The sequence below is a fragment of the Populus nigra genome, chromosome 14 (assembly GCF_951802175.1).
Source record: "Populus nigra chromosome 14, ddPopNigr1.1, whole genome shotgun sequence".
NCBI classification, from domain to species: Eukaryota; Viridiplantae; Streptophyta; class Magnoliopsida; order Malpighiales; family Salicaceae; genus Populus; species Populus nigra.
Window position 1 is genome coordinate 10,561,148 of NC_084865.1, and position 72,089 is coordinate 10,633,236.

At 30.7% G+C, this 72,089-nt stretch overlaps 3 protein-coding genes and 1 pseudogene across 8 annotated transcripts; 2 read left to right on the plus strand and 2 right to left on the minus strand.

The window, feature by feature from the left end:
• Positions 1-12,965: 12,965 nt before the first annotated feature.
• Positions 12,966-21,634, plus strand: LOC133673440 (protein MRG1). Of its 6 annotated transcripts, XR_009834979.1 has the most exons (12): positions 12,967-13,230; positions 13,940-13,993; positions 14,132-14,145; positions 15,424-15,569; positions 15,984-16,019; positions 16,677-16,717; positions 16,990-17,091; positions 18,553-18,632; positions 19,606-19,775; positions 20,552-20,636; positions 21,194-21,363; positions 21,512-21,634. XR_009834979.1 is itself a non-coding variant. In XM_062094243.1 (11 exons), exons 1-11 carry the CDS (start codon positions 13,093-13,095, stop codon positions 21,279-21,281), a joined length of 951 nt encoding a protein of 316 aa, XP_061950227.1. In that variant the 5' UTR covers positions 12,966-13,092; the 3' UTR covers positions 21,282-21,634. The 6 variants fall into 6 exon arrangements, 5 of the variants coding, with proteins under 5 accessions (XP_061950227.1, XP_061950226.1, XP_061950228.1 ...); XM_062094243.1 differs by having other exon boundaries at positions 12,966-13,230; positions 16,993-17,091; positions 21,194-21,634; XM_062094242.1 differs by having other exon boundaries at positions 21,194-21,634.
• Positions 21,635-22,237: 603 nt separating this feature from the next.
• On the minus strand, positions 22,238-24,756 carry LOC133672551 (cinnamyl alcohol dehydrogenase 1-like; annotated as a pseudogene).
• On the plus strand, positions 24,598-33,448 carry LOC133672959 (probable cadmium/zinc-transporting ATPase HMA1, chloroplastic). The gene is made up of 13 exons (XM_062093535.1): positions 24,598-25,324; positions 25,408-25,558; positions 25,660-25,844; positions 26,406-26,552; positions 26,739-26,934; positions 28,604-28,716; positions 29,295-29,536; positions 30,302-30,407; positions 30,557-30,721; positions 31,720-31,936; positions 32,134-32,321; positions 32,410-32,496; positions 33,043-33,448. The coding sequence occupies exons 1-13, from the start codon at positions 24,812-24,814 to the stop codon at positions 33,220-33,222; spliced, it is 2,490 nt and encodes an 829-aa protein (XP_061949519.1). The 5' UTR covers positions 24,598-24,811; the 3' UTR covers positions 33,223-33,448.
• A 498-nt stretch (positions 33,449-33,946) lies between these two features.
• LOC133672960 (transcription factor MYB44) lies at positions 33,947-35,341 on the minus strand. Its single transcript, XM_062093536.1, has one exon. It carries the CDS (start codon positions 35,180-35,182, stop codon positions 34,190-34,192), a length of 993 nt encoding a protein of 330 aa, XP_061949520.1. The 5' UTR covers positions 35,183-35,341; the 3' UTR covers positions 33,947-34,189.
• Positions 35,342-72,089: the final 36,748 nt, after the last annotated feature.

Genomic DNA, 72,089 nt, shown 5'->3' on the forward strand with positions numbered 1-72,089 from the left:
CCTGTAGATTACCAAAAATCTGGAACTATTAGTACTCTAACATAGCTCATTGAAAGAAAATCATAATATGTGTTAGGTGAATATATTTATGTTTCTAGTATTGTGATAATTTTACTAGGACTCCAATATTTCTTGTGGAGATGACCAATATTGACCTCATTTATCTGTTTCTTAATTTTAATTAAAACTTCAAAATGTCAAGTTCCATGGTAATCTTCTTTATTTAGGGAAAAAAAAAACTAAGTAAGAAATGGATGGAATATGCCTAGTTGTAACTTTATTTATCAACAATACATTTTTCTTCTCACAAACTTAAGATTAAGCTAGTACACGTTGCAAATTTTGATCATTCAACCAATTATAACATTGAACAATTATTTATGAATTTTTTTTCTATTTTTTTTTTGTAAATAATCTTGTTGCCACTTCTTTTGTATTCTATGTTGTATAGTTAACTTTGATCTCGTTTGATATTTTGATGGCGGTTGATTTTCAAAGTGTTTTTAGCTTAGAAATATATTGAAATATGTTTTTTGTAAAAAAAAATATTTTTGATATTAACACATCAAAACGATATGAAAACATCAAAAAAAAATTGAAGTAAACAAAAAAATTCAATTTTTTTCTAAAATATTTTTGAAACATAAAAACAAGCAAGCTTTTAATAACATTGTAAGTTTATTTTAGTTGTATGTACTAAACCAAGAAAATCTTCTCAACCAAACTAAAACCTAATTACCAAAATAATAATTACAAGTGGTCGAATTTAAATTAGAACAGAAGCAATTGAAAATAGTGTTATCCTTCTAGATTTAGTTTGTAAATCTTATATTAGCTTAAAACTAGATAAATGGCTCATGCATTGTTACGGACTGATTCTTAAACAATACAAATAGTTATGGTAATGTCAATTGGTTGTTAGATTTGTGAACATTTTAATATAAAAGATTGCAAAAACAGAAAAACAGTTGATAGGTTTAAAAGAGGCTTGTCATTTTTAGGAGAAGCAGTGCAACTGCAATGCATGACAGCAACAGTGGCTTTGATCCACATGCAAGATTGCATTGGATTAACATTAAAAATACAAAGTATTTTTCTTTATATTTTACAGAGTATTTTTCTTTCAAGAGCAAAAAATGCTTCATCCTCTTCAAAACCTGGTAAGCATAGAGTTTCTTTCTAATTGAAGAATAACAGCAGTAATCACTGTTGCAAATTGACACTAAACAAAAAAGATCATCAACAGCCACCTAAAAAACACAGTTTGAATAAGCATCAGCAACCCTTGACAATCAGAGAAGAGAACAGTCTTCCAAACTCTAAGAAACTCGTAACCACTGAGCAAGTAAACACATAGACCAAATCAAGACACTAAGAGCTTTGAAAGTGACCTAAGAAATAAAACATACATTTTGAATGCCACTATATATGACCTCTACACTTTTCGAAAAGATAGATGAAACCAATGATGTCAAGAAAAGAAAACAGTATAACAAAAGGATGAATGTCTCATACAATCTCAGTCTTAAATCACATAAAACAAATCCCTGGAATTAGGCAAACAGTAAAGAAATAAGAAACCTAACGAAACCAGAATAGAGGCAAAAATCTTATCTCGCATTAGCCAAACTAGAAAAGCCAATTCAAAAATCTGGTGCTCTAAAAAAATCAAAAGTTATTTTCTTTAACAAACACTCTAATCAATTGCAAACCTAAAAACCCAAGCAACCAACACACATATAGAAATAGAAGCATCCAAAAGCAAAACAACATAAAAAAAAAACTCCTCATTGCTTCACAACATGCATGCTCCCTAATCACCACAACAAAAACCTAGCTCTTAAAAATGACAAAAATCACGAATTGAATTTAATCAAAGGCAAAGACATTGTCAACACATAGACAATAAATTTGGTAAGCATAGAGTTTCTTGTTAATCGAAGAACAACAATAGCAATCACTGCTGTAAATTGACATCAAATAAAAAGCTCAAGATCCTCAACAACCACCTAAAAACACAATTTAAGTAAGCATCAGCAATCATTGACTATTGAAGAAAAGAGCAGTCTTCCAAACTCTTAGAAACTTGTAACCACAGAGCAAGTAAACACACAAACCTAATCAAGACACTAAGAGTATGTTTGGCAGTGTGGTTGCGATTGCTCTTCAAATAACTTTTCGTGTCGAAATGCATGCCAATGATGTTTTTTTATTTTTAAAAAATTATTTTTGACATCAGCACATCAAAACGATTCAAAACATACAAAAAATATTAAATTTTAGCAAAAAAAATTGAATTTTTTGGGAACGCGGCTTGCACCGCATTCCCAAACAGTTTTTAAGAGCTCTAAAAATGATCCAAGAAACAAAACAAACATTTTGAATGCCACTATATACGCCCTCTGCACTTACCTAAGAGATAGATGAAACCAATAACGCCAAGAAAAGAAAATAGTACAACAAAAGGATAAATGCCCATATAATCTCAGTCCCAAATCACATAAAAAAAATCTCTGGAATTAAGCAAATAGTAAAGAAATTAGAAACCTAACGAAATCAAAATAGAGAAAAAAATCGTATCTCACATCAGCCAAAATGGAAAAGCCAATTTAAAAATCTAGTGCTTTAAAAAAATCAATAGTTATTTTCTTTAACAAACACTCTAATCAATTGCAAACCTAAAAAACTAAGTAACCAACACACATATAGAAATAGAAGCATCCAAAAGCAAAACAACATAAAAAATTAACAACATAAAATATTATATCATTAATATTTCTATCAAAATTTTAATAAAGTCTCCCCATAAATAAAGACTATCCCAAATTTTATCAATGCAATAAACACAGAAATCTCAAACACAATGTCCAGCCATCCTAGACCACCATCATACACATCACAATCACAATTTAATAACAGACTAAATCTACCTTTCCAATCATCCATTTTCACATTTATTTTTCACAATTGACATTAAGTATACTACATTATATTAAAATTAACAATTATTAATACAATATAAATTACACTACATGCCAATAATTTATAAACAAAATAAGTTTAATGTCAAGTTACAAACATAACAAAGACTAATGGTTAATTTACATGTCTTTTTAGTTTTAAACTTCATTTACATAACAAAAGATAGACAACTAGTTTTACACCACAGAAGGAAGTTTACAATGCACACATACACATTATCATTACCTAAATTAAAAATACTAGCAATAAACTATTGCTCAAGTCATGTCTGTAAAGAACCTGTAATCAAGTTTATACAATATAAGATTACAATTCAGTAACCATATAAAATAGCACACAAATTAATCATGTATCATCTTTCATTATCCTTATCATAAACTCTAAAAATACATCTATTTTCAAACATAACAATATCTTGTTTTATCCAAAGGCAAAGGCATTGTCAGCATATATGCAGTAAATTTGGTAAGCATAGAGTTTCTTTTTAATCGAAGAACAACAATAACAATCATTATTGCAAACAAAGAGCTCAAGATCATCAATAGCCACCTAAAAAAACACAATTTACATAAACATCAGCAATCATTGACAATTGAAGAAGAGAACAATCTTCCAAACTCTAAGAAACCCGTAACCATAAAGTAAGTGAACACATAGACCCAATCAAGACACAAAGAGCTATAAAAATGACCAAAGAAATAAAATAGACATTTTGAATGCTACTATATACGCCCTCTGCACCTATCTAAGAGATAGATGAAACCAATGATATCAAGAAAAAAAAACAATACAACAAAAGGATGAATGTCTCATACAATTTCAGTCTTAAATCATATAAAAAAAATCCCTGAAATTAAGCACATAGTAAAGAAATCAGAAACCTAAGGAAACCATAACAAAGAAAAAAATATTATCTTACATCTGCCGAATTGGAAAAGCCAATTAAAAAATCTAGTACTCTAAAAAAATCAACAATTATTTTCTTTAGTAAACACTATAATCAATTACAAACCAAAAAAATCAAGCAGCTAACACAGATATATAGAAATAAGGACATGCAAAAGCAAAACAACATAAAAAAAACCTCTACATTGCATCACAATATGCATGCTCCCTAATCACCAAAATAGAAACCTAGCTCTTAAAAATAACAAAAAATTAGGAACTTGATTTAATCAAAGGCAAAGACATTGTCAGCACATAGGCAACAAACCTGGTCAAGATAGAGTCTTGATATTATGGTTTTTTAAAAAAGAAAATATATTAAAAAAATATTTGATATTTTTAAAATTTATTTTTAATATTAATATGTTAAAACGATATAAAAAAATTAATTTAAAAAAAACTTAAAAAAATTTGAAAGTACTTTTTGAACTAAAAAATACTTTAAGTAGGTGATTGTATTTGATATTATGGTTTTTTAAAAAAGAAAATATATTAAAAAAATATTTTTTAATTTTTAAAATTTATTTTTAATATTAATATGTTAAAACGATATAAAAAAATTAATTTAAAAAAAACTTAAAAAAATTTGAAAGTACTTTTTGAACTAAAAAACAAACACAATCTAAGTTAAAATTACAAAATTATTAAGATATTGTTTTTTTTAAGCTTAAAAATATATTATAATATTTTTTCTAGTTTTTTTTACATCAATGTATCAGAATTATAAAAAAATATTAAAAAATTTAATATTTTCTTAAATCAATCTCACTTTAAAACGTAATCAAATATTAATTTCAACAAAAATGACAAACAGCCTCTGAGCCCGTTGCACATGTCCTTTTTCCATTTGAATGTATATACGGGTCTTTGATGTTCTTGTAAGATAATCTTAATCTCACTCGATACGTAACGTGAGTGACTAATTAGTAATTACTGTCGCCCTTCAAGTATTTTTATAACAACCGTTGAAAACTTGTCACAGACCCATGACTAGTTAGGTAAGAAGATGATGCATGTGTAATTAGTCAGTCATCAATAATGTCTTTGGTATGGTTTCTACGTTTATTTCTAGGTATTTTTAAAAAATATTTTTAATTTATAAAAATATTAAATTGATATTTTTTATAGTTTTAATGTAATAATATCAAAAATAAAATAATTATTTTAATTTATTTTCAAAAAAATAATTATTTTAAAAAATACACTCTAGTATGATCATCTCAAACACCTCCACAAATCAAACATGTAATTATAAACGATTTTCAAAACCAAAATTTAATATCTTGAATTATTATCGAAATATTCTCGGTTGAATATTAGACTAGATTAACCTTTATTTGTGACTTATATATATATAGTTTAACATGGGTGTCCGGGTCAGTTTACGTGTACCTCAACTAATTTCACGGGCCCTGAAATTAACGACCATATAAGCCTACAATGACTATCATATGAGCAACCACAGAATTCGAACCTGAGACCATAAAAGGAACAAATCTCTTGGTCCAAACACTTACCACTAGTATGTGTGTGTGTAACAGCTTTATAAATAAGTCCTTATAGCTATAGCTAGGAAGTTAACAAATTAATCTATCCTCATGTATTTTAGGAGCTGCATGCCAAAATCCTTTTACATGCTTCTAGAATTTTTAAGGGAATATTAAAGGTGTGTTTAATAGTGTTGTAATAATTAATTTTTAAAATATTTTTATCTAGAAATACATCAAAATAATATATTTTTTTATATCAACATATTAAAACGATTCAAAAATACTAAAAAAATAACATGAAGCAAGAAAAAAATCAAATCTTAACAAAAAAAAAAGTTGAAATTCAATGTCAAACACACTAACAAGAAATTCTATATATTATCATGTTCAACATCAAGTTAATTTTTCCAATGAGAAATAATGTTCTTCAAACACGTGAAACGTCAAAACATGAATTATCTAGGCTTGAGCTAGCTCATACCAAAGTCCGTTTACATGCATCCAGAATTTTTGAGGGACGATTCAAGAGAGAAAGACAATTCTATATATTATTTTGTTCAACATCAGGTTAATTTTTCCAGCGAAAAAAAACAAAAGTTATTCAAACACATGAAACGTCAAAACGTGAATTAACTAGGTTTGACTCGGAGGCTTCACTATGGTCTAAGAGTATTATTGCACGTTGAACCGGCGCGCATGAATTTCATGAACTCAACGTGTGCGCGCACCGATTATTTGAGAAATGTCTCATCAAGTATGGAGGGTGTTATTCTCACTCTAGTCTCACTTTACAATATTTATTTATGTAATATTAATCTCAATAATCTTCGTAAATAAGATACTCTATATGTAATTATATTAAAAATTATGTTGTTTATTAATAAAGAATATAACAAATATAAAATGAAATTAATAAGCTATATAGTGGGAATAACATCACTCTTAACTACAAGAGTTAGATGGTATTTAATTCGAAACACAATTCCTGATAAGATGGTTATGTTTCCCAAACAAAAGTGAGAGCTAATGGGATGCTTATCACTTGAAGAAAATTCCTTCCAACTTTGCAGGCTGGATAGCTAAGTAAAAGATGGATTTCTATGCAAAGGAAGACCCGGAATTGAAACACAAATATTCGAAGAAAGTTTTGGTGGTAGAATTTGAAAATTTTGAGGGTTTTGAAAGGTTTAGGCAGGCTTTCATTGGACCAACGTGGCCGTCCACTCTCTCTTTGCTACAGGTTAAATGGACCGCATGAACCTCCCTCGACGTTTCCTCTCGTATGAACACGCAAATTTCCGCTGAATGTAACTTGTAGTAGGTTTGCTGAGCACTATAAATAAGGTGCCTCAAGTTTTCATCGTTCACCACTTCATGAAAACATCCACTGGCTTTACTGGGTAATAACAGTCTAGCTTCCAAGGGTGTGTTCGGCTTAGAAAAACACCTCTTTTGTTGACCAAAAAAGCTTCACTACTAGCATTCTAAGTAGATATGGCAAGAGAACGCAAGCTTCTCGGCTTCTTTTTTGTGCTTCTCCTTCTGTTGCAAGGCTCTTTAACTCGAGCCCGGCCATTCAATATCTTGAAGTCTGATCGAAACAGGATTGGTGGCACTGGTTTCTTTGATGGGTTATCCCTAGGAGCCATCAAGAAGTCAGGTCCAAGCCCAGGTGATGGTAACAAATTCAAGGATTCTGGAATTTATGGAGGGATTAATTCAGGTCCTAGCGATGGAGGAGGACACTAGTACTTGGTTGCTTAAAATAATATTATTACCTTGTTGAATAAAACAGCAACGTATGCATTCTTCGTTAATTTGTTCGCTTTATTTTATTTTATATAGATATCAAGTAGCTAGTATTGCTAAGTATAATAACGGTCCTCGAAATAGATTTTTAGCTGATGGATGTCTTACTTATTCTTTTGACGGTAAAGGATGTAAAAATAATAGCATGGATGTTGTTGAAAAATGAAATAATATATTATTGGTATGTTGTGTGCTGATGAGAGTTGCGTGCGCTTTTAAAGATGCGTTTGTTTTGTAATTGTTTTTGTGTTTGTGGTACAAAAAATACAATGGGATGTTTGGTAAATGTAAAAATTATGTTTTATACTGCGGGACCCACTAAAAATTAAGTTTGAAACGCAGTTTTCGTGAAACAATTTTTACATATTTTTTTAACTGAGTTTCATAAAATACTGTTTGTTTTTATGTTTCAAAAACGCTTTTGAAAAAATTTAAAAATTTTTTATTTTTTTATTTGCTTCAAATTAAAAAAAATTGATCTTTCTAGATCATTTTGATGCGCTAATATCAAAAATAAATTTTAAAAAATAATAATATATTATTTTAATGCATTTTCAAGTAAAAAAATTAAGATTTCAAACACTTATCCGAAGCTTGCAAATGCCTAGCTGCTTCTACCTACTGTCCAATTATTACAGCCTCCCAAACATTAATAGGGTGAAAACTATCATAAACTTAAAAAGTTATTATAAGAACCTTATTCCGGTTCTCATTCAATTCATGTTCTTAACTAGTATTAAAGAAATTCATAGGGTTTATACATCCTAAAAATCCTAAATTCATAGGAATGAACAACCCTCACTTCTTTATTTTCTTACCCGTACGATGAAACACTTCAATTCAATCCCTTGAGATTTCTTTTCAATTTTTCTACAATTTTCAATTTTAGTTTGTCTAATTACACATTTAAAACACATTAATATTATTATTATTATTATTATTATTATTATTAAACCACTTCCAAACTTATTTTACATTTCATGGCACAAACTTCCATGATCAATCTATGGGTGTTCCTTTATGTCTTTCCTTATATTTTTATCTAATCCCACATACTCAATCACAAATTTAATAATTCATGTTTAATAACTCAATCAAATCTTCTCTCCCATGAACAAACCTATTTTGGCTGAACTTAGGCATATCCACACTATGAGTTCCCTTTTTGTTTCCTTATTCAAAATTCATTTCACAACATCACAAAACTATATATAACATAACCAGATTTAACATTTTTATTGATAGAAATTTCCATCAGTATTTAAAGTCACATTTCATCGGTACGTATTTTACCGACGAGCTCACGGATGGAACCTATCTGTTGAAAAAACTCTCGTCAATAATTTCTTATCTATTGGTAATAAATTTATTGATCGATTTACAAAAGTACAAAGGACGCAAAAAAAATACCATATTCATTATGTTGATATTGCCCTCAGGAAGTTCGCCCTATAAACAACAGAAATATTGTATGCAATGTTGTCGGTATTTTTATTTGTCCGTCGATAAATATAACATATCATTTATACCATTTGTAATTCAATAGGAGAGTTAACAGTAGGAGTGACATTTGCAGTAATTCTTTTCCAACTCTCTGGAATATACCAACATACGTGGTCCGTTGGTAACCCCATCCATAATATTTTAAAATAATTTTGTAAAACATATATATTGAACATAAGTAGTAAAATAATTAAAAATAAATTAAAATCAAATATACAAAAAGAAATTAAAATAATATAAAAATTAAATATTTATTACAAATTTAAACATTTGTACGTTCAAATACAATAAATCTAAAACAGAGGTGGCGCTAGAGGAGGAAGAGGAGCCTGGTCATCGCCGAGACCGTGGGGCCAATAAGGAGGATTACATGGACCACCCATGTGTGATCTCATCTCCATTACCACTCGACAGAGTTCTTCATAATCTGCAGTGAATTGTTCATATTTTTCATTGAGATGTGTCGTTCGATCATGTACTCCTTAGTCTAACATTGCCTTAAAATTTAGAGTTTGAGTGCTAGGGATCGATTGCGAGCATCTAACAGAGAAAAAACTATGGGTCATCTGCAAGTTCTCGACTATAGTGTTAAAGAGTCCATACACCTGATTTCTATCAGGCCTACCGGACAATCCGGCCTCTAACCATAAATTCAGATTGAGATCCGGATGGATCGAAAGATCGTCCTTGTATCTCTCTTTCAAGCAGTTGTTATATGTATCCTAGAAAGAAAAAATAAATTCATCAAATTGAAGAAAATTATAACTTAATAAAATTAATGGTTGAAAACCAACATACCACAAAGTGCTGAACTCGGTTATCCATGAACTATTGCACCTTTTTTTAGCGGTCATCACTCTGCACATGTGTTTCAACAAAAAACTTCATCAGGCTTGGCTCGCGTCTAAGAACCATAGCCTGCAAGATAAAAATGTTGTCAGCTAAATATATTTATAAAAAATTAACAAATAAAAAATAGAAGTAATAAAAAAAAATTACCATCAGCTTCGCATGCGAAACGAATGAAACAGAGCCGCTAATGTGTATGGTAACGAAACCGTGAAAATGCCAGTTCCGGTTCTCCATACCGGACTGTGACCGTTGCATGAATTGCATGGACGTTACGTGCTGAATGTACTCCGCCCATACAGCCTTCGAGATATATGGTGGTCTGAAATCCTTTCAAACCACCACGTCATTCCAGGTTGGAAGCTCATTTTCTCTTGCATATTTTTTTTGCTTTTTTTGGGCCTCGTACTCACAAAATCTATATGTTATAAATAAATTATTTGTTAGTGAATGAAAAATAAAATTTTGATATTTGGAATAAAAAAAATTATCTTGATTTCGATCTTACCTAGTTACAGCGTAATTCTCTCAAACCCTCCTCACACCATTATAATCCGCTCTCTCCCATTCAAAATTTTCCTTACAGTAAAAAATTATAAAAGGCAAATTTTAGTAATTTCAATAAACTAACCGTATTAACATAATAAAAAAATATTAAAATTAATACTAACCTTAAACCTTAAAAACCATGCATCGACTTGCGTTTGCATTTTGGATGTCTAGAAACTTGGCTTCATTGAAACAATAGAATTTTCATTGATGATTTAAAAGTCGATGTTATTGTTTTGGCAGCCTCAATGTTTGTAAACTTGAATTTGCATTCATTAAATAAAATTATTTTTAAAAACATTATTAAGCATGTTGTTGTGAAAGCAATTCAAACTTAAATAGATCCCACTGTGATAAGACCCCTCCTCGACGTTGCGGCATCACACTTAATAACCCCACATCATACGTCGATGCATGTGCCTCATGTGTCTATTCATGGTTGGCACCTAATGAATTGTGGTTGTCAGAATCGCTGCTAGAAGAACTAGAAGTGATCTTGTCTTCATGATGTACAATAAATAGACTTTCCCCTAGGTATCTACATAAATTAATGAAAAAAAATTAAATGATTTCTATTTTAAAAAAAACTTCGGCAGCACCTCCCCTATACGGGAGGCTACCCAAAATTCTTAAACATGCAAACACACAATATATATGCCATAAACTAGTTAATTTTATTCAATTTCTTCCAACAAATTACAGGAATTCACATCTTCTAAGTGGTAATATATTTAATCCTAAATTAACAAGAATTTAATCTAAATTAAAAAAAATTAAAATTAATACTACACATTTAATTGAAATTGAACAACAAAATTGGAAAACAAATAACTAAAATTCAATAAAATAATGAAAAAATATTTCAATAACAACTAAAATTCAACATAATTATTTAAAAGTGGTAATATTTGTGATCCTAAATTTACAAAAATTTATTCTAAATGAAATAAATACAAAATAATAATTAAAATAATGCAAAATGTTTTTCAATAACAACTAATATTCAACACAACTATTAATTCATAAAATTATTAAAAACACAAAATTGAAAAAATAAATAATGACCTAAAAAAATAATGCAAAATAACACACACACACATAAATAAAGAAGAAAAAGGAATGAATTTTTTTTTTTACCTTTATGGCATGCTTAGTTTCAGCTGAAAATAAAAAAAAATGAAAAAACATTACACGTAATCTATAATATCATCATAAGAAATTCTCAATCTTCTTTAAAACAACATCATGATTTTTATATTAAAAGCATGTTTTTTTAATAAAGGCAATAACAATGAAAATAAATAGGTTTCTTATTTATTACAGCCATTTGAAATAGGTATAAAAAAACTATATTTTTCCGATCTAAATTTCATTTCCTTAATGATGATTGTTTCAACTAAAATATATTTTTTATTTGCAACCATCATTTTCTAAACAAAAATCCATCATTATATTAAAAGAAAATTAAAAAAACATTGAAATAATATCTAAGCATTTTTTATGTAATTGAAGACAAAAAAATATATAAATTTAATAAAATCATATAAAAAACCTATTAAAAGTTTTTTAAAAAATAAATTTGATTTTAATTGAATATTCATAAGCTTTTTTTCCATATTAGGTACATAATAATTGAAAAACAAATTGTTAATATTCTCTTAAGATTCCATAATATTATTTGAGAACCATTGGCAAAATTGAATAATATTTACAATATCATGTTAATTTTTATATATATAGTGCATTCAAATCTAAATCTAAAAAAATAAAAAGATATATAGAAAAGGGCCAAGATTATGATGCATATTAAAAAAGATCAGGCATGCTTGGGCATCGAAGTTTGTTTTTTTTTAGCATTAGCATAGGATGACGCATCATCCACTCCTATTCTTTTAAGCACGCAACAAGTGATCTATTATGAGGGATGACCTAAAAATATATTTTCAACATATTCTCACCCAAAAATACCATAAAAAACATCATAAACCACTTACCAAACCCAAAATTACCTCAAAACTGCTAAGAAAAAAATTAACCGAATTAAAAAATCTAAACAATACTCAATCTATTTTTTCAATCATGTTTATAGAAAAAAACAATCGCCGTCAAACTTCCCTTATTAAATGAAACTCGTTAACACCGAACATGGAGAATTTTGAAAAAGTGGCTATTCATCAACTTTTTCTCTTTTCTCTCAATCTTAAAGACTCAAATGTTAAGAATATGAACATTTAAAATTGCAAAAACCAAAGGGACTATAAGGTAAGGAAAAAAAAAAAGAGTAGACGAAATAAACAAAACTTTGTACATTGAATTTGAGATTGACCATGTAATTTTTTATTGTTTTATACTTTGGTCTTTTTTTATTGAAATTTTTCTTTTCTTCATAAATTTTAATAAATTGATAATTAATTTAGGCATAAAAAGTTGTAATTGAAAAAAAAAGAATGAAAATGGGAAAAAAAATTGAGCTATTGTGGTATTTTACCTAAATATTTTAATATATTTTGTAATTTGTAAATATAAATTGAAGGGATAAACCATGAAGCAATCAATGCAGTCAAATACTATATATATAGAAAACTCACTTTTTCCTAAAAATGTTTTTTGCAACAAAAATACTTTTATTGAACAAATTGAAAAGAAATATGAACTCAAACATTTTCAGGAAACATGTAGGTCACCCATTAAATTGTAAGAGAAAAAAAAGAAATAAAATAACAAAATAAATAAAAATAAGAAAGAAGGAAAGATAAAAGGAAAGGAAAGAAGTAAAAAATAATAATAATACTGAGAAGCTTAAAAAAACTGAAAAGGGTGAAAAACACGCTCCCCCTTATTTTCAAACTGGAAAAAAAAAAGGACACTCCCGGGACCAGTCGTGTCTAACACTCTCACCAGACAGAGAAGCAGTGAGTAAGATTAAGCCCCCCCCGCTCTCTATCGACTTCAGTGAAAGCGAGAAATGGGGAGCTCATCGAAGGACGATTCCGGCAGCGACGCCGAGGCTTCAAGCGGCGACAAAACACCTTCTAATTCCAGTCTCTTCTCCGAAGGCGAGCGCGTCCTCGCCTACCACGGACCCCGCATCTACGAGGCCAAGGCATCTCTCTCTATAAGATCTTTCCTTTTCTATTTTTTTTATTTGTGCCCTATGATTTTGTAACTGATGTTTATTTTCATTTTTTTTAAATCGACTTTTTGTTAATTTTAGGTTTTGTTTTTGGTGGTTTTGGTGTTTAATTGTGATTTTGTTTGTTTGAATGGAAATCTGTGGTAAAGAATGGAGGTGAAAGTGATAGTTGAGGAAATTTAAGGTTTTTTTAACGGCTTATTGTTGAAATTAGGGTTTATAGAAGCTGGAATTTTGATTTTTTTTAGCGTAACAAGTTTAATTTGTCTTGTTATTGCAGAATACTAACAATTACTGGTTTCAGGGATTTCAACTGAACTAAGTAAATTTCACTGTGATTTATAGTTGCTGCAGTCTCCATTTTTCTGTAATAAGGAGCATTTTAGTGCGGTGGAGAGTAGTGTTGTTTTCTATGGATGTGACCTTTCAGTTCACAAGTGTTATTTTTTCATTTTTTTTTAATGAAATTAAGATGCCAAGTATTTTTGAGTTGCCAGGGAACCACACACAAGAATCAAGGGATTTTAAAATTTTATCTTGATTTTGGATTTTTTGCTGAAGATGAGATTTGTTTTTCCTTGGAAGCAATGTTTGTGTTATCTAATTTCTTTTTACAGCATGTTATATGTTTTTCATTTCTAGCATTTTACCTTTTTTTTAATGTTCTTTTAAATCTTAGGTTCAAAAAGCTGAGCTTCGTAAGAAGGAATGGAGATACTTCGTCCACTACCTTGTAAGCTTCTCCTAGCTATTCCTTTCTGAATGACTTGTTCTGGTTATACAATTTTGAATGACTGAACCACTGAGTAGTTGACTGGTACAGTATTACCTTGTTATGATGTTAAGTGATGTGCCTTTTGCTGTTTTACAGGGTTGGAATAAAAAGTGAGTATGCATTTTGTTCGTTTCCTGTTGCTATATATTTTGGCTGAGATTTTGGAACTGAATAGGTCAGACTGCAACATTGTGAGGTCATTTTCTCTACCTCTTTTTTTTCTTAAATCTAATCAAGTATAAGTTCAAGTTCTTGGATGCTTTATTTATTCATGATGTGATTCCCCCCTGCTTTTCCCTTTAAAAGTTAGGATAATATTAAGACGTTTCAAGAAATGAAGCAACAACTATGGCGCATTGCAAAACTGACAATAGCAAAGTAAATAACTAGATATCTATTTTACTCTTTTCATTATTGTTACATTTAATGTCCGTTGCATTCATCACATGACAATAATTTTCCAAGATTAAAAGTCTAGGTTTTTTCAATAAAATTTCATAAGTGAAGGCCTCTTTCTTCTCTGTTTTTTATGTTTTTCTTTCATTGATGCTAGTTTTTTAGGAGTTTTATGATCTTAATTCTATACAACTATAAACTTTTTTTAGAGTACCTAGTCTGACATTTTCCTTCCGCTATGTGTTTTTAATTATTTTCTATAATTTTTTTATCAAATACTGTTTTATCTTTTCCATTTACTAGTTTATTATTGTAATTTATTACATTGACAAGGTTTATCATGACAGGAAAGGGTTGGAGAGAAAAGGGGGGTGGGGCAGTTGTTACCATTTGAAAGACAATGATCGATTGTGTATGAGATACATTAAAAAGAAACATTTAAATCAATTTCACATTAGGGAAGAAGGAAACTGTTGTCCTATTATAAAGTTTAGCTAGCTATAGAATAGTTACGGTTTGCCAGTAACTATAGGCATGCTAAGCAGGTGTTGGAAACACAGATTCTTGAGGATCTTTGCTGGTTTTGCTGTCTTTTAATTTAATTTGGAAATTATCTTTTTAGATCAACATAGCAGATATAACTTGAATGAATCGAAAACAAAGGATATTTTTAGTTTAGAATAATAATATAAAAAATTATCAATTGGACAGGTAAAAGAGAAGCTACAACTTATAAAAACAAAATCTTGTCTTTGATGTTTCTTCTATTTCTCAGCTGGTGAGCCCTCTTGTTGCATCTTTTTCATCTTAACATTTGGTCCTATTGTCATATTTTTTACTACTTAGCCTCTTTTGTGAATTGGTTTATGTTATCACTGAAAGGTTTCTCGGAATTTTTTTTTGTCCTAAGAGTTTTATTTCGTTAATAAATATACCCTGTTTCAAAAAGGGACACAGAAATCATTACTGTGGGTTGGACATATTGCCAACAGTTGGGACGAATGGGTAGGCATGGACCGACTAATGAAACACACTCCGGATAATGTCTTGAAGCAGCAGGCCCTAGAGAAAAAACAAGGTGTAGACAAGAGTTTGAAGCCTGGACGTTCTTCTCAGACGAAGCCAAAAAACTCTACTGGTAAGCTTCGGTTTTATTTAAACATATGTTTTTTCAAATTTATCTTGTATGTGTTAATGTCCAAATGGACATTTTCAACAAGTTCTGTTCATTTAGCTTGTGGTGCGTGAAAGTCTCAAAGCAACTGTTGGCCATCTAGAAAACTTTTTTTTTCTCTTCCTTCTTGCCTGAGAGAATCAGCTTATGGGTTCTTAGGTCAAAGGAAAAACTCAATTGATGTTCTCTCCCTTTTCAATAACTCTTACTGTTATTTATACAAGACATATAACTTGGGGACTTTACTTTCATTTTGTGCTAATATATGAGTACCTTGAATGTTTGTTCAGGTTTTTATAGTCATGACTATGAAACTGCTAAGTGATAGTTAAGCTCATAACTATTTCAATTTTGTAAAAATTAGTTTTTGTTTTGTAGATTCAAAGATGGACAAGGAAGATCCTAAAAGCAGTGGTTCGTTCCCTTACCTTCCTTTTCTTTCCCTCTTCATAAGCACAGTTTTCATTGTTTTAGTAAGTGACTATTGGTTGTCATTATTCTCCAGTAGAAGTCCCACCACAAGTTGGTATGATTTTTCTGCTATACATTGCTAGTCCTAGATTTGATTTTGCTGTTTATTTTCTTTATATAGAGGCCGTCCTATCAGGCTTGTACCTGCGAATTGGCCAGATGTTCTCCAAAAGAGGATGAAAAGAATTTTGTAGTTTAATTATTTTCTCCCGAAGAAAGTTGTGGTGCCATAGGACTTTGTATGGAGCTTGACATTGGCATTGCTATCTGTTGGTCTTAGGTTTTTTATTTTTTTTCCTCAGCATCATTTTGTTTCATCTTTGTGCCATATTGACTTGCATTAGGTAGTACACCATTATAAACATTTTGCTAGTAAAAACTGGGTCTTAATTTCATGATTGCCAAAGTTATGGGGCATATTTGCTCAGCTTTTATTCTATTGCAATCTTGCCATCTTGACAAATTCAAATAAGTTGCATTTATATTTAGTGCTTTTTTTTTTTCCTTTACCAGTGGTTTATCTTCAATTTGCCTCTTAAATGATATATGCTCGTGAAGACAAAGAAATTTGTTCTTATGAATTGTCACTGCTTCTTGCAGTGGCAAAAGGGAAGAAGCGTAAAAGTGATTCAGGAATGGAGGTTTGTTTCATATTATTTCATATGGTGCCTTGGCATACCTTTTAATTTCTGAAGTATTTGTTGGACAACAGTTTTGGCCTGCTACATCTTCTTGTTGCTCTGATCTCATCTTTTTTGCCCCCGTACTGCTTTTGTAAATAATTTTTCCTTCATTGAAGACCAAGCTGAAAACATGCATACCCTCACAATCAGATTCTCTATTTCAGAAACTTCATTGCTCTTCTTAGATTCTTATTGAGATTCCTCTTAATATTGTGGTTTCAAATTGTTAGAAGGATAATTTGCCTGTAGAAAAGCTTGTCAAGATCCAAATTCCATCAACACTAAAGAAGCAACTTGTTGATGATTGGGAATTTGTCACCCAGCAGGATAAGGTATTCACATATTTTCTCCTATTGCTATTATATTGTATTCATTATGCAAATTGATTTTATTTGAGTTAGTGTAGAAGCCATAAAGTTCAATTATTACCAAATAGCTTAATGGTTTTTGCTTCATTGAATATAACCCTGCATACATTTAAGTCTATCCAGCCATTTCGGATGTGTTACCATAATCTTTTCTTTGGCAATTTTTACATACAATCTTGTGAACAAGCCTTTGACAGAACACCTTTTTTACCTTGACCCTATTCTTTCTGGCAATCCTGTTACTCTTGAATTACATTCAATTTAAATCACCTCTCTTGCTGTCCTAATTATTAGGCTATCAACACTACAGTGCATACATTATACTTGTTAAAGAATTAGCTCTGAAATTCTATATCTTGATGATTACAATTCCTATTTTTTTCTAGTTTACAATCAAAACAGCTTCTATAATGCTGAACCAGCAATGCAGCTACTTTTCTGTTATCCACCTTCAGTTTTCTGGTTGTACTTTTTTGTGATAAAAGGGTTGGTTTTTTACAAATATCAATCAGGAAAAAAAGATTTGGTGATTTTCTTAGTTATTGGATCTTACAGAAAAAAGATTCAGGGTTTATACAAATATCAATCAATTGTAAGATTGTTCTTTGTTGAAAATCCTAATATCAACTTTTTTGTCCTTGTTGATTCTGAATGGCATACATCTTAAAACAGCCAATGCCAACCCATCCAACACAAGACCATCGTCCCATCCTAAGAGCTTGGAATTTTCCCACAAAATAGTTGGCCTTTTACACTTAAAAGGTTTTATATTTTTTAGCAAAAGATTTTCGATTTTTGGTATAAGGATCAGATTCTAGTGAAATTCTGCAAGTAAAAGAGGAAACTGTGAGACCTACACCCCTGTAGTGATTCCATTCACTCTAGATGTTCTAGATATTCTTCTGAACACTATTCCTTGTTTTGCTTTCTTCAGTATTGTGGTATGACTTTGTTCTGTCTTATTGCCATTTGTTAACCTTGATGTACTCGTGGTACTCACAAATTGCTACATGTAATGGGATTTGTGACAAAAGTATTTTTTCTATTTACAAATTGAAAGTAATATAGTTTCCCCATTTCAGGATAGAAGATAGTTCAACACTCTGCCACAGTATTTTTTTGATTGGTTGAATGTCTTTCTAGAATGTGAAATTTTCCATATGCAGATGTCAAATGAAAACACTCAAAATACCAAGAGAACCTATTATTCAAAAAGTCAATTTATTGATCAATGAAAATCTGTAGCCTCCTTTCTAATGTCTAGCTATGCTTTATAGAGGCACCAAAGTCCGTACAAAATAGAAAATCTAAACCCACTAGGAAAAGAAAACGTTTCTGCTTATCCATCATTGGAGTTTAAGTTCAATCTTCTTTTTAATGATATAGTGCTCTGATTTGTTAAAGAACCTCTCTTTTTAAATGCAGTTTGTTAAACTTCCCCGGTCACCAAATGTGGATGATATTTTGACAAAGTACCTAGAATATATGTCGAAGAAGGATGGCATGTAAGTTTTGTTCTAGCTTCTGCTGAAATTACATGTATCAATTATAATTTGCATGTGCTAGGAATTTTTTTCTTTCCTATCAGCTATTTTAGTATATATTCTCGATTGCATAGACCACCATAACAGTGATCTTATTCTCTGTTCCAATAATTGATTAGATCAATTTTCAGATGTTTTGAAAGAGAATTTATGGTGTATCTTCAACAGAAATTACATTGATTCTCTTGTGCCTGTTTGGTATTGCGTTTGGATGTGTTTCAAAAGTGCATTTGCCTTGAAAAAACATCAAATTGATACCTTTTTAAGTGTTTTCTGATGATTTTGATATGCTGTTGTCAAAAATGAAAAAACAAATCTGAAAAAAATTTGTTTTGATGCATTTACAAGTAAAAAACACTTTTGAAAAGCACCATGCACCACAATACCAAACACACATTAAAGGAAAGCAAAAAAATTAAATGAACATATCTAAGTGTATGATCCATGAATAATACCTTCCATCCATCGATATTGGGGAATATCACTGGTGAAGATGTTAATAACTTACCTGAATGGAAGGATGTAGAATGTTTTAATTTGAAGCAGAATGTTAAAAGTAAAAGGTGAAGCCAGAGCACTAGGAGGGAAAAATTGATTTAGAGTTGCAATAAATGGTCAAGACATGAAACATTTCAAAAGGCCTGAATTGCTTGGGATTCAGATTGAGATGAGCATATATGAGACCAATTAACGCTGACATATGCTCAAGCTTCAGAGTTGATTTTTGCTAATGCAACATGGATTATGTATGCCACAAGTCACAACTGTGCTCTCATAAGGGCCTCCGTAAAGGGCATTGATGTCAAAGTGGACATCAATCAATTATTTTGCTGATTCTGCATTTATTTCACATTTTCTGATGTTACTTAATATCCAGGTTCATGCATTGGTTACATCAATAATAGTTGCATGGATCATGTTTTCTTGGATACAGGATAACTGATTCCATTGGAGAAATTTTGAAAGGCATACGGTGTTATTTCGACAAAGCATTGCCTGTGATGCTACTATACAAAAAAGAGCGTCAACAATATCATGATACTGTCAAAATTGATGTATCTCCATCTACTATATATGGTGCTGAACATTTGCTGAGGCTCTTTGGTATGCTTATCATAAGCACTTGTGCTTTTTAGCCACTTATAATTATTGCATTCTTTAGTTGTTTGACCATCATATTTTTGTTTGATAAAGTGTTGAAACTATTGCTTTTGATCAGTAATCTTTAATGAAAGCTGATATGGTCACCAGTTGTGTTGTCTTAATGAAAATGTGTTTTGTTTTGTTCTGTCTGAAATTAAATTCAATCATTGTTTTCTGGAGGCAAACATTAGTATCTTTTATATAGCCTTCCCTTTTCTTTTCTTTTTTCCTTGAGAATTTTATATAGCCTTCTTAATCATTGTAACAGTTGCAAGTCCAATTTTCTACAACCTTTCCTCTGAAGCGAATTACCTTGACAGATGGGGTTTTCCTTAAATGTTTAAAGACACCCTTATGGTTAGGTTACAGTTTTTCACATTCTGAGCATTTGTTAGATGGTTTTTCGAAGGCCGAGCCTTTCCAATGTTATTTTCACATTTTAACCAAGTCATGTGTGCATGTGCTGGTGATTGACACCTTGATAGAAGCCACAGATGTAGTTGGTTTTGAAATCACCTGCATTCCTTTGAACATCTCACAGCAAAGAACACTGTCAAGAATTTGAAATGATATAGTTCAATGTGGAACTACTTTTTTGTACATGGTGTGCACTTGTGCAAGTGACTTTATTCTGTATTTTAGGAATTTAGCATAATGTTAATTTGTTCAGACTTATTCTGTTCACCTGTTGATGTAAATTTTACTACAAGTACATCTTTACTTTTTCCTCTTTGCAGTTAAATTACCAGAGCTCTTGGCCTATGTGAACATTGAAGAGGATACATCAACCCGCTTGCAACAGAAATTACTCGACTTTCTCAAGTACTAACTCCATCCTGCACATTAACTGTATTTTCCTGTTCTTTAGAAAAAATAAACACTAAAATTCAATTGAAATTAAAATGAAAGAGAAAGTTTGGTTCCCACCACTGGCCTCATCTTCATTGTGATTGGCTTCATATCAGACATATACTTCATTAGGAATATCTTTTATCAATGGATCAAATTAATTAATAAAAGATATTCTTCACATTCAAACAATTATCAGAAAGCAAAATCTTTTCTATCATCATCATTGTTGCCTTTGACTAAGGAGAGTAGTTAATTCATGCATGCATCAACAAATTTCTAGGCTCGTCAAGAGGCACTTCTAATGTCTCTGCTACACATTGATAATGATCCATAATCTACCTTCTCATCAGTAATGCACCACAAGTAGGTAAATATCAAAGGCTGCCTTTAAAGATTATGGAACATAAAGGAGTCTACTTCTACATTGATCTGGTCAAGCATTGTTTATTCCTTTCCTGCCCTCTCATATATTCAATCTCTTAATTGTCTTGCCTTGACCCGTAAAAAAATATATTCTTGTCTTGCAGATTTCTACATAAGAACCAAAGTACTTTCTTCCTTTCAGCTTATGATGGATCAAAAGTTTCTGAAGGCAAAGTCAAAGGGAAGGATTAGTGAGCTGCTGTTATATGTGCCCTCTCCATGCCTGTTATTGTTGCCGTCATCAATTTGGTGGCTGGCTGACATGACCAAATTGGTATGCCATTATCTGCTTTAACAAGACGCGGAATGGGCATCCATTTGTTGTTGTAACAGTAGTATTTGTTAATTCTTTATCCCCCCAGGGGGGAGGATGTTTATTATAAAACATTTGGTAGCTAACTCTGTACAATGGCTCGTCGCAGGCCGTTACATTTTTAAATGATTTGGCGGTGCATTAGCCAGAGGTGCAACAATGTGCGGTTGTAATTGAGACGTAACAACTGCTATTAAACTACGTTTGCAAATCACAACTTGAACTTTCTCAAGCTTGCATTTCAGCTTTGCGTGGCATCCCAGATTGACTATTGCTTCACGGATTTGGTTATTCATGAGATCATTTCTGTGCCTAGGTAGGTTCATCGAAACGCCACACTTTGAGACTTTCTGCTATAAGATTGGGTGATAAATGGGGCGGGATGCTCGTGGCCATGCTCTATCTTTTCCAGGACAAGTAGTGATTGTGCAAAAACAATTAATGGTTTCATTTAACCAAATGTATTTTCACTCGGAGATGTTATTCTCGTTGTCCAGACGGGAAATGAAAGGAAAAGTACAGTCCATCACTAGAAATTAAGAGTGGAAATGTGATTCCTAAGTATCAGAATCCGCAAGCTAAAAGAATCCTTTATTTAAACTTTGAAGCTGAAGATACGAATGATATACCAATCAACAGGCATCGCATGAAATCACCAAGAAAAGGATAATTTGACGAGGAAAAGAGGGGCTGAATCATTCGAAGGTTGCTGCCGGCCACATCCAGCACAAACCTATGTCTCACTCCATTCCTTTCCATTCTCTCAAATGCCTTGATCACGCTATCCATCTCCACTCTCTCTATAATCTATGAAAAGCCCTTCTAGGCCCAAAAATCCAGTAACTCCTGGGTCTCTTTACGATCCCAGCGAGGCTCCCGCTTATTGATTTCTTCCCAGGATGCCACCATAAATTAAAGGCTTAACCATCAAAGTACATTTAAATTCTGCTCTGGTTCCTGCACTTTGACTCTTTTTTGGGTTTAAAATCAAATGCAGGAAGAACAGACAGAAGACTAGATCAAATAGAGACAAAGAGCTGGGGCATAACTGTAATCAAATCACTTGCAATAAACTGCAATGGTTTAGGAACAGCTCCAACTACGATGAGCTTCCCTTCAAACTTGAGCAGTGATAGGTAGGATTCCAGAGGGTGTGCACCACTGGTACGGCGTCAAGAATGTAGTCAAGGGTGTTAGCAGCCTTCTCCATCTCTGTTGCATTGGAGCTCGCCAGAAAAACATCCGCACCTAAATGCTCCAAAGCTTCCTCCATCTTCTTATCAGAAGGGCTTAAGAAAATAACATGATGCCCCATTGCCTTTGCAATTAGCACACCTACATGGCCAACTCCACCTAAGCCCAAAATTCCTGCTTTGATAACCTTACTATAGCTACAGAATTGTTTCAAGGGGCTATAAGTCGTCACCCCAGCACACAATAGTGGTGCTGCCTGCTCTGGATAAAGCTTGTCTGGTATCCTCACCACAAACCTGTATTCATCATAAATCTTAAATGGCTATACAAACCCGAGATTGGAAATGAAGTTGTTTGCCTGATTTAGCTTACTTTTGATGAACAACCATAGCCGAAGAATAGACTCCTTGAGTGGTTCTTCCATCTCTGTCAGTGGCATTGTAAGTGAGGATCCTTTTCTCGCAATGCTGTTCCACGTTGGGGTTGCAAAACAAACATTCCCCACTATACCAAACTATGCCTCAACTCCAACCATGTTTCCAGCTATGAATTTCCTTACTTCAGGACCCCACTCTACTTCTTCTTCCCAGTGTTATTAAATAACCCGTTGATTTGAAACCTGGTAAAGCCATGTTTCATGTTGACCAAGTCAACTATACAGGTTAACCTATAATTTAATTTACCTAGTTAATATTCAAATAAGATTCAATTTGATAGAATCAACAAACATCACCACAACATCTACTGAATGTGCCAAATTGACCAATTATAAAAGTAAATCAAAAGGATCAAAGAGGTATACAAGCTTCAAGAATTTATGTGAAGATGACATTAAACATGAAGTTGAGTTCAAATGAGGATCAACCCTTATCAATGTAATCCAAGCAAGAAGTGAGATCATTTAACATGTACTAGAGCTTGATTATATATTTTTATGTTGATGGTCATAATTTTTCATCCGATTGTTAAATTAAGCTAAAAGTTTTTAAAAAATTTTAAAGAACTTATTTTTTATATTATTAAAATTTCATAGCAATCAAACATCGGTAATATCTTTCAATAAGGCATAGAAATTACCATGCAGATTGGGCTTTTATTTGTACAAGACTTAGGCTTTGTATTTTATTTTATTCTAGTTAGTTATTTGAGTTTAATTTTCAACTTAAGGTTTAATTTTATTTAAGTCAAATATATAAATATCTTTTATTTTTTTGGATGTCAAGACATTGATTTTTGAATAAAAATTATATGAGCACTCTTTCGTTGAGGTTAATCATTGAACTAAAAAGATCATCTTTGTTGGTTCTTGATTCAAATAATCAATGGGTCATGATTTTCTAATTTAATTTTAGTTTTTTTGGATAAGTATTCAAACTCTTAATGAATTCAATTAAACCCTGAAAAATCTCAATCAAATTATTAAACATTCAATTTTGATTTTTTTCTTTCCAAATTGAATTATTCTTGTTAATAAAGCATTTATCAATCAAAATTGAATTGTTAATTTTTTAACTTTGAGTTTTTTTATCCTCTGTAACTAGTCTTTGGAAATCTCCCACTTATATATATATATATATATATATATATATATATATATATATATATATATATATATATTTTATAATTTTTCCAACTTTTTATAATTTTTTTTATTTTGTGTTTTTTTTAATATTTATATAATTCCTAAAATAAATAACAACACAGTGCATTATGTTTTTTAATTAAAAATATCTTTTTAGTTATAATATTAACACATCAAAAATATTAAAAAAACACCTAAAAAACAAAAAGAATATTTTCATCATGCGTTCCATCTAACATAATTTACCATAACACAGACCACAAAAATTGAAACAAACTATTAATTGGAAAAAGATTTCTAAAAGTGACATGGCAAAATAATGGCAGTGGCACCGCAAGTGAACAAACTTGGCTGGGCCCACGCCCAAACTTTTCTTGAATCATGAGTGGCTAACGAATATGAGCACATAGTGATGGTGTTCTGTTCATGCTATAACAACACCATCACTCTCTCTCCTTCTCTGTTTGCTCAAATACACAAACCCAAAAGGCAAAATAAATAAATAAATACAGAGTACCAAGTCAGTTACTAACTACTCCCAGAGCGAGAGCCGGAGCCGGAGCCGGAGCCGGAGCCATCATACCATGAACTGATTGTAATCGTTTATTTATTTCTTCCTTCACAACCCAAGCCATGGAAACCACCACTCTCCGTCACGCGATTGGCGTCACCGACTTCCCTTCACCATCCCTCTCACTCTCTGCTGCTGCTAATAATTATTATTATTACCATTCCTCCAAATTACTTGTACGAAAACGAGTCATTTACCATCAATCTTCCCTTTCTTCCAAATTTCCCTTCAATTCCCTCTCTCATCCTCCCAGATCCACCAATTTCAACCACCGCTTCATCCTTCGCGCCACCGGCCACGACCACCATGACCACGATCATGACCACTGCTGTCATCATCATCACCATGAAGGAGGCCATGATTCGCAACTGACTGGACCCCAAAGAGCTCTGTTAAAATTTGCAAAAACACTAGGATGGATGAATTTAGCCAATTTGTTGAGAGAACACCTGCAACTTTGCTGCTGTTCAGCTGCTCTTTTTATCACTGCTGCTGCCTGCCCTTACATGATTCCCAAACCTGCTGTCAAACCCCTTCAAAATGCGCTCATGCTCGTCGCCTTCCCTCTCGTTGGGGTACCTTTTCCATCCCAAAAATCACTCCTTTTATCTTACTCATTTTTTTGTCACTTGCAATTCGTTTGTTTGATTGATTCCAGGTCTCAGCATCCCTTGATGCCCTTACTGATATTGCTGGTGGGAAAGTGAACATTCATGTGTTAATGGCCCTTGCGGGTTTTGCATCCATTTTTATGGGAAATGCTTTAGAAGGAGGGTTACTTCTTGCAATGTTCAATTTAGCTCATATTGGTAACCATTTTTAAGTTAGTTGTGAATATCAAAATTGTTTCTTTTCGAGTGATGAATGAATAAAGTTGATGGGGGCCGGTAATCTGTATTGTTATTTGCAGCTGAAGAGTTTTTTACGAGTCGGTCGGTGATTGATGTTAAGGAGCTGAAGGAAAATTATCCGGATTCTACGCTTGTGTTGGATGTACATGATGATAAGCCGCCTGATGTTTCGGATTTGTCGTATAAAAGTGTACCTGTGCATGATATAGAAGTGGGATCCTATATTTTGGTCGGAACTGGTGAGGTCTGTGATTTTTAATTTATTTATCTCTGTTATTGCTGAAGATTTGAATTTAGTTTTGGTATTGCTAATGTCATGAAATCTCAGTTGAAAGCTTAGCATATTATGATCTGTTCTTGGATGTGAATACATGATTTTAAGCTTTTAAGGTTTCATGACATGACATTTCAAGACTGTACATTCTTGCAGTCTAGGTTGTATTATAACTAGATTAGTTATAATCTGAATGTCAACAAACCTCAGAAAGTTTCTTCCTTGTCTGAATGTTCTGTTTTTAACTTCATTATCAAGGTAGGCCTGAACTTTATTGACTTATGCCTTTCCACCAACCTAAATAAAAAGTTCAATGTTCAGGGGCAGTGCAGCTATAGCCACATTTCAATGATTAGCTACCTAACTATCCGGTGGAAGTTGAAGCAAGCAAATACTCTGACTAATATGACATGCCATTTAAGTTATTAGATTGCTGTATTCACTTTGTTTATCTTGATTTGTACCTTTCTTTTTGACCGAATGATATATTGGGACTCAAAGTTTCATAACAGGGGTTGGTATTATGTTTAGGCTGTGCCTGTAGATTGTGAAGTTTTTCAAGGTAATGCAACAATTACCATTGAGCACTTGACTGGAGAAGTCAAACCATTAGAGGCAAAAGTTGGAGACAGAATTCCTGGTGGTGCAAGGAATGTGGATGGAAGAATGATTGTCAAGGTAAGCCGCATTTGCTGATGATGAAAATTGATATGCCTTTTATTATTTTTTCTATCAATCTCTTGCAGAATCCTTTAGATAAATGATTCAAAGTCCTGTCTGAAGCTTTATTCCTTGATCAAAATTGAGAATATAGATTTTCTGTTATGCTGCTTTTCTTTATATTTCTTTCTAAATTTGACGTAGGCCACTAAAACATGGAAAGAGTCAACATTGAGTAGGATTGTGCAATTGACTGAAGAAGCACAATCAAGTAAGCCAAAACTTCAAAGGTGGCTGGATGAATTTGGTGAGCAATACAGCAAAGTTGTTGTGGGTTTGTCAATTGCCATTGCTCTCCTTGGGCCATTTCTTTTCAAGTGGCCATTCATGAGTACATCAGGTAACTTGGAGGAAGAGTATTTTTCCACTTTTCTTCTAGCTTAGAAAACCATTTGTATCTTTGAATTGGACTTCCTTGTAGTAACAATGTTTTGCTTGAGGATTTATCATTTATTCCTAGAGATGGCCTCACGAACATATGCTTTGATTCTAATGATAATTACTGGACATCATGCATACTTTGGCACACTCGTTGTGGTTGGAATAGAGCTTTTTTTACTGGTTTAATAATTCACATTGGGGGATGATGCACTGGTTTAGAAATATGCAGGTGATGCTCACACATCTCTGTAAGGGGATCCTAGATACATTTATCACTCTTTTTCTAGAAAAGAAATAATTTTGAATCTTTTTTCGTAAATGTTGTAGAAAAGCAATTTTGTTTCCATCATATGTTGTAGAAAAGCAATTTTGTTTCCATCATTCTTTGTTGTTTTGAGAAATGAATATTTAAAATTTTAAGGCCTTTCATGGTAACTTTATTTGCCTAAAATGTTCTTGTTGGCTTTCTAAAAAATTACTATAAATTTGTATAAGGAAAGATAACTAGATGAATAAGCATAATTACTCATACACACACACTTTTTATGTGTTAGCATAGCCATATTTTCTAACTTAAATAACTATACTCATGCATATATCCAATTACACCTCTAATCATATAAAATGTTTATTTAATCAACAATTGTATTTGGAGGATTGAATAACCAAAATGAGGAGGGCAAAGAAAAGACAAAATCAACCAAAAAAACACAGATAAGAAAGTGGTGGGAGATTGGAATTGGAATAGGACCAGTGATTTGGCATGGTAATGGAATTTGATGTATATTAGAAGATTAAAAGGGTATGAAGCTAAGTTCTTGCAAAAGCTAAGTTCCAGCATATTTTATCTTCTGTTCTTCAATGGAAATTGTTGGCTTCTTAGGGTACAAAATTAAGTTCTTGCTGTATTTCTTAGGGTTTACTCTTGGAAAAAAAAAGAAGAAGAATTGTGAGGGCATCTTATATAGCAACAATGAACAAGGGGATGGGTGAATTTTTTGGAGCAGGGGTGGCCACGGTCCCCTCTTCTCCCCCTGATGCTTGGCCGATGTGATATATGAATCTGCAGTTTGGTAGTCCTGTTTTTCCTCAGGAAAGAAATTTTTTTGGGCTTTTACTTGCTCCACAATGAATTTGGAAAAATTGGAAAAACTGCTTTGGTTCTGCAACTTTCCATAGATAGCCTGTCTGAGAAAATTGATTTCTTTTTGAAGATTCAAGCCATGATATGGTTTCCATGTACTTCACCATATAAAACTAAAAAATATCGTTTCTCCTACCAAAAACATTTTGTTGGTTTTTCCCCTTGAAACCAATGAAAGTATTTTCCATTGTTCTGCATTAGCTAAAAGCTATATCAATTGGAGTGCTACGGATTTTAATAAAACATATTGGATCAACAGTATAATCCAGAAATGAAAGAACTTCAAATATCTGCAGACTTAAACACGGAGTCTAAGTTCAATGCCTTTCTGATATTGCTGGGTTTGTTTTCTTCCCATTTATTGTTTCGGTATTTTGATGCTTATGTGATAGCTCTATTTATTTCTCTCTCATAGAAATGAACTAGCATAGCTTTTTTAGACACATTCATTCTATTTTTTTTTATGCTTGGGTTGATCATGCAGTTTGCAGAGGATCAGTCTACAGAGCACTGGGTCTGATGGTGGCAGCATCACCATGTGCCTTGGCTGTAGCTCCTTTGGCATATGCCACTGCTATCAGTTCCTGTGCAAGAAAGGTACATGAGAATTACTAACCATAATCTCATAGGAAGTTCAGCCACAACCATATAGACAATTTTTATATTTTTGGATGCAGTAGTTTTAGGGATGATGTCTGAGTTTAGAAAAGCAAAGATGCTATGTTGAAGTTTGGGTGTTGATTGGCATTGTCCTCAACTTCCCATGACTCTCTACCTGGAGCCCTGTAACCATTGTCATTTTATATGTATGTGAACAGGCCAGAGTACCTCATTTGTATTAGCTAATCTTCTATTTATGTTTAATTATGCCCTGGAATACTACAGTATTACCACAGTGTGATCTGAAATTAGCACATTAGAATTTTTTTCCCCTGGCTTTTACTGTCTCATTTTCAATTATATCATCTATAGATGATGCTTGGTTGTCCATGTTTGATACATGATGTAATTAAAATATGAAACATGAATATTTTAAACCTAGTACGGCTGAAAAAAGAAAAACCATGGAGGAAACAAAAACTTCAAATTTCGCTAAACTGGAGCTCAATTTCTTATGATTTAAACTTCACGTGTGTAGCAATCCTGGTTTAACTATCTGCAATCTTTGTATGAAGGGGATATTGCTTAAAGGAGGCGAGGTTCTAGATGCTCTAGCTTCCTGCCACACCATAGCATTTGACAAAACTGGAACATTGACAACTGGGGGGCTAATGTTCAAAGCTATTGAACCAATTTATGGGCATCTGATCAGAAACAACAGGACAAATTTCACTTCTTGTTGCATTCCCAGTTGTGAAAAGGAAGCTCTTGCTGTAGCAGCTGCTATGGAAAAGGGCACTACTCACCCTATTGGAAGGTAATTCTTACAATACTCGTACTTAACACCCCCGCCTCCTCTACCCCACAACATGCACCCACACACACCAACAAAATATAAATGTAAGAAGACGTGCCTTCTTATTTATAACTTTTCGTTGCTTCCCCTGTTGATCTAGTATTAGCTTGATGGCTGGAAAGAGTTTTTTCAGCCTATTCAATTGTCCAATTTTCTTTTCATTGGTGCTTCATCGTAACTTGTTGTGTCATACAAACTTCTTGTTTCAAATTGTTTCTCATTCATTATCCCACCCTCTATGAAATATGCATATGCAAATTTGGTTGAAACTCTTATTGAACCATTAGATGTTATGGTGTTTGGTAGCAATAAGTGAAAGCTCCTTTTGTGTTCTACGGGTTTTTCTTATTAGTGATGCCATATGTATATCTTATGTATATACAGAGAAAATGTAATCGAAAGGAAGTAGGTTTCTAGGGATCCAGATCAGCTTGGTATGGAGATGCTTTTGTGGCATATTACAAATTTGGTCGAAATTAGCTGTTTGGTCCTTTAAATTTTTTTAGTGCTTGGAATCCCGTGTTCCTCATTTCGAAACTTAAAAATGGGATTCAGAATCTCATTCTCACGTGGCTTGATTCTAGTTGGCCATAGCTGGAATTAATCATGGTCTTGTCTCGTCACAGAAGTTCAATTTTTATTATCATCTTATCTATCTCATGAACATGAACATAAACATCAACTTTTTTTTCTTTTGGTAAATTATTGCTTTTTTGCTTGATACAGAGCTGTTGTGGATCATAGTATAGGCAAAGATCTACCTTCTGTTGCTGTGGAAAGTTTTGAATATTTTCCCGGTAAAGGTCTTGTTGCTACTCTGAATAACATTGAGGTACTCTGTCTTTTCTTCAATACACTGAAGTCTGCTTCCTTTTGAATTTAATAGATGAAGTTGAATTGTTATTTCCCTCTTGATTTCCTGTGTTTGAAGGTTCATTTTTTATATCCATGCTGCAAATTGAATTCCAGTTATTTTTATAGTCAGGAACTGGAGGGGGTAAATTGCTGAAAGCATCTCTTGGTTCTGTAGAGTTCATTGCTTCACTTTGTAAGTCTGAAGATGAATCAAGAAAGATAAAGGAAGCAGTTAATGCATCTTCTTATGGAAGAGATTTTGTTCATGCTGCTCTTTCTGTTGAAGAAAAGGTGAGGCTTCATTTGCTTGGCTGGGTTGGTATTTCATGAAAGATACCATCTAACCTGCTCTTACCTCAACTTCAAATCTCCAAGGATTTTGTGACTGTAGATGAAATTTATGTACCAAATGTGCTTAATATATGTCAACACTTAGTCATAAATTGGTACTGATAATATTACCATATTAGTCACAATTAACCTGAATGATTGCTACCTTCTGACTTCCTAGTGCTATTTGCATTTGTTCCTGTAACATGATAAACACTGAGGCCTAAAATTAAATGCAAATTCACTTGAACCGTATCCCAAGTGAGTGCTCTTTCTCTTTCTACCATATTGAAGTCTATTTAAGACGTGTACATTTTGCATGTCTCTCAAGTTTTTTAGTTTATTAACAACCCTGAGATTCTTTATAGTTTCCTTAAGTTGATCATAGTGGTTCAGTGAACAGTCTGAACCAAGAAAATGCTTTAGAGCCTTTTAGAAACTTGCTTGGTCACAGAAAGACATGTTGAGGAATAGGCTGAATATAGCGCAGCCCATTGTTAAAAGGATGATTCTAGGAAAAGTTGTGTTCCTTCTAGGCTCTCTTGTGGCGCACAGAGAACAAGAGGAGGAAGTAGCTAGGTAATGCTTCTCTGTGAAGCCTACAATAAAATCATATACAAAGGCCATTACCCCACCAAGATAAGCTCATGCTAGAGAGAATTTGTAAATATTCCTATAGCTCTTTTGCATGAAATGAGTGCTCGGATTTGAATCTTGCACCATGTGGCTGCAACCCAAGGCTCGCAACTGTATCAAGCAATGGACCTTGTTACAAATGATATGTCTTTTGACCAATTCTATATGCTCTGGGGTTTTTACTGCATATGACTTCTTTGTAACAGTGTGCATCCTATTCATCTGCATGACAGAAGGCACTAGATGAAGGGCTGGTCATGATGAAGGGTTGGTCATGCAGCTGTGATTTTCCTGGTTTTAAATGTCTCTGTATGACTTTGTAGGTAACATTGATCCACCTTGAGGATAGACCACGACCAGGGGTTTCAGATGTCATATCTGAATTGCAAGATCAAGCAAGGTTTCGAGTAATGATGTTAACTGGTGACCATGAATCAAGTGCATGGAGAGTTGCAAAAGCAGTGGGCATCTCTGAAGTTTACTGCAGCCTGAAGCCAGAGGACAAGCTTAATCAAGTTAAGGGTATCTCGAGGGAAATGGGTGAGCGTTTGCATTGAGTTTGAAATCGCTTTGTGGCCACGTGTTTTCCCTATTCGAGTTTCCATGATTTATAAGCTCAAGCAATCTCTTTTTTGAGGAATGATCTGAAGATGGGTTCTCAAGTTACTCTAATTGAATTTTGTATGTGCATGCAAACGACAGTGGTTTGCTGAACAGATATTGGAATTTTGTCACAGGGGGAGGTCTGGTCATGGTTGGTGAAGGTATTAATGATGCACCAGCACTTGCTGCTGCAACTGTAGGGATTGTGCTTGCTCAACGGGCCAGTGCAACTGCCATAGCTGTTGCCGATGTTCTACTGCTAAGGGATACCATTTCTGGTGTTCCATTCTGTATTGCCAAGTCTCACCAAACAACTTCCCTGGTACTTGCTAGCTTCAATCTCCTTGCCATTTGTTATTTCTTGACATAAAGTTCTTGAATCCTCTTTCTGTACTCACATGTACATGCAGATCAAGCAAAATGTGGCCCTTGCATTAACTTCAATATTTCTGGCCTCCATTCCATCTGTTTTGGGGTTTCTTCCCCTCTGGTTGACGGTATGAATCTGTTTGATAATCTGCTTTGATGAACCTTATTATTGATTTGTTTCCAGAATCTCTTTGCAGTACTTTAAATTCTAGGATTTGGGAAAATGTTTGAAACAGATCCTATAGAAAAATGATAAACATCAGTTTTTCATCATGTGTTGTTTCTTTCAATGTACTTTCAAAAAATCAGCTCATTAGTTGACGTGTCAAACTGAAAATGGTTAGCTTCATCCTTCCTTGCCCCAAGATGGCATGATGGAAAGTCCGGCATTCAGGGGAAAGAATGAAGCTAGTCATTTGTGGGTTTGAAATGGGGTGTGTGGTTTTATACTTGAGAATACTTGGCTAAGAGCTCAACTTGTAAGTGTCTTGGTTGTCAATCAACAGAACCATGCAGCCAAAGCCATCTCCATTAGCTGCTCAGGTTTCTGTTCATTTTTTCAGTTTTGAGATTGCTTTGCTTCACTTGCAAGCTCATAGTTTATTACTATCTATCAAAAGAAGACGAAAAGTTCATCATTTTTCTCACTGATTTTCATTGGTAAAAACGTTTAGGTTCTTTTACATGAAGGTGGCACTCTTCTCGTGTGCCTCAATTCCATACGTGCTCTGAATGATCCCAAATGGTCCTCGAGGTATGATTTGCAGCAAGTTGTAGAGAAACTGAAATCCAGAGTGATGTTAAAGGTGACAGGTGACACAAGCTCAAGCACCGTGGAGGCAGCACCTTTGTGATTCACATTCTTGGGTTTTCTCAAGTTTCCTTCTTTTCTTTTCTTTTTTGCTAGAAAAGAAAATATGGCAGAGGAATGTATGTCAGAATCATAGATACAGAGGAAGCCATGTATTTTTGCAGAAGTAAATATTTTGTCCAATCCAATTTTATCCCCCCTTCAAATTGTAAAGAGTTGACAATTTGCACAAAAATCAAATGAAGGAGACCTTTACATTTGAAACAGCATATTGCAGTGTTGCCTTGGTGTTTTTGTAGTTGAAACTTGAGATTTTGAGCACCTTCAGTTTCTTCAGGATTAATCCAACGACCAACTACTACCTGCCATTACTGCGAAACAATAAATATAGCGGGCGTGTTTCACAGCTTTGTCTTATCAACTTCCTAACCAGCTCCTTTCACGCTCTGCTAATTACCAATACTTGCTTCAATCTTTGAGATTTTGGGGAGATTGAAAAACCACCTTCCTTTTCCCTCTCTTCATAGAATTTGCTTGTTAGTTCAGCATGAAGAAATTGAACACACGGAGGAACTCCCCCCTCCATAGCTCCAAAGCAACTCCACCTCTGAAATGGTTGTTGTGCCATTTGTTTTATCCCTTTTTACATCCATTTCTTTTAATTTAATTTAATTTAAAGATCATTCACTTCTCTCAACATAAAAAGTTTTTAGATTTAGAAATTGAAAGAAAAAAGACAGCCATCCACAGAAACCATTAACACCCAGTTGAGATATATAAAAAACAAACTTGGATTAGAATTGAAAGATTTGTTGTTTTCCTCGTTCTTGTTGCAAGTGTTTTTCAGTTCCCTCGTCAGAACCAGATCCAAGGTTACAAAATGTCTCCGTTTTTACCATTTCCTCTCGCCCTTGCCCAAACGACATCTCTCTCTCTCTCTCTCTCTCTCTCTGTACAATCCCAAAATTATTCCCTAGCCAAAAGAGAAAACAGAAGCCCCAGTTTCCTTTCTACCCTGTCCATTTTTCACTACTTAATTTTACCAACCCAACCCTATTATTCACTGCAACATTCCTAAACCCCTCCCCACTCATGCCCTGATAACACATACCCCCACCTACACCACTATGTTCCATCATATAATTCCTCACTTCCTTCCTTATCATCTCTTGCATCACCGACATAAACTCTGTATTGAACCCCACAGACCCGGACAGTCCGCCCACTGCCGGGGACACCTCCTGAGCCGGTGCGCTCCTTCCCGTCAAAAGGGGTGTCACTGTATTGGATTTGGGCAGCTGAGTTGGCTCGGCGACTTGGTTGGACACCTCAGAGGACTCGGCCCCGGGTAGAGACAAGCTCAGCGAGGTAGGCGGGTCGTTGTTGTTATCAGAAGACGACGTCGTTTCAACTGGAGGCATAACCGCTCCGGTTCGGGCAACGGGCCGGTATATATTATAATTATAAGAGGAGGATAAACCGGGCAAGCTGGAGTCGCTGACGTCAGATCCAGAGGGGCTGCCCGGGCTCATATAGAGCCCCGTAGAAACAGGCACACCAGAACCTGCACTCACGGATCTCTTCAAGGGCTGCGTGTTATCACCATCCAAATTACCATCATACCCTTCGCGGTTGCAGAAATTGCCATCCTCTGCCATTGAAGAGCACTTGCGTTTCAGAGTGGAGTTCCAGTGGTTTTTAATAGCGTTATCGGTGCGCCCGTAGAGGAGACGAGCAATTGTAGCCCACTTGTTGCCGAAACGAGCGTGGGCTCGGATTATCGTGTCATCTTCATCGGGAGTGAAGGGTCGGTGCTCGACCTGAGGTGAGAGCTGGTTGCACCACCGGAGCCTGCATGATTTTCCTGATCGGCCAGGGATTGATTTGCTTATCAATGACCAGTTTCTTGCACCGTGTTTTTGAACCAGTTTCTGTAACGCCTCATCTTCTTCTGGACTCCATGGCCCCTTGATCCTATCCATTTCCTTTCTAGTAATAGCCATATCCTAACACACGAATCTAAATCTTTTCTTGTGTGTGTTTTTTTCTCGCATAAAACAAGGCTTGTTCTTTTCTTTCTTTTTTCTGTTCGAGGAGGCTGGGAGGTGGGAGGTGGGAGGTGGGAGCTGGGAGGAGGGTGTTAACAGAGCGTGGTGAAGGGATTTTATATTTATATGAGGAGAGGGTATAGTAGTTATAAGGGAGTGGGAGGGTGACTGGTAGAGGCGGTTGGGGGTTGGAGAAGAAGAGGAGTTATGGGCACCGTTGGTTCGAGGTAAGCGGTTGGGTTCTTGGGATACAGCTGGCGAATGGACACGCGTCATGATTAGTAGCAGTGATTTGCACAAGTTACTGTCTCTTTAATATATCTCCTTGGCTGGCTGGGGGCTTTGGGAAATGGAGAGCAGCGTCCATCGCACTCTCCTTTGAGTGTCGTTTGGACCGTTCTTTCTTTTTTTGAATCATTTCTGAATATCATATTTGCTTATTAATTGGACGACTTACAGAAATCCCACCCATATTCTTAACAACTATTATTAATTAATATTTTTATTTTTATGTTTTAAAAGTGTTTTTTAAAAGAATTTAAATTTTTTTATTTTTTTATTCTAAATTAATATTTTTTGGGTGTTTTTAGATTATTTTGATGCGCTGATATCAAAAATAATTTTTAAAAAATAAAAAATATATATTATTTTGATATATTTCTAAGTAAAAAATATTTTAAAAAACAACCACAACCACTCTCAAATACATTAATCAACTAATTTATTTCAATAACCCATCATCATTCTCATTTAAAGAAATTGTAACTAACATAACATGAAGAGCCTATTAAATTTAACATTGTTAGATATTTTTTTTTATAATTTGATTTAAACTAATTCTTATATTAACTTTAATTCTTATTTTTTATTTTTATTATTTTTTTATTTTTTTATTTTTTTAATTGAATTTTTTTATTATTATATTTGGTTCTCGTTCCGTTGATTACTATTTATTTTATTTGAAATAATTATGAAATTGTAACTATTTTTTTTTAATTTCATCATCTTTCAACTTTTTATATGTTAAATTTAGCCCTTATTATTTTGATTATATTTTTTATTTAAGATAATTTAAGCATATATTTCATGGTATAATCAAATACCATAAAATATTTTTTAATTTATTTTTTATATTCCTACCCAAGATTAAAAAAAAAAAAAGATAGAAGAAGAAGAATTACATAATAATAGAAGCAAAGAAGCCAAGAATCACCGCATCGTATTTCGTTGAGATAGGGTAAGAAAAACACATGATTGGGTCGGAGTCAATGCCAAATTCGACTTCCCTAGGTGTGGAAAGTGGAAATTCCAAAATTCAGTTGGAAAGTAACGGAGGATAAGGATGCAACCATTTCGATGAAGATAAAATTTCCATAATTGTACCCTTGGAAGTTAGAGAGACAAAGACCATAATTATACTCTCTCTCTTACTCGCTTAACCATCAAAAACACAAAAATCTCAAGAGAAACATGGCAACAATTGGTTGGGCAAGGCTTTATGATGATCATCATCATCATCTCTCTCCGTTTGACTGGGACAGCCAGGCTGTATAGCATTCATTATCTCTCATACTCCTCCTCCTTATTAATCTTTTTAATAATAATATATATATATAAAAAAAGGAACGGCTGCACGGGAAAATGCTGAGCTGGCCATAAACGACAAAAGTGGTCGCCGAGTCACTGTGCGAATCATTACTGTTGAACTTACATGCCAGCCTGTAAACCTGCCAACGGCCTCTTCCCCCACCGACACTTGCCGGTCACCGATCCGTTCATGCCTCTAATCTGAACCTGTACGGAACTGTTAAACTATACTTAATCCCAGATAGCCTTGAATGCGCACGCTCCCATGTCCGGAGACTTTCCCTCCGGCTTCCGGCTTGTTCTGGTTTTTAGCATATTTTTTAAAAACTATTGGTGAAATAACATGGTTGAAGAAAAAATAAATAAAATAGTGTAGCTTGTATGTGCCGATTATAGATCCGTATCCGTTTCTGTTACTCGTAGATGGTACCTGCTACCTAATGCTCTGTTGTTTGGTGTGAGTGCTTCTTTAATTATTTGTTCTCAATAAATACTATTTGTATATTTTTCTTACAGCTTTGACTTTTGACTGATATTCCGGTCGGTGGTGGCAAGGTTGCTAGATTTTCTGGCCGTTCGCTTCGGTTTGCCTGCCGCTGGGATTCCTTCGATCATTTAGATTTTTTAGTTGGAAATTAAGCTAATGAAGGGTAATATTGTAATTAACCATTAACAGAAAAACCTAAAACTGGTGGGAAATTTACTCTGCACATGCCTTGATTAACAGTATACTATAATAGGGAAATTATGATTTTGTCATTAAAAAAATCTCAAGGAACTGTCTTTGTAGTGTAAAATAATCTTTTCACTTGGTTGATTTATTATTTTAAAATTATTGAAGAGAATTTTGGTCTTTTCATTATTTTTTTATACACAAAAATCACTTTATTGCTCTTAAAAATAAAAATAAAAAAGAAAAGAAATATTTAACTATGATTTAAGAGTTTTTTTTATATATATTTCATATTTGTTGCTAGAGTATAATAAATCTCTTATCTTTAGAATCAAATTTTAAAAAATTTGATTGCAAGTACTTATTTTTCATTTCACAATGGTTTTACATAATGATTTTTTATTCATAGAAGCAATTTAGTATTTTTATAATAAAAAATTGTTAGCGTGTGCAACAAAAATCAATGGTCAAAATCATTCTTCAATCGCGTCATTTGATTCATCTCAGCCTCTTCCTCCTCCATATACTGTGCATGTAGTCAACAAATCTTTGGTGTGGCACCGATGGTCTTTTTTTTTTTCCTTCTTTTTTCTTTCCTCCTAAAAATTCATGTCTAGGCCACCAAATTTGCAAATCAACCCTTCAAGTTTGTTTTCTTTTGATTTCACCCCTTCTTTTTTTATTTATAATTGTTTTATTTTAATTAATTTCAAAAAAATAATTTTTGTTAATTTCATTCTCCATTAATATTTTTTTAGTCTGTTAGATTCTGGTCTTCATTTTATTTTTAATTTTTTTATTCAAGACAACTTTTTTTTTCAATTCCATCCTTCATTTTTTTTTCTTTTTTCATGTTTGATGTCTATTCTTTTTATTGTTTTTTTTTTTTGCTTTGTTAATTTTTTTAATATAATTTTTCTTTCAATATTAAATTGATTGAGAATTGAAATTCTTAATAGAATTTGAGTATTTTAATTTCACAGATTATGAATTTAGAATATTAATTTATGTTTAAAAATTCATTCAATATATATATATAAAGTTGTTCAAAGTTATACTAGGCCTAGGTATTCTTTTCCAAAATAACATCTCTATAATGTAATTTTTTGTCTTTGCATTTCACACATAGACATTTAATTTTATTGTCACTAATATTGTTGAGATTAAAAAGTACAAAATTAATAAAACTCTCAACACCTTCAAGAAAATCTTGCATGTACAATCTATCCATTAACTCTCAATACATCCAATTATTATCATTTATTATTTATGAAACCTATATAAAATATTTATAACAATATATTTCTAGATCAACAAAGATTATCATTTTAAAAATGAATAAATAACATTTATTAAAAATATAACAATCAATAACAAATTTAAATGCTTATTAAAAATAAGTTTGCAATTCAATAACTATTAAACACTTTATATATTGAAACATATTAAACCCTAATTGTTATCAATTCCACACAAATTTAATTTTTCTAAATTTTTAACTAAACCATAAAATTGATAAAAGAAATAATAATCATCGAAGTAACTACCCGATATTTATTCAACTCAAGAATAAAAACAACAATTAATACCCTAATTTTTATCAATTACATATTAATTTGTTTTTCTCTAATTTGTTTTAACAAAATCTATAATTAACTAAAATTAATTGGGATTCAACTAATTATCCAACATTTATTCAATTCAAACTTATTCAATTTGAATTAATAAGTTTTAATTATTATCAATTCTACACAAAATTAATTTTCCTCTAATTTTTAACTTAACAATAAAATTGGTAAAAAATAATAATTGGTACCCATTAAATTGCCCATCTTTTCTTCAATTCTAACACACTTAAGTTATCAAATCACATTTAATTTTATCAAGTGACAAAATAAATTCATTTCCCTCAAATCCCAAAAAAATCCAATAATACATTAATACTATAAAATTATCATTATAAAACAATTAAATAGAGAAGCAAATTATAAATACTAAAAATATATTTCAATAAATTAACTTAAAATATAAATGAATTGCAATAAAAATAAAAGAGTTTTTTTACTTGTCAGAGTGAAGAGTGAAGCTTGACAAAAAAATAAAACTAGTGGAGGGAAGCTAATACTATTGGACAGAGGTTGTGTCAACACCAGCAGGTTCGGTGGTTTGATTTGTAAGGGAGGTTGTAAAAAACTTGTAGGGAGAGAGAGGGCTGCTATAATTTTAATTGAAAGAATAAAAGGAAATGAAGAGAGGAGAGGACTATCATATTTCAATTCTTTTTTAAATTGCCAACAAAATTTTAATTGGCAATTTGACACTTCGACAATGTCGATAAAATTATCAACTAATTTTTAATTTTTTATTTCATTTTTATTTCTATTTGAAATTATTGACAAAGACTTTTCATCTTAATAAACAACAATGAAATATTTTTTATCAATGTTTTTGTTGTTTTGTTTTCAATTTTCTAGTAGTGATTTAAGAATTGAATTAGTTTCATTTTAATTTTATTATCCGAAAGCATGTGAGTTTATTATTGTAAAAAATATATTTTTTCTATCAATTATCCATTTGAGTTTGTTAATTTTCATTTTATTTCTATGTGAAAAATAAAACCTTATTGATAAATGAATAAAATATTAATAGGCTAATTGATAAAAAAAAAAAATGTGTCAAAATTGATAGTTGCATATACCTCAAGGGATAAAATAAAATTAACCTTTAAGAATTTCAAATGAAAATTCCAAAAAATTGAAAACTTGTAGTAGCATTTTTAAGTTGAGTCACTATACATTCATATTTGTACACACTCTACAACATTTTTCCTACTTATTTTTTAATGATACGTAGATATCACGAGGCCCATCGAAGATATTTTCGCAATCCAGTTTGTGAGAGTGCATGTGAAACTGCAATTAAGATGGTGCGAGCTAAAGCACTTGTCGTATCAATTGGCAACTTCTAACGAGCAATGGGCTCCTTGGTGATGATGAGTGAGGGTGGGACTAGGATCTGAAACTAGTTATTGTTGGAGGTCTTTTTTGGAACTCTAGCATGGTAAAAAAAAATAAAAAAAATAAAAAAATATTTAGAAAAATAATACAATTTAGAGAGCTGTAGATGATATCTGTTATTTGCGACTCTTTCAAATTATAATATTACCAAACATAAGATTCAAAACGGAGAAATAAGAGAGATGAGAGACAAATAAATAAATAAAAAGACTTAGAAGCACATCAAGATTTTGATGAGAACAATATTGGTATCGTTGAAAAGATATTGATGAAACAAATCTAATGACACCTAGGGAGGTTGTCAATGGTAACCGGAGTAGGCCACATAAGCAACCCAAAAACAAGTGAGCTCTGACACTTTTGGACAGCCCGTGTGGTCCATTTCGTTCACTGTTTGTGATCTTTTTTTTGTGTCGTTGTATTTGTCTTGTCAATATTTTTTTATATAATATTAGTGATGTCTTTATAAGAGCTTTGGTGTGTTTCCAAGATATTATATTTTTTTCTCTTTTATTTCTTCACAAATTACAAGGAAGAGAGGAAAGATGTGAAAAAACAAATAAAAAATAACTTCGAAGATACATCGAAAGTTCGATAACAACACCGCTAATACCATGTAAAAGATCTTGACTAGAAGAATCCAATGACATCAAATAAAGTCACTAACGGTAAACGAACTGGACCATATGAGTCGTCCAAAAGTGTGTGAGCTCACTTGTCTTTGGGCCGCTCGTGTTGCCTGCTCCGGTCACCGTTGGTGATCTTCCTTGTTGTTGGTGGATTTGTTTTATCGGTATCTTTCTAACGCTATTGGTGATATTATTATCAAAGTTTTAATGTGTTTTTTGAGATTTTTTTTATTGAATTTTATATCTACTAATTGTGTAATTTAAAAAATTCATATAAATATCTTTTATGACTTTCTAAATGGTGGTAGTTTTTAAAATATTTTTTGTATTGTATTATTGTTATTATTATTTTCTATGCTAAAAAAAAAATCGTTAATGTTGTTCGAAAACATATCAAATGAGATACAAAACCTTGAAAGCATTGGGAAATGTGGAGGTAAAGAAATAAATGCAGGTAAAGTCAATGAAGTGTTTGGTACGAATGTTAAACGGATAAGATGTAATTTAGGACAGTAGCAAATTGACTATATACACTCCTCCTTTATCCTTAATTGTCAAGGTTTCCAAAGGAAACCGATGGCTGTGGATATTATTGATTAATCCAAGCGTGCCGCGTCAGCAGGACAAAAGGGTTCTAATCTGGCCACCTGGTAGGTCTCTCTCACCGGAGAACTCTCCCAAGGTAAAAAAGTCGGTAGGATGAGCGGTTGAAATTCAATTGCATTTGATGCTTTTCTGTGGTGAATTACGGTGGTATCCGCTTACACAAACAACTTGTTGAGTAGAAAATAAAATAATCAATGGTTAGTTCTATAATTCATGTTTATTTTTGTATTTTAAAAATATTTTTAAAAAAATTTATTTTTTTAAAATTAATATTTTTTGATATTTTCATATCATTTTGATGTATTGATGTTAAAAATAATTTAAAAAAAAATAAAAAATATTATTTTAATATATTTTCAAATAAAAAATATTTTAAAAAACAATCATAATTACACTTCCAATCATACTCTAAATTTAATAACATGATACTTTTTCATAGATATTTAATTTTTACTTTTAATGTCATTGTACTTTACACATTCAGTCCAAATGAATTATGCAAGAATAACTTAGTTATTACTTAGTTTATATATCCGTACTATGTTGCGCCAAACTAAAATTTTTGTAAATCTAAATTAAAATGTTTAAATTTTAAGAAAATATTTAAATTATTAGTAAGCCAGCCAATATAATCACTTTGAATTTTGTTTTTTTAAATAATTTTTTTCTATTAAAGTATCTCTTATTTATTTTAACTAAAATAATTGGTTCTAAAAAAAATCTATGATTGTTAAAGAAAAAATTTTTAAAAAATCAAAACAATATGTCAATATGTGTGATTAAAAACTAAAAAAAAATTATAAATATGATAAAATCCTATTAAAAAATTTTAGGAATAAAAAAACAATTTAAATCAAATTCTCATGAACAATTTATTATTAATATTATTATTTTTATATTAGATACAAAATAATTAAAAATACTTATTAAAATTCAAATATAAAATTATAATAGTATTAAAAACCATGTCAAAACCAAATAGTAAATAAATATGTTAGTTTTTTTTATGAGGGGGGGGGGGGGAGGAAAACCAAAGAAAGATAAAAAGAGAAAAAGAAGAAATAAAATCAAATGACCACCCTAGTAACCGGCTCAATTTTGTTTTTCCATGTCAAAATCAAATATTATTATTAAAAATATTGTTTACTCTTTCACGTTTTACTATGGATTTATTATGCTAATTTATCCATTGATTTTTCTTTCTTCTTCTTTTTTCCCTTTAAATCTCATCTAGTTTTTTATTGAATTCTTTTATTGGCTTTTTATTTTCTAGTTTTTACATATTTTATGATTTTTATTTTATAAAATATGATTTAATTTTTATTTGATTTATAAATACGCCTTCAATTTTTTTTTTTTCAGATCTTAAGAGACATTATTTTTACACAACCTTACTTAAATCGTTTTTCTCTTTAATTTTATTAAATCACTTTTCTATATATTTTTTTATGATTATTTTTTAAATCAAACATTGGTTCTAATAAAGAATATTATTAAATACGTCTATGATCCATGTTTTAATATCATATATCTACATCCACATCTATTTTTAAAATTTTTAATTTATTATTTGTTAAATATTGTGTGGTTTTTACTTGGTTTTCTCATAAAATAATAACATTTTTTCTAATATATGTAGCTTTACATAATATTTTTTTCTTTTGATTTTATTCAATCGATTTTATGTGTGTCTATTTTTATTATCATTTGATTAAATAAAAAATTAATTTTAATAAAAAAATTCACTAAACACGATCAGATAAATAACTCGTGTTGCAAGACCAAATATCTTAATTTACTTCTGTCTCTCGATTCTTTTTAGTTCCGTCTTTAGTTATAGTTAATAACTGTTTTTTTCATTTATTGACATAAATATTTATTAATTTATTTAATTAAATGCATGAAATTTTTTTTATTTATATCTATAAATTTTTTAATGTAAAACAATATGTTAAAAAAAGCCTACATATTTAATTTTTTTAAAAAAATTAAAATTATCCAACTCGGTCAAATGGTCAAATAACTTCAGCTTCGTAACAGCTACATGGGGACAACTGTCAGTGACCCACACATGCCATTTTTATCTTATTTTTATTTTCTTGCACAGTTCAGTGATCCGGCATGTGCGCCAGAGACTTGGTCACGTGCTGGAGACTCTCTCTCAAAGGAAACACACGTGCGCCTTGCACCCTCTGGCGCAGCAGGGTATATCTCGATCAGCGCATTGACAATATAGTCCTCGCTTAATTGGCAATCAAAAACATGGGTACTTTGTAATTAAATGCGGAAGGGCATGATAGAAGAAGGTTTATCTAATCATCCAGATACCTCGTGCAAAATGTAAATCCAGCCTCCTAGATTAAGTTGTTTAGATTTAATTAACTATTGATTTGGGTTTTATTTTTATTTTTTAAATTACCACATTAGATTGATTAGATAAATGGGATGAAAGGTATTTTTATAAAAATATTTTTTAATTAAAATTATATATTTTTTATTTTTTACATTACCACATTAGAATCATCATTGAAAAGCTTTTTAAAAAAATATTAATTTAAAGTGGATTGAATTGCAAAACAAATATACTTTAAATAAAAATAAATAATTTAGAATATTTTTCAAAAAACTTATAAATTATACCGAGAATCAAAATTAATTTAAAGGGAAAATAAGGTTGTTCATAATGGTAGTATTTTTAATTTTATTAAAATCCTGATTTAAGAGTTTTCGTCATCATAAATTTTTTAGAGTTTTAAAATGCTTATAATAAGAAGAGGTTTAAATCTAAAAATATCTTCTTTTATGCATGAAATATTGTACCACCTAATATTACAAGCTAAGTGGAGGATTGTTATTAAAATATTGCTTACATTTTAGGTAGTAAAAAAGAATTTATCTAATATTAAAAAGATAAGAAGTTTTGTATATATACGATTGCACTTGACACTTAATATTATATAACATAAATTATTTTTATTATCATTTTAAAAATTAATTAATCCAATAATTATGCATGACATCTCTTGCCAAGTTGTTCAAATAATTTAAATGGAGAGTTGTTTTTTAAACTCTACAGATATATTGGTTTGAAGATATGTACCTCTAAACTTTATAAACATATTGGCATAAAAGGATGTTATTTTCTTATAAATACCAGTTTGATGTTAACATAAATTAATTAGAAACAATTTTATTCTTTTCCTAATTTTTCCCCTGCAAACTTTATGTTTATGTTTTTCAAAAACAAAATAAAATTTCTTAATAAATTTATAGAAGTTGATATCTATAAATTTACTTTAATCCTATAAATTTAAGACTATATCCTAAAGATATATTACTTTAATCCTATATCAAATATAATAATAACAATTAATACCTTAAAGCATAGTACAAGCATAATATATTTCTTACCATTAAAGGCTTTCGGGCGAAACAATAAAGCAGTCCGAGCTTGAACAAAGAGAAAACAAGGAAACTTGCAAGAGAAGTTTGGAAGTTGTGTGACAATACAAATGACAAAGTAACGGTTTTCCATGTGTTGAATGGGATAAGGTACTATAGTTATTAGTCTTTAGTGAGAGCCACTCTCAAAACTCATTTATATTTAATTTTATAGTTATTAAAATGAATATTCAAAATAATTTGGAATTTGGAATAAAAATTGCATTTTTTAAATTAAAATCTCTTTTTTTTTATTTGAAAAATTCATGATTTTTCATTAATAGCATGATTTTTTGAAAAAAAACAAAACTTAAAGCAATTAAGATAAAAATTTATTAGAATTAAAATGATTTAAATATAGGAGAAAAAAGAGATTTTTTAGGAAAAACTCCATTTTTATCAATCATTTATTTATTTTAATTTTTTTTTATCAGAAACATGGTTTATCGTATAAGAGCTTATAATGATTTGTAAAGTAATTTAAACCAAGAAACAAATTTGAATTATTTTTATACAACTATATAAAAAAATAAAAGAATATTTATTTCAAGGGAATAATATAAAAATTGATGATAAAAAATAAAAAAAAATATATTTTAATATAATATTCATGTGCAATATTTTTCTAAAAAATATACATATCAATTTACTATATAATATTAAAAATCAAAAAAATCAAATGAATCACAAAAACATTCTCGAGTTCAATCTATTTTTTTCAGCAGGATTAAAGTTCTAAACCACCATCATATTACTCTTATCTTTAAAATTAATTTATTTACATTAAAATCAATTTTTTTAAAAAGTTGGAATGTAACCAATCCAAAAATTTTTTCTTTTTTTTTTCCTGATTTTTCTTTTTTTCCCGATGATTTTCACTCTACTCTCTTATCATTCAAGGATTAAAGCATAAGAGAAATAAAGTTTTAGAAATGCAAGAACCTAAAATTACAGAAATCAAATATGAAAAAATTGAAAACTCAGCTACCTAAATATAATTTTTCTGTGCCCAACAATTGAACTGTAGATTAAATAATGCCATATACAGTGAGTGTGAGTCTCGGGCTACAATAGTTGAAAAATGAACATGTCGAATCTTTTAGTTTCTTTTTTAATTTATAGAGGGTTACATATATGTATTTGGAAACATAGTTGTTTTTATTATTTTTTTCTAAAATAATATTATTTTAATTTTAATTTTTAAATTCATGATTTTGACCTCATCATATTTAGCTAGGTCAATTAAATTATGGGTCCATTAAGTAGTCTTTATCCGAGTCAATATCAAAATTAATTTAAATTAAATCTAATTTATATTATATTTAAAGTTGTAGATTTTATAATTCAACTCAATAAGTGAATGAGATTTAATAAAAATACATGTGAATGCAGTTGCTTATCTATAGATATAAATATATATTGAATTCATTTATAAATCATATCATATTTTAATAAATTAATAATAGTTATCTTTTATCCATATTTATACAAGTCATTAGAATAACTTTTAGTCTTTAATTAGAACAAATTAATTCTAATTGTATGGTCAAAAATATTTTGCACAATTTCTAATGTTTGGTAATATTATAAAAAATATTTGGAAATTTTTTTTAAGTATTTAGTTATGTCATGAAAAATAAGATAAAAAATTATTTATTAATAATTTTTTTTAAGTTTATCAAAAAAATATGAACCAAATTTAACAAATGAAAAAGTTAAAGGACGGAAAAATTAAAAAAAGTTTAATTTTATAAATTATTTTAAATAAAACAAATAACAAACAAAAAAATATGAACCAAATATAACAAATAACAAATAAAAAAGTTGGAGAATGATAAAATTAAAAAGATTTTTTTACTTTAGAAATGACTTTAAATAAAATAAATAATAAAAAAAATAAATTAAAAAACAAAAAAAAAAACAAGTCATGAAGGCATGTCTGACGCAATGATACATCCAACGCAAGAGCCAACCCTAAGTGCTAAGATACTCAAAAATATATATTTTTTAAGAACAAAACAAAGGCTCCTTTTGTGTACAAAAATTAAAGGGGAATTTAACAAGATAAATAAGATATTTTTCCCTTGTAAGAGAACTTGTCACCTTGGCCTAAGAGCTGCGAACGTATGATTAAAAAAAATTGAAGTCTTATTCCTACTTTAATGTCGATTCAAAGATTTGTTTCATCTTATTAAAGAAGAAAGGCATGGGTTGTATTGCTTCCGCCACAACAAACACCACGTTTAGCATACGAACTTGAGCATATGTATACAAAAGGAAACCACAGGTCCATTTTTGTGCAAGGCTTTGAAGAAAGTGCAAGCAGTAAAAAAATGAAGAACCCTTTACATGCAGAGTTAAAGCCGCGACTGTACACTGTTAAGGCAAGGATATGGTGATGTGATTTTGATGAGATGTCGGTGGAAGGATATGGGTCCTGCTGGTAACGCCGGTGGAGAGGGTTATTTTGAGGAGGCTGTTGTTTTTCTTCCTCCGATGGTAACAGTGATGGGAATCCAAGAAATGGGAGAGTGTTGGCTCACGGGTTCTCTTTGTTTTGGGAAGCACATGGAAGAATGATGAAGATTAGTGCTGGTCTGCTGCTGATTTTGCTGAGCTGGATGGCGTGGACTGCAAAGGGCTAGTGGCTGGTAAGGCTGCTGCCGTCAATGAGCTGCTGGGCGTCGGTCCGGGGGCAGTGGTAATGGCTGCTGTTTTGGTGAGACAGTAGGGAGAGGAATGGAAGCTGATTTCGGTGGGGTTAACACTGGTGAGAGGTTATGCACAGTGTTGAGGAAATGAAAATATAGGTTTGTTTTTTTTTTTTTGGAAGAGTGGAGAAATTTTTCTTTGTGTTTTTTTTTAATCTGCCCCGTCCTTTTTGTCTACTGGAATGTGTGGGAGTCTTATAGTACTAAATAAACATAATTTTTTTAAAATTTAAATTTCATTTAAAATTTAAAAATTAAATTTGAAAATAGATTTATATAATTTAAACAAAAAATCTCACTATAGTCCCTAATTCTTTTATATATTGTCAAATTGCACTCTCAATCAAATATTAATTTTTGATATTTTAATTCTAAATTTTAACCTTCTTAAAAAAAAATTAAAAGCAAATGATTTAAAATTAGGTTATGACTGTTGTCTTTTTTTTACAATATTTACGGTGCAAAGATTATCTTCTTATTCAAGGAAAAATCAAAATTCAATGATTTTTTAAAAGTTATCTAATTGTTTTAGATGACCTGTCTGTTTTAGTGAAAAATTCAAAGATTTTTTTAAAATAGTCTAATTATTCCAGACGACTTTGTTGTTGTTGAAAAATTCAGAGATTTTAAAAAATGATTTAAGTGTTCCAGAAGACTTACCGGTTCAAAGATCTTCCAAATTTTTTTTAAAAAAATATTTTGAAATTTGACCGTTTCGAGGTGGTCCCTTTTAATGGATCCCATCAACGATTTTTCTTGTGAATTTCCAGCAAAACACATTGTTCAATACTTGGAGTTAGATGACATGCGTTTTAATTGGTTTGAAATATATGCCCACCTTTTTTCACAATCTCTTTTTTGCTTGATTGATAAAGTTTGCTATTTTTTATATGAGTCTTCTTGGTTGCTTGATTGATTTGGCTCATATGAGTTCTTTTCAAGAGTATTTGTAATTTTACACAGCTCAGCCTTGGTGATGTTTATCATAAATCACTTACTACAAATTCACTTTCTCACTAATTATTTTAAGAGGATCATTCATTACTCTTACTAGCAATATTTGATGTCATTGTTTATCTTGAAAGGATCGAAGTGCTTCTTGTAAACAAAAATACCCTTTCTGTCACTACCAGAATCATTCTCTTTTCAATGTTACCCTGAAGGGATTAAATCGCCTTTTAAATACAATATTACCCTCTTATTCTGACCATTACCCCTAAGTGTGATTTTTTAGTAACTTAGTCAAATAATGGCTTTGAGCAACCCTTCTCTCATTTAAGCTTGGTTTTAGTGAAGAAATCTTTATCCAGAATGATTTTTGAAATCTTGAACATCTTGCATTTTAAGAACAAAAATTGTTCTGATGTGAGTTTAAAATATTTTTTTTTAAATCTTGCAACTCTCGAGGATTTTTTTTTGGAAAATGGATGATTTATTTTCGCATTAGCAATATTGAAATTGATGAAGGTACATGATGAGGTGACCTTCTGTTTTTATGAGTTTCAAAGTAAGAGGCTCAAGTAAAAGCTCGAGGTTTTGTTTGAAAAAAAATTATATCTTTTTGAGCACTCATTTTATCAGCATGAATAATAATAAGTAGTTTGTTCACGATGTCACGACTCTTATTAAAAAGTCTTTTGCATTTTTAAAACGTCGTTTGCTGGTCCATATATGTGATATCCCACATCGGAAGCGAGCGTTTAGAGTCAGGGCCTTATTAGTGGTGCTGGTTGCTAACATGTTGTACGTGTTTTGGGGCCATGCGTGGCTGCCAAGAACAAAACCGTGAGGGGTACCTGGGTAGAAGCCTTGGAAATGGGTGGACTGGGAGGCCCAAAGCGGGCAACATACAACATGTTGGGCCAGGCCGTTACATTTGGTATCAGAGCCGAGGACGACTCATCTTAAGGTGGGGGGATTGTGATATCCCACATTGGAAGCGATCGTCCAGAGCCAGGGCCTTATTAGTGGTGCTGGTTGCTAACATGTTGTACACGTTTTGGGGCCATGCGTGGTTGCCAAGAACAAAACCGTGAGGGGTACCTGGGTAGAAGCTCTAGAAATGGGTGGACTTGAAGGCTCAAAGCAGACAATATACAGTATGTTGGGCCAAGCCGTTACAATATATCTTTCTTGCTTGACTAGAAATGACTTTTGGCTATGAAAGAAAGGGATTTATAAAATTCAAAAAGTGTTTCATGGTTTCTAAAACCCAAGATCACTATCATTTGCTTGACTCATCGTGTCCTTCAATATTTTTTTTCTTTTCTTTTTGTTGTTTTATTTGATTTGCCATTTTTATTGCTTTTGTGGGACATCCTCATTTTGTTATGACTTTCATTTTTTATTTTGATCTGGGCATGCCCCCCAGCATTGGAGTTTTTTGCGCTCTTTTACCGTTTAGCTTTCGTACAACTTTTTCATCAATTATCAGAATTTTACTTACCCCTAGTGTGAGGTGTAATCCTAGTCAATATTTTTGTGAAGGAAAAATATTTAGGCTAAAAAAAAAGGATCACAAGGGATATATTCATTTTATAACGTGAAAGGGATAACAAATATGATATTTCTTTATTTCAAGCGCAGATGATTAAAACCAATAAACTTTGACCTCGTTTAGGATTTGAACTTTGTAAAGAAATGCATTTCACAAGTACATGAATAATTAATCTACTACATATCATTATGCATACATCTAAAATATGGCTCAAGAAACTTAATGTGAGGATGGCTGTTCATTTTTCATAAAATAACAAATAAAAAAAATTATAGACTAAATCTGATAGATAAAAGGTTAAAGGAGAATTAAATTAAAAAAATTAATTTTATAATTATTTTAAATAAAATAAATAAAAATTATTTAATACTTTTTTTAAAAGTATTAAAAAGTGTTTCATGTAACACACTTTTGTTTAAACTAATTTTTTATTTTACTGAGAAATGTTTTTTTTTATCAATTTTTTTAAAAGTTATCGAATATTGAAAAGTACACAAAGTCATTCCCATAAAAGTATCTTCCTAAAACAACGGTGCATTTAAAGTAAATCCAAGTTCTAGTAATTCACCAGGGTGACCTTATGTGATAAGACGTGCATCACGTGAATATCACAAGGCCCGAGATTCACCGTCCAATTGTGGTTCTTCTCTGCTAAATTATTTGAACCAACGTTTGGAAGCACGTGGAAAACGAGCGGTATTAGGCACCGCGTACGTTCTCTCGTCCATTTAACAGACAAACATGACAGTTGTAACAGAACACATGTTAAATTATAAAGGTGCCACGTCAATACTGGAATTGATAGTTCAACCCCAAACACACGCGTCCCTATATACTCTCATGTCCGGTTTCGAGCCACGTCATCAGGTTTATTGAATCTGTAGGGTCCCTCGCACTAGAACTTTGTCGTTTACCCCTCCTTACGTTGAAATGAACAGAGGATACAATTATTTATTTATGCGACTTTATTTTATTTTAATTAAGGTTGCTGTCTCCTTTAGAACCGTCAATGAGATAAGCGAAAGGTAGTCCACGTCATGGAGAACTGTTGACAGCTATAACGCATAAATCGTTTTATTATTGTTTCTGTCCTTTTGTTATAAAATTAGTTATTTATTTATTTTCTTAAAAATTGAATGAAAAAGACAGCATCTCTATCTCTTTTTCAGTGTGTTTTTTTTTTCCTTCGTCCTAGGGGTTTGTGGAGAGAGGATGATACCTTCAAAAGATCCCATGATTCCCGCTACCGTAAACCGTATGCGTCTATCGTACTTTGCATACTGTCTTATTTTTTTTTAAATTTTTTTCCGTATTCCCTTTTCTATTATTAAAACCGAACGGTGCGTGTCAGCATCTCGAGGAAAAATGTAAAGAATATAAAGAGTAGAAAATGTCACCGTTTTAAGATATGCCTGTCTTTTTTTTTTTTTTTAATGCTAGCGCTACTAGCTGTTAAAAAAACAATAAATTAATCATATTAGACAATCTAGTGATAAGAGTTTAGGATAAAAAAGATTTATTTTTCCTGTAATTTTAAGTTCGAACCTTGTGATTGCTTATATGATAGTCACTAAAAGCTTATATAATTGTTAATTTTAGAACTCGTGGGATTAGTCGAGTTATGCGCAAATTAACTTAAACATCTATGTTAATAAAAAAAATTAATAAATTGATTGCTTGAGAGAAGAGCGTGAGTTTTGAACTAGTCAATCTTCTTTTTTGTTTTGAACCAATAGGAGCTAGGAAGTACTATAGACCATAGCTTACAACTTATTTACAAGGAGGTAAATTTTCTTGCATCTTTAATGTTATTTATATAAACGATTCTAATGAGGTCAAAGAAAGTAAATATAATCCCATTTGTTAACATAAAAGTAATCCAAAAAAATAAAATTTAGGAATTATTTTATCACGAGAAAACAAAGAATTCTGTACATATAATATATGCAAGAAAGAAACACAAGATATTTTTATATGATGGTTTATTGACCGGAAACCTCTCATGTCGTGAGATGTTTGGCCAAGTAGAAGGTCCAGTACCCGAAGGAGTGTTGACTTTATTCCCATTTGTTTCTTGAATGATTAACATTTTGAATATGTTTGGTGAGACGTGACCTCAATTAGATTATGATATACGGTGTTAACTGTATAAACTTGAAATAAGTATTGTCGTGTAGTTGATTTTTTATATAATATATAGTTGGATTACAACATCTTTGTTTTAATTAAAAACTGCTATCCTAACTGACTATATTCTTAAAAAAAAAAAAAAAAAACCAATGGAGGCTTGCTTGTTTAGGAGTGTGGTTATTTTTTAAGATGCTTTTTATAAATATATCAAAATAATATTTTTTTATTTTTAAAAAATTATTTTTAATATTAGTGTATTAAAATAATATAAAAACATCAAAAAAAAATTTAAAATTTTTAAAATTTTTAAAATTTTAATCTTCCTCACGTAATAACCACTTCAATTCTCCACAAAAATAAAAACTTCTTTCTTTACGTAGCTTTTCGTTCTTTTTTGTGTTTGGTCTTATTTTGCCTTTTCAAATGTGTTGCTGATCTCAACGCTCTAATTATAAACGTTAATTAGGGTATTCTAGTTTGGATGTCGGTATTATCGTGGGGGTACTCAAATTCTTTTAACGTAAATAAGATTTTTTTATATATTATGAGTTGTTTTTGATATTATTATTAAACTTGAATATATAATTTTTTTGAATTTTTGAATAATTTTTTTTATCAATATATCTCTTGTTTATTGTAGTCAACATAATAATTTTAACTATAAATACTTTTTCTAATTTTAAAAAAATTATGATTATTAAAGTAAGTTAAAAGAATATATATCAAAATAGTATTTTTATATTTTATGTGAAAATTAACATACTTATTAATAAAGCAAAATCATGTTTTAAATTTATTCAAATATTATAATAATAAACAACTAATTTCAATTGAAACTTTATAAATTATTTATTTTAAGTATTTTTATTTTAAAAATATATATTTTTTAAAATATATTGAACATAAATAGAAAAAATAATTAAAATAATATAAAATTCATTAGAAATCAGCACTAGAATAAAAGAATCTATTTCAAGAATGATCCATTAATAACCTTTTTGTCAATCTAACCGAACAAACAATTCACCATTTAGCCTCGCATAAGAATAAAATCTAAGACTATCCGTAAACCTATGAAGCCATCTATCATAGCCATCACAAAAACGATCTCCATCACTAAGTACAGTTTGGGCTGTTCTTGCTAACAATGTTTTTAGTGATTTTCACCCGATCATTGGGAGGCTTCACCTACTACTATATATAACAGTATTATTAATAAAAATATTTGTTAATATTTACATTTACAATATATAAAAATAGGTATATCACCGACAAGCTCATGAATCATGAATAAAAATAGTCCATCAAAAGAACTCTTACCAGTAACTTATGGTATGTCAATAATAAATATATCGATGGATTTACAAATAGACAAAACACGTCAAAAAAATTTACCCACTTTATTCTGTCTATAAATTTAACATATCACCGACAAAAAAACCTTATGTAATGCCATCAGTGTTTTTATTTGTCAATCAGTTTATCCATTAGTAAATATAACATATTATCAACAAAATATCATCTGTAATTTCGTCAGTGAGTTATCAATAGCAATGACATTTACAATAATTCTTTTCCAACTTTCTCTAGAAGTTATCGACGAAGTTATTCCGTCGGTAACCCCATCATTAATATTTTAAAAATATATATTTATTTTTAAAATATATTTAACAGAAATAGAAAAATAATATAAAATTCAAATACTTATACAAATTTAAACATTTGTACTTTCAAATACAATAAATCTAAAATAGAGGCAATAATGAAGGAGGAGGAGGCTGGTCGTCGCTGGAATCGTGATGCTAATTAGGGGATGCACATATACCACCCATATGTGATCTCATCTCCATGACCAATCAGTGGAGTTTGAATAATCAACAATGAGTCATTTATATTTTTTCATTAAGATGGGTCATATGAGCCTGTATTTGTTGGTCTAACATTGCCGTGAACTTCAAAGTTTGAGTGCTCGGAATTGATAGTAAGCATTTAACGATTGAAGCACTATGGACCATCCACAAGCTTTTGGTCGTAGTGTTTGAGAGTTCATACATGCGATTTCTATCGGTTCCATCAAATGATCTTGCCTCCAAACACAAATCCGATTTGAGATCTGGATGGGTCGAAAGATCGTCCTCATATCTCTCCTTCAACTGACTATTATATGTATCTTGAAAAAAAAAATTCATCAAATTTAAGGAAATAATAACTTAAGAAAAAAATGGTTGAAAACCAACATACCACAAAGTGCTGAGCTCGGCTATCCACGAATTGTTGCACCTCTTTTTAGCAATCATCACTTCACATATGCGTTTCAACAAAAAGTTCCATCAAGCTAGGCTCGTGTCCAAGAACTGTAGCCTGTAAGAAAAAAATATTGTCAATTAAATATATTTATAAAAAAACTAATAAAAAATGGATGTAATAAAAAAAATTTTATCATCCGCTTTACATGTAAAATGAACAGAACGGAGCTGCTAGTGTGTGTGTTAACATAACCATGAACATGCCGGTTATGATTTTGTGCACCAGACTATGACCATTGTGTGAAATGCGTAGACGTGACATGTTGAATTTGTTTTGCCCGTACAACCTCTGAGATGTACGGCGGTTTGAAATCCTTCCAAACCGCCATGTCTTTCAATCCTGAAAGCTCTCTTTCTTTTGCATTTTTTTTTTGGTTTTTTTCAAACTCGTACAAAAAATCACACAAACTATATGGTAGAAACTAATTATTTGTTAGTAAATGAAAAATTAAATTTTAATATTTGGAATAAAAAAAGTATCTTGAATTTTATCTTACCTAATTACAGCGTGATTCTCACAAACACTCCTCACAATATTATTATCAGCTCTTTCCTATTAAAAATTTCTCTTGAAGTAAAAATTTATAAAAAGAAAATTTCAATAATTTAAATAAACTAACCAAATTAACATAAAAAATATGTAAGTTAATTCTAACATTAAAAACCATGTATCAACCTGCAGTTTCTATTTAAGATGTTTGAAAACTTGGCTAAATTGAAACAATTAAATTTTTATCGACAATTTAAAGGCCGATGTTATTGCTCTCGCGACGTCAATGTTTGTAAATCTAAAATTGCATTCATTAAATGAAATTATTTTTTCAAAAATGATTAAACAGGTCATTGTAAAATCAAAACAAACTTACATTGAAAGATCACTCTTCTACTAGGCCTCGTACTCGAGGGTAAATGGATCCTATTGTGAAAGGACCCCCCTCGACGTTGCGACATAATAATTGACGAGCTCATGTAGTGAGTCATTGCTTGTGCCTCAAGTGTCTATTCTTGGTCAACACCTAATAACTTGTGGTTGTCAGCGTCACTCTTAGAAGAACTAATAGTAATCTTGTCCTTGCGACGTGCAATATACTTTTTCGTAGGCGTCTATACAAATTAATAGATAAAAAAATAAAATGATTCTTATTTTTAAAAAACAGTTCAGTAGCACCTCACCTATATAGGAGATTATGTAAAAATTTTAAACCTACAAATACAACATATATATGCCACAAACCATTTGATTTGATTTAATTTCTACTAACAATTTAGCATAATTCAATTTCATAGAAAATTTTCATTTTCTACCTGATAATATTTTTATCCTAAATTTACAAAAACATATTCTAAATTTTAAAAAAAATTAAAATTAATTATTCACATTTAATTGAATTTGATTTTTTAAAAAAAAAAACTAAAATAATGCAAAAATTATTACAATAACAATTAAAACTCAACACAATCATTTCTAAATGATAATATTTTTAACCCTAAATTTAAAAACAAATTATTTTGTATAGAATAAATAAAAAATAATAATTAAAATTAATTTTACACATTGAATTGAAATTGAACAACAATTTTTTAAAAAAATATCTAAAATTCAACAAAATAATGCAAAAATTATTTCAATAACAATTAAAATTCTTCATATTTATTAATTCATAAAATTATTAAGAACACAAAATTGAACAAAAATAATGCAAAAAAAAAACACAAAAAAAAAGAAAAAGGAATGAAAAATTCTTACCTTAATAGGGCTCTTAATTCCAGCTGATAATTAAAAAAAGAAAATAAAAGAGATTGTTATTAAACTCCAAGAAAAAGAATAAAAACAATATACATAAGGATGAGAAAAGAAGAGAATTCTTGATTTCAGTTGAGAATGAGAGCGATAGAAAAGAAAATAAAAGAAAACGAGAGAAATACTGTTGTGAAAGAAGAAGAAGGAAGAAGATGAAACCCTATCTGTTCTAATTCTAGTGTTTTAATTTAGTTTTGACAAACAAAATTATCGATGGCTTTTCATTTCGTTGATAAAGTCAAATGAAAATTTTTAACTTTTACAAAAATTTTCAGAAAGCCCCTTCAAATATTAGCGATGACTTTTTCATCTCGTCAGAGATGTCATTGGGAAAAAAGTCAACAGTCAAAAGAGCATTAATTATCAGCGCATTAAGAAGTCAACAATTCCTATAGTCTCTAGAATATACTGACAACACATTTCGTCAGTATACCTATATGTAATGAACACCGTGAATAGTGTAAAGGAGAAGGGGAACAGTTCCCATTGTCATTAGAATATATTGATGAAAAAATTCTATCAGCATACTCGTTTGTAATGAACACCATGAACAATATCAGGGAGAAGAGGAACAATTCCCAGTCATTGGAATATAACGATGGAAACATTTCGTCAGTATACTCGTATATAATGTACATTCTGTCGGTATTTTCATCGATGTAAAAAAGTGTATAATGCCAAATTACATTTGTATTCTCTATTTATCTATCTATCCTATAAATACTTAAATTTATAGCTACACACATAGCACAATAACACCAGTTCACATCACAATAATAAAATAAATATTTCTTTATCATTCAATAATAAATTAATATCATTGTCATTACGTTGAAGTAAATTTTGTCCATAAAAATTACATTATAGTTTATGGCATTAGACATTCGAATGTGCAAATTAATCATAATTGTTTTCTTTTTTGTCAATTGACTCATCCTCATCTTCATCGTAATTTTCTACGTTGATTTCATTGCTATCATCTTTAACAACTTGTGCATGTTTGCTGGAGCTCAAAACATCATTCAACTCCTCAACGCTAATATCAATAAACATATTCTCAACGATGTGAAAATTTGAATTTTCTTCAAAGTTATTAGACGGAGCAACTCGATATCAATTCACTGACTCACCAAGTTAAAAGACAACATCTCTCTCAATTAATTCATCGTTGTCATCTTGAACAATCTCGATATAACCTCTGAGTTTGGTTTTCACTATAAATAACCAATCAACTCTTAAACAATCATTTCTAAAAGAGGGAGTATGTGTATGTGTAATGAACTTACTAGCATTGCTTAGTGAAAGCAAAGACATTGTCGACATTGCAGAGTCTAGTCTTTGAATTAATTTCGACCAAACTATGATGAGGAAATACTCTGGTTCTATTTTCAGTGGTGTCACACCAATAACATTTAAATAAAAATAATTTATTCTGCTTACTATGATATTACAATTCAATGACCTCTTCAACTTCTCATTGTAGTCAACTTCAAACTCATTAGAAGTCAACCTCTATCCAGAAACCCCACTATTATATGTTTTTCTACCCTATACATAAACCCCACTATTATATGTTTTTCTACCCTATACAAAAACATATTTCCATGGATAAAATACCCGTTATAGTACTTCATCTTTCTTTCAAGATCCAGACTTAGTAAAGACAAAGTAACATTAGCATTCCCTTCCAATTTCTAAACTTAGTAGATGAAGTACAATCATGAATAGTTAACAAAAAATATATAATGAAATTAAGTATGCCAAGAGATAAGAATAATTAAATTGTATTTACATGTGTTTTGAACCACGAGGGAAATCATTCATCTTGTGATTGAAAGATTTGTGATTCAGTTAGTTGTAAGTTTTAGGACAATAAATATTGACGATGTTGCCTTATGAGAAATTCAATAATGTATCAGTTTATGATATTATAAGAGATAAATTGTTTGAAAATAACATGTTAAGTGGTATACTTATGGAATAAAAGGTCTCAGTTCATTATGGTTAAATAACACATAATTATGTACTTTTCTTAATTCTATTTCTGACAAATATCATCCATTCATAATATTTTTTGGTATGAGTCATCCAGGATGAGAGAATATTGACAAGTTCCCACATGAAAGTACTTCCCTACCATCATTATGCCTTGAAATGCGGTTGACTCTTGTTCTCAATTAATGCTTAAAATAGTACGAGATAAATGTTGAGATCTCTTCAACAATATAAGTCCCACATATTGAAGCCTTAACATACACCTTATTTTTTACTTTTCTCTTAAAATTGAACAAGTACTTGTATGGAATTAAATCAATGTTTTGAAATATAAAAAGAAAGACAATAAAATTTTAATTACGATGCAGGTGTAATCCATAACATCTCGAATGAATACATTCATCTATATTGGACTAGGCCTCTAACTTCTGTCTCAAACAGTAAATGTATAGATAGATGCTCTATTAAGTCAAAAAATAATGGAGGAAATATTATCTCAAGTTTGCATATTGTGTGGAGATATTCATTTCAAGCCTCTTCATGTGTTGTGTTTGCAACTTTTTGGATCATATATCTCTAAAAAGGTGACTGATCTCCGTGAGTGTATCTCATATCCATATTTAGCAATAAATCTTGGTAAGCTAATTCAATGAGTGTTTGCATAAACATGTGGCAGTCATGACTCTTCATTTTATACAATCTACAATCCTCCAAATTCACCAAGCTTGATATGTTCGAGGCATATCCATCAGGAAAGCGTAGAATTTTATCTAAAGCGAAGCTAACTTTGAGCTTTACGACCCATGACCCGAGATTAAATAACTTAATATTTTTACAATGACAAAACAAAGTTATATCCATTCTAACATTAATGTTGTCCTTTGTCTTCCTCTTCACGTATATAACCATGCTAAAAATGTTATTAAACACGTTATTTTCTATGTGTATGACTTCAAGGTTATGATAAAGGAGATTGGTCTTCCAATAAGGAAGCTCCTAGAAAATGCTTCGCTTTTCTCAATATAGGTCAAATCAAAATCATAAAACTTCTGCTTACTGAATTGAAAACCAAACACAATGTCACCATTCTTTGACACCACGTCATACAATTCTTCACACGAAAGAAGTCCTTTATGTTCTTCCTGAACTTATGATCCTTTGCTGGTGGTAGTAAAAAAAAGGCATTTTACTGCTGTTTGTTAGTATGAATGTCTTGTTATTTTTCATACAATATGAACATGCTAGTTTTCCATGCGTGCTCCAACCAGAAATCATTTTGTAAGCTTGAAAATCATTGATAGTCCACATCAAAGCTCCCTTTGGTACATCTCATTTAACGGTATCGGTAATAAAGGTAGCTATTTTTGGACTATTTGGTAGTTCTTCCTTGGAAAATTTGCCACGTGGTTAAGAACACATGTAAATAGTATCACAAACTCATTATCTATTGGGATACTTAATTTTATTACATAATTCTTGTTCATTGTTCATTGTTGTACTTGATGTACCAAGTTTATAAACTAGGAGGAAACGTTAGTGCTATATTGTCTTTACTAAGTATACGTCGTGAAAGAAAGATGAAGTGCTATAACAGGTATTTTATCAATAGATACGTGTTTCATATTGAAGAATATGGGTAGGGTAAAAAGATATATAACAATGGAGTTTGTGTTAAGGGATCGACTTCTAATAAGTTTGAACTTGATTATTATGGGAAATTAGAAGAGGTAATTGAATTGTAATATCATAATGAGCATAATAGAGTCTTTTTATTCAAATGTTATTGGTATGACACCATTAATGAAGGAATCAGAGTAGATTCCCATCATTATTTGATCAAAATTAACTCAAAAGCTAGACTCCACAATGTTAATGATGTCTTTGTTTTTGCCAAGTAATGCTAACAAGTTTATTACACATACACCCCTTCCTTTAGAAAGAATCGTTCAAGAGTTGATTGGATATCCTTATTAAAAACCAAACTCAAGGGTCTTGTCGAGTTTGTTCAGGATAAGAACGATGACTCAAATGTGAGAGATGATGTCTTTCAAGTTAATGAGCTGGTTGAACCATATCGAGTTGTTCCTTCGATTAATTTAGAAGAAAATTCAACTTTTCACGTCTTCGATAATTTTTTTTTATGTTAACGCTGAGGAATTGAATGTTGTTCTAAGCTCTAACAGATAAGCACAAGTTGATGAAGATGATGGTAACAATGATATCAACGTAGAAGATTACGATGGAGCTAACGACGAGTTAATTAAAGAAGAAAAAGACATATACTATAATGTAATATTTATTGATAAAATTCTCCACAAAGAAGTATTTATTTTGTTATTGTTATGTGAACTTATGTTATTGTATTGTGCATGCAACTTTTAATTTAAGTATTTACAGGATGGATATATGAGAATACAAATACAATTTAGCGTTGTTCAATATGCATCACACCGATAGAAATACAAATGGTTAGTGTCCGTCGGTGTATTATAGAGGAGAAAGGAACTGTTTCCCTCTCCTAACACTATTCATTGTGCATCACATCGATAGAAATACCGATGGTTAATGTCCATCGATGTATTGTAGAGGCGAAGGGAAATGTTCCCCTCCCCCTAACACTATTCACTATGAACACACCGATAAAAATATTAGTGGTTAGTGTTCGTCGGTTATTCCAGAGATAAAGAGAATTGTCTCCCTCCCCCTAGCACGATTCACTGTGCATCACACCGATAGAAATTCCGATGATTAGTGACCATCGATGTATTCTAGAGGCGAAAGGAATTGTTTCCCTCTCCCTGACACTGTTCATTGTGCATAACACCAATGGAAATACCAATAGTTAGTGTCCATCAATGTATTTCAGATGCAAAAGGCATTGTTCCCTTCACATATCGATGATGGAAATTAAAGTTTACTGACTGAGTGGCAAGTTTCCTGAGGGAATCAACGACGGACTATGAATTTCGATGTGCTGGTAATTAATGCATCTCTGATTGTTTACTATTTATAGTTTTACCAATGAAATCACGGACAAACCAAAAAACATCTAGAGGGTTTTTTGAACTTTTTAGTGTGAAATAAAAATTTCAAGGGGATATTACCAAGGAAATCATCAATGGACTAAATTAAAATAATAATATTTAATAGTCTATCAGTGATCCCCTCAGTAAAACGTAGTATAAAACCTAACATGAACATTAGAATTTTATTTTTTTCTCTCAATATGAAAATCACTCTTACTCTCTCAAACCCTTTCCTCAATTCTCTCAATCTGAAGGGCTAGAAATTAAGTTTTCTTTCTCTCAACACAATTAACAGGTATATGTGGTGATTTTTTGACGTATTTTCTTCTTATTTTCTTCGATTTATTAATAATGTATTTTTTTTTTGTATTACACGCAAATAAAATCTAAAATTAAACACGCCATTAACGTAAGAATTTTTCATTCCTGACACCTATATTTATTTTTGTATTGTTTTTTGTATTGCACATGCGGAGTGAATACACCAACTTTGTGGTACGTTCGTTCAACCTTTTTTTTTTGTAAGTTATTATTTTCTTGAATTGAATTTGATGATTTCATTTTTTTATTTCTAGGAGACATATAATAGTCGGTAAGGAGAAATACAGGGATGATCCTTCAACCCACCAGGATTCGATCTGGATTTATGGATGGAAGTAGGATTATCTGGTGGACCCGATAGAAATCTTGTGTTCAAATTCTTCAACACTACGACCAAGAACTTGCGGACGACCCATAATGTCTCAACCGTTGGGAGCTTGCAATCGATATCGAGCAACTAGTCTCCAGAGTTTGCGGTTTAGTTACATCAAAGAGTGCAAGAACATTTGACCGATCTAAATAAAAAATATGAACGACTCTCTGCGAAATATGAAAAACTCCGTTGAATGTTCATGGATAGTAGATCACAGATGTGTGGTACATGTGCACCCTCTTTTCAACTGTATGGTCTCGGGAATGACCAGCATCCTCCTCTTTCTCCTCCTCCAGCACCGTCTTTATTTTTGTTTCATTTTATTTGAACATATAAATTTGTGATAAATATTTGGCTTTTATATTAAGAAAATTTATTTTTACATACTTGAATTTTATACAATTTTAATTTTTTTTAATTATTTCCTTTTTCTATTCAATAGATTTTTTAAAAAATATATATTTTTAATTATTACAAATGGAATTACCGATGAACTCAATCTGTCAGTATATTCTAGAGAGTTGAAAAATATTTGCTACATATGTCACTTCAACTGTTATATCACTGATGAAATTATTTATTCAATATTTTAAAGAGGGTTGGAATAAAATTACTCCAAATGCTACTGCCAATCATCGACGGAATAATTTTGTCAGTATATTCCAACGGGTAAATTTTTTTTTTGGGGCTCATTGTCCATTTGTAAAACCATCAGGGATTTTTTTATTGATAGATATTCTGATAAAAAATAAATTATCGACGAGTGGTTTTCCAAATGACAGTTTCTATTCGCGAATCAGTCAGTAAAATATACGCCGATGGAATGGTAGAATAAATACCGACAGAATATTCTGTCGGTAAAATTGTTAAATATAGTAGTGTAATGCGGCTAGTTTCTGGAAATGGGCTGTGGAACTAGTTACCCAGTAATGAGGCTAATAACTGGTAAAGGACAGTAGAACTAGTTACCCGATAATGGGTCTAGTGCCCAGTAATGAGTTAGTGCTATTGGTTCGGAAGATGGTTCGACAATAGAATTAATTGAAAAGATTAATTAAGACCATGATATATTATTGAAGTTGACTTATTGTTTTGTATGCTTTTATTATGTGGTTTTATTTATACCATGTATTAAATAATTTCAGGTATATCATAGCCTTATGTAGAGTAATAGATATTTAGGATCTTTTTTGTTTAAATAACAAAAATCTAATTTTGAATTGTTAACACCTTTGCAATGTAATTTGGCTTATAAATAATGCTAAAATTTATGATATTTGTAATACTATTGATTTAATTTTTTATTAGGCTTTTATAATATTATGAATTTAGCATATTAAAATTAAACATGCATGAATTTATGTTTTAATGTTTTTCATTGAACTTATTTATTTTATCACTTTTGATTATTATTAGGTAAAATTGTTTTAAATTATATGAAGTGATTGAAATTGGAATTAGATATATTCTAATCCAGTGATATGATGAAAAGGTAAAGTTCAGGATGATTGGATTTTATGGAAAAATAATTATTGGATTTTAAGGAAAAATAATTGTAAAGATTTGCTTGTTGTGTTGTCAATGACTTGATGTTAATCTTTTCAAAGGAGACTTTGCTGAGATTTTGATAAATAATTTTCATAAAAAACACTCCTTTCACATAACTACATTGAAACTTGAGCATTAAATGGGATCATTACATCCATTAACTAAAACATCCATAAAAATTCATTTTGCATAACTTGATTAGTTTTTTAATTTTTGATATTGCAAACTATTTAAGAAAAAATAAAAAAAAGCATTGTTAATTGTTTGCCTTTAAAAAAATTTAAAATAGTTTTATATGTCAAAAATAAATTCATCTTAAGCAAAATAATATCATGTGGATTTTTATTTATATGTGAAAAAACATCTCATATCATAAAAAAAAAATTACTAAAACAAACTACTTAAATAATCGTACACGCACATAACACAAAAATACAAGAACTTAAAAGACAATGAGATAATCATGTTGCATAAATATTTGAGACAATATAGAAAAAAAACCCTAGAAAATTAAAACTCTTGAAAAGGTAACTTTTTGAACCATATAATATATTAATTCAAAATATTCTATTTGCAACTATAACCCCTTTAGTGATTATTTGTGCTACTCTATATCAGTAGTTCTTATAAATAATATTTTGATGAACAACAATTTTATTTTAAATATTAAAAAATTTACCTAAATTATGTTAAAAAAAAATCAAAATTAACTTATAACAAAAATATATATAAAAAAGTTGGACCACTTGCGTAAATACAAGTTACTAGCTAGTTGATAAATAATCATGTTCTTTAGCTAGTTGATAAATAATCATATTCTTATACACAAGGTATTTTAAATCTGAATAATATCTTGTCTCCCCAATCCTAATTCCTTGCAAACCTACGGAGCAAACTAAGAGGCTGTTTGTTTACACGGCTGCGACTACGACTGTGTTTGGTAATGAAAAAAAAGTGATTTACTGTTCATAGGTCCCACATGATTTTTGCGTCTAAAATGTTGTTAATGAAAAGCAAGGAAATCCTGCTTTTCACGCACTGTGCATGCTAATTGCATTGTTCACTGAACAGTGCAATTAGCCTGAACAGTGCAAACTTAAAAAACAATGAACAGTGCAATTCACTTGCACTGTTTACATGAACAGTTTTTTTTCTTCAGTGTGTTAATTTTATTAACAATTTTTTTTAAAAAAAACTAATTTAGAGTGAATTAAATTCATTCACAGATGTGAACAATATTATTTTTCCTGAAAAACTAGTATAGAGTGAATTAAATTCACTCATACTAATATATCAATTTTATACCTGATAATATTTTATCTAATTTTATTACACGTTCAAAAAATTATAAAAACTGTAGTTCTTATCGGATGAATTTTGTACGTAATGAATTATAAATAGTTTAATGGAATAATAAAAAATATTTTATATAAAGTATTATTTATTTCATGATATAATAGGAGTAATTAATTTTATAATATTTAAATTTAAAACCATAAATATATATATATATATATATTTAAAATTATTTTATAACCTCAATTTCAACCACTGTTTTAACCAAACACCTATTTTTTCAAACCAACCTCAACTAAAAGTACTTTTTATAAAAATATTTTTTTTCAAATCACAACCACAACAGCTACCGCAATACCAAACACACTACCAAATTGCCATGAGACCCACCCTCTCTAAACTAGGGTCTAACCTTGTAAAATACTAAACATGAGTTATTTATACATTTGAAACAACACAATTAAACCATAAGATTGTAATGTAAAAGCAATTATGATTTTTTAAATAAATTAAATAATTTTTTATCAATAAATTTAATTTAAAAAACTAAAAGTGAAATAAAAAATAATCTCATCGGCAATTTTAGTTCCAATTTTCAAGTGCTAATGGAGATCTTTTGATATTATAAATATTTACATACAAGACCGTAAAGATACTCTTTTAGTTGTTCAAAAAAGAGGATCCACTGACTAATACACTCACTTATTTATTACACTACTAGAAGCCCACCATTATAAACATGTTCAGAGGGAGTGTGTTTTTCTTTTCTCCTTTGTTTTCATTACAAACTCCACCACTAGTTTGTAATCAAGTCTTTTCACTAGATATTAGATATTATTATGCTTGCAAGAAGATATTTACAATTTAATCTTTCAATTAGTGTTAGAAATTAAATTCTAGTAAAGTTTTATATGTCCATGAACTAAACTAAATATTTCATTGTAGAATAAAAAATACTACACATTTAATGTATCTAATCTCTTAAAAAGGTATATAATGGCTTTAGCACTTACTATGCCTATCCAATCCTATTTGTTAGAAGTGGCACCACTTATATATTGTTACATGTGAAATTTTTACATGTCTATATTTCTTTACGCACATATCATAAACTTCGTTAAAAGCTTATACTTAACATCCTTTGCGTATTAGTATGCAATGAAACTACTAGAATAGGGTTTAAAAATTAAATTTCAGCTCAAAACATATACATAATAGTAATGTGTTATTCTCATTAAACTAGAGATAAGTTTTTGTCTTATCCAAAGTTGGATTCTTATCATTAGTATCTTTAATAATTAGTTTTAACCCTATTCCACTATTGTTTTTTCTTACCATATCTCTATATAGTTCTTTGGTGAATGAATTTACCAAATTATTTATAAACTTATTATAGACAAGGATAATTACTTTATTTGTAATATACTCTCAAACATATTCATGTCAGATATTTATATGCTTAGACTTACCATTATAAATATTACTATAATCTTTAAACATGGTTGTTTCACTATCACAACACAAAAAAAATAGTTGGCATTGGTGATCTAATAATTTATTTTATTTTTTAGAATATTGCCATTAGCTCGGGACATAAGTCCTTTACTTCAACCATTTTGTTTTTTTTTTCTATGAAAGTCATAAGTATAAATTTTGATTTCATGATAGAAAGTAAGATGCAAGTTTATTTTTTAGAGGCCCAATACGTCACACACCTCCTTCAATAATAAATATCTATCTAGATGTTGACTTCTTATCTTTTGAATTAGTTATCCAAATTGCATCACAGTTATTGCCACCACAATTGAAGAATTAAAATAAAGAATGCCTAAATTGCTCGTTACTTTTAAGATAACTAAAGACTATTAAAATAACCTTTCAATGATCCATTAAAGGCTTAATTGTATATATTGATAGTTTGTACACAATAAAAGTTATATCGAGTCTTGTATAATGTATATATAGACTTCTCATAACACTAGTATATTCTTGTTGTGCTACTATTTTATAATAATTACCACTTAACTTCACACTAGAATCAAACGAGGAGTTAGCCTTCTTTATTGAGATGCTTAAAATTATCAAGTGTTTTCTCAACATAATATGAATGACTAAGTGCATAACAATTGCTTTATTTCTTAACTTTTATACTTAACTTGCAAACTTTCTTCTCATTCTCGGGAAATACAAAACCCTTGGATTACTCCATATGTACTTCATTAAAGTCTCTATTTTAATAAGATTGTTTTAACATTCATTAGACAAATATATAATTTATAAATTGATGCTAAAGTAAATAAATTTTTTATGCATGCTATTCTCTCCACGAGAGAATAAGTATCAAAATAATCAACACCTTTCTTTGAGTAAAATTTTTCGGAACTAATCTTATTTTGAAGGCATGTATAAAATTATCAATATTGTATTTTTTTCCTAAACATCCATTTACATCCCATAGGCTTGGAACCTTACAGTAAATCCACTAAGATCTAAGTATTGTTAGACAATATTGAGTTTATTTTATCATTTGTGACTCCCCCCCTAAAAAAAAAAGCTAACATTTTTGAAAGATATAGCTTTATAGAAATATTTGGATCATATTCAACATTTAGTATCACATGTGTCTTTTACATCATTGTGATTCTTTACTTTCTATTAAAAATACATGTCTTTGTTTTTCATATATTTAAATACTTTTAGGTTCTATCGAACCTTCAATTTCTAAGTCTTTATGCTTTTCATTTAAAATTAAACTAGGCATCATCACAATTAGACTAGGAAGAAATTTTAGAGTGCTCTAAGAATAACTATCAACACTTACTTCATAAGAGAAAGATAGATACAATTAAGAGAGAAAATAAAAATTATATTTTTGAGCCTATCTTTTTTTTATTGGTTATAATGTGACTTTCTCTTTAACCATTTATCTCTCTCTCTTTAAAGTGAGCCCGTGATATAAGTGTTGATATTTACTCCTAGAGTACTATAAAAATTTCCTAAATTAGGTTCTTATACATTAGAATCACTAGCAAGTTTATTTTCAATATCGATATGGTATATATTTAACTGTGACATTAGTTTCTAAAATTAAAAATCTATATTCCTTTGAGTTTTGTACATAACCAATAAAAATACTTTCAAAAGCTTTAGGTTTGGACTAAGAACTTTGTAAAACACTACGCACCCCCAAACTTTAAAATAATTTACATCTGATTTTCTACCATCCATATTTTATGTGGAGAAACATGTAAATTTTTAGATGATACTTTATTATGAATGAGGCATGCAGTATGCAAAGCTTCATAACACAAATAATAAGTTAACTTTGCATTTAATCTTCTAACATTAACTATTTCTATAAAGTTCTTATTTTTTTTCTTTAAACAAGACTATTTATGTTATGGTGTATAAGATATTCTCACTTGATGAATTATTCTATTTTCCTCACAGAATACATGAAAAAATCCTTAAGAAAATATTCATCTTCTTTATCACTTTTAAGAACTTTAATCTTTCTTTCCTATTTATTTTCTACATTTGTTTTAAATTCTTCAATTTTTTTAAAAAATCTCTTTTAGTTCCCTAGTTAGTAAACTCAAGTAACTGATAATTTTTAGGTATAATATTCAATTAAGTTATAAAATATTCATTTCCATCTCTAGTTAACACAATGTTTCACTCATATAAATCAAAATGTACAAACTCAAGTAACTGATAATTTTTTTTCAACCACCCATCAACATTGCAACCATTCGCTCCTCCTCCCTCTCTAGTTTTTATTGAGAACTTTTATGTATATGTCTAGATATTTGAAAAATAAAAGTTATTTTTTTATTAAGTTTGGATATTAGGGATTTATTTGACAAAAAATAGGTGTTAAGAATTTGGTTGTGTGTTCTCATTAAGAGTCTTGGAAACTGAAAGTAATTAATCAAATTATTAGTTTTTTAGTAAGAACTTATTAAGATTAAGGGATAAAGATTGTAGCATAATTATTTGAAAGAAATACTATATTAATCATTTTTTCATTAAAAAGTTAGTGAAGTAATGGCAATAGAAGGTGATGCAAACCTCGTGATTCGCGTGATTACGCAACTTACAATCAAGATTGAGATCTGATCCTGAATAGTCGAAATAGATCTAATAGAAATGTGATATAATGAAAACATGTTTCAAGACACCAAAACTATTGGAATGAAGTCGAATGACACCACAAAGCTAGTTAATCTTTGATAAATCAGAATTAGTTCGTTCAAGAAATGAAGAATGAAGAATCACTCTCACACAAGTTTAAAAAAATATTCTGAATTCTTATTGATAAAAAAAAGTTTCCATCTTTAGGCTTTACAAGGGTTTAAATACTTATGGAAATATAACCATAATGGATTTGTCCTAGTAGACTTATTTGACCCACTTATAAAATTGATTCAAAAATCCTAAACTGAAAAGCCCATAACATGATCCAAACAAGCCTTGGATCCTAATTAAAAACAAAGTTTTAGTTAAGCTCAAACAAGTCTTAGGTTGTAACCAACAAAATAAAATAAATTTTATATATTAAATCAATGTTCTGCCGTGAGAAGAAAAGAAAATATTACAGAACTGATTCAAGGCTTATTTATAGCCTTCCATGCAGTCTATTAACCCTAGAAACTAAAGGAAAGGCAGCTGCCATATTGTTTCCAAGCTATAGTAGGATTCTGATCTCAAACTTGTGTTTTTTTTTAAGGAAAGGAATTGCTGGTATTAATTCTCTTCTTTTCCGCCTCTTAGGATCTTTCTAATAGTAGGAATCACAATTAAAGTTGTTAGAATAATCTTTTTGTATAATTAGAAAGCCTTGCCGCCACTTTGTTTTCTAAGTCAGCTTGGATTCTTTTATTTTTTTTGTTGTGTTTTCTCCTCATCTCATAACCCAAATAAGATTGGATTAGGCTCCTATTGCATATGGATAAGATGTACTAAGATCTCCTCTTGATACTTCAATGGACCCTTCAAATCTGACTTGGTCAAAACTTTCAAAATCAATACATTCAATACCTCTTACAATACTTTTGTATTGGATCGAGTCATTAACCCATTTGAAATATATAATGGGTGTTTGGTGGTGTTTGTGGGTCAATTTATATCAGAAAAGAAACTTGTGCTTAATAAGATTTATAGTTGAGTTTGAGTTTCATTCAAAAGATTACAGGCCCTTTCTCAATTTTTTATATTGCTTTAAATGCTTATATTTATTTAAATATATGGCAACATCATTCAGTTTGTTAATGAATATATTTCATGAATTAACTCTAAAAAAATGTTCTCCTATCTCTATTGATATTCTAAACCGAAATCCGAACATATATATATTTCATGAACTAACTCTAAGAAATTGATCTTTATCTTATATATTTCTGTTAATATTCCAAATTCAAATCTTGAAATCAGCATGTAAAAGAAATTATTAAAATCTTTATAAGAAAAATAATAATTGACGTACAAGCCGCTCTAATAAGATTTCATGTTGTAAAAAGCTTTGACAAGTTCAAGGCTTCATACAGAGAATTCAAGTCTAAGCACTTACACTGAATATTTTCTGATTAATTATTTGATGGAAGTACCTAGCTAGTTGTATGGCAATAATTTTTCCAGCACACTTTAATCATTGTACCATGTAATGCATGCATGCATGCATCCATCCATCCCCTTGAAAAAGGAATTAATTTAGTATGCTTTCTTTATAAAGCTTTCGATTAGGTCAAGTTTAGTGATATACTTTGCAAACGAAAGGCATAAGCTTATGATTGAATATGGATATCACTTTGTCAAAATCTCCTCCTTTACTTGTAACTGATGTTAGCTCTTACAATCCGGCAAGGAAACATTGATGGGATCTAAGCAACAACTATCAATTTGTATTTAGCTTTGCGATAACATAGTTTTATCTTTGCGGGCGATGAAAGCTGTTCGATTAAAAATATATTAAAATAATATTTTTTAATTTTTAGTATTAACGCATCATCACTTTTTTTTAAAAAAAAAATACACTTAAAATCAATGGAGGATGAAGAGGTAGGCAAATTGACAATGGCACACGATTTTCAAGGAGCACATGCCAATAGATTCCCCGGCGGTAGAGAGTAGCCAAGGAAAAAAAATCTTGGAAAAGGAAGAGGGGATAGTGGGCATGTCGTTTCCATGAACTGGCATAAATTAGTGGGATATGAAACTACCAAAAGTAACTCATGGCCTGCCCTAAGAAAAGTTATGTTAGGCAATCCATTGATGATTGTCCTTCAAAGGCGATTGAGACGTCCTCCAAGAAGCAGACAAAAAATCCCATTAAGAAGATTTATGTTGGAGAATGTTCTCATCATGATATATGAGAAATTGATTTTCTTTTTTTTAAAATGCAATATTTCTTTATCTATCTAAAACAAAAACTAGAAGCTTCGTGGGCATGTTTATAAGTATAATTATAATTATTTTTTTAAAATACTTTACATTTATAAAAATATCAAAATAATATTTTTTTATTTTTCAAAAGTATTTATAATGTCAGCGCTTTAAAATGATCTAAAAACACTAAAAAATATTAATTTAAAGAAAAAAATTGATTTTTTTTCAAAAACACTTTTGAAACGCAAAAAAAAATAATACCTAAGTTTGAAAAACAAATTTTAAAGGGTTTTCTATCTAAAAAATATATGAATAATCTAATTTCTTTATTTTATATACAACTACTTTTTAGCGATGCAAGAGATTATAATTATTTTTGTTATATTTCTATATCTAGTTAGTGTCATAAATCTAGTTTTTATTATAAATCCAATATAAAAGATTTTGTTTTTAGTTAAGAACATAATTTTTTATGATAACTTCTAAATGACATTATATAATTATATTACCACAAACATAAA

Bases quoted from the DNA above. Each gene is read 5' to 3' on its own strand.
- LOC133672960 (XM_062093536.1), bottom strand. From the start codon at position 35,182: ATGGCTATTACTAGAAAGGAAATGGATAGGATCAAGGGGCCATGGAGT.
- LOC133672959 (XM_062093535.1), top strand. From the start codon at position 24,812: ATGGAAACCACCACTCTCCGTCACGCGATTGGCGTCACCGACTTCCCT. The intron at 28,717-29,294 runs GTACATGAGAAT...CTTTGTATGAAG, and splicing joins TCAGTTCCTGTGCAAGAAAG to GGGATATTGCTTAAAGGAGG. The intron at 31,937-32,133 runs GTGAGCGTTTGC...ATTTTGTCACAG, and splicing joins GGGTATCTCGAGGGAAATGG to GGGGAGGTCTGGTCATGGTT.
- LOC133673440 (XM_062094242.1), top strand. From the start codon at position 13,093: ATGGGGAGCTCATCGAAGGACGATTCCGGCAGCGACGCCGAGGCTTCA. The intron at 16,718-16,989 runs GTTTGTTTCATA...TCAAATTGTTAG, and splicing joins AAAGTGATTCAGGAATGGAG to AAGGATAATTTGCCTGTAGA. The intron at 19,776-20,551 runs GTATGCTTATCA...TCCTCTTTGCAG, and splicing joins ACATTTGCTGAGGCTCTTTG to TTAAATTACCAGAGCTCTTG.